We start from the raw sequence: 72089 nt of genomic DNA, 5'->3' as shown, positions 1-72089 counted from the left end.
CAAGTTGCAGATATTCTAACAAAACCTCTAAAGTTGGAGCAGTTTCAGATGCTTAGGAGTTTGCTAGGAGTGTGCAAAATTCTAGAAGTAAACTAAGCAATATTGCTGAGTTTAAGGGAGGGTTTGATAAGTTTAAAGTCCTTGTTTTTAGGAGTTCTAGTTTAATAAGACTACTTAGTCATAAAGTTGTCCTATTCTAAAGGATATAGCTGTTAGTTGCTTTTGTTTTATCAGTTAGCTATTTCGTAGTTGGCTGCTGCTTTTCCTCCTTTCTGTTTTGTAAAGGCTATATATAGCCAATTTGTTGATCAATAATAAGCAGACTATTTGAAGTCCATTATTCACTTGTTTATTTCTGATTTGCTTTAACATTCACCATAACCGAATAGGAGTGGAGGACCCAACGAAACATGTGTGGATTTACGGGGACCGGCTAGATATGTCTAGAGAAAATGATGGTATTTTTACGTTAAGCTGCGCGACCTTCTATTGGTATCAGGGATTAGAACACGAATCAGTTCATGGATGGGAGCTTCTAAATAGTGAATTCTACACCAAGTTTAGGATCTCTATCCCTCCTCTTACAATGTAAAGGACCACATATACTATCAAGCACAAGGCATGAGACAACATGCCTAAAGTAGAAAGCTTTGTAGAACAAGGTCAGATGTTAGAAGGGCATGTTTGTGACTATGAAATGTTAAAAAATCTGTTTTTAGTAAAATTTGGAGTTTCCAGATAGAGCTCAAAGGGGCCACTCAAGATCCATATCTTACATGTTACATAGTTTCTACATACACTTAGGATTCTTAAGTCAACAACTCATAGGTCCGGACCCCTACATCCGAACCGAATTAAAATGTCTAAGCATAAGTTCAAAATTCCTAAGAGTAAAACTGAGTCTTATCATGTATGCTTAACCTCGGTTCGAATCTTGTTTATAACTAAATTGTGGCATCTCGAATAACAGGGCCTTAAACATTATTAAGATCGGAATTTACTTAAAATAACATGATAATAGTCATACATATCAAATAAAAAAACCATAAAAGCCTTTAGAAGTTAGATTAGAAAAACTCTCAAACTAAAAATGTAAGATATCTTTAAGTATGTAGAATTACTTAGAACTGATGTTCTAGAGTGAACTTCATTAGGAGGGGTGTAAAACATCAAGATATTTAAGGATAAAAAAAAATATTTTATATATTCAAGCAATATAATAAAAAAGAATAAGATAAGAACTAATCAAGGCTCATAGATAGCGTAGCTAATTAGAAATTCTAAGATTCTACGAGTTCTTTCATAAATAGATACATAATCAGTTATACATAATCAGTTTCTTCCCATTTAGATTAGGAATTCCGGCCCTATATAAATGGGTTCAATTCCCCTTCAAAAAGTATTTTATGCTTCGCAATTGTCAAAACTTTTTATCTCACTTGAATTACAATTTCTCTTTTTAGACAAGAACTTACTTAAGCATTAGAATACTAATTCGCATTAGAGATCCAACCAATTCACACTACCCCAAAACCCTCTTCAGACAACGGTTAAAAACCGTCGTCCCGCGAGATATAAATCTGTCACAGGGCTCGCTGCCGTCTATTGCACATTCAGACGACGGTCAGGTTCTGTCATGTTTCGTCATCACACATGACATTAGCCTATTTTCTTACTGTCATCTTTATCTTGTTACGATGCAGCTTATTTATTACTGCCGTCACATTTAATGTCATCACATGATATTCTGACAATTAAAACCGTCAGGTTAGCGTGTGGGAAATTGGCATATTTAATTTGAGATGACAGTTTGTATAATAATTTCTGCCGTTATAGCCTATTTAGATGGCACAAGTCTTAATCAACCATGTCAAATGAGTTTTTTTCATATGACAGAAACATTTTTTTAATGTCTTTTTATTGCTGTTTAGATGACATTTTTAAAAATTAAAATGTCACTTATGCCTTCTTCTTCGTTTGAATTTCTGGTTTTTATACCTGAATACAGAAACATTATAAAATATGAAGATTAAATTCTGTATATCAATGGTTTTAATTTTATTGGAGACCAATACTCATAATATGTTTACATTTGTGCCTAACATCAATCCATATCTTGAATAACCAATACATTTATGAATTAAAACACAAAAATAATAACCAATATCTTCCATAAGTCAATCCATATCTTGGAGTAATAATTAGGCCTATAATCCCAAAGGTCTTGCTATCTGCAAAAGCCAAGCAGGTCATTAATATTACACACAACCCTAAACTCAGTAGTAATTACGTGACCCTTCCCCTAACAAGGCCTTTCACTTATCACAATCATATCACTATAAATATATGCATCATAATTCAGAATCATACCTTCAACAGCCAGAAAATTTACCAACAATGGATCCCCTTGTTGAAACTCCAGGAGAAATAATTGCTGACTTGAATAAGTTGTACATGGAGAACCCAGAGTGTCTTCTGGCCATCAATGGTACGTATGTCAATCCATAGTTATTCTGTAACCCTTCCTGGTTTCTTCTATGTATTTCTAATGATTCTTCTTGGATGATAACGTACAGGTCCTCTCGATGGTAACTTCTTCAAATGGTCGATCAGAATGAAAGGCCCCCAATACACCCCATATGAAAGGGGTGTATTTGAAATCAGAATCAGCTACCATCCGGATTTCTCAAACAGACCTGTAAGAGTAATATTAACTCAGATCAGTAAGATATAATCACCTATATGAAACATACACTAATACATCTCTCCTCTTATTCTCAGTTTTGGTTCCGGAATAGGATATATCATCCTAACGTGGCTCCTCAGGGGTCGATTCATCTTCCCCGTATCCTTAATAACCATCGCTTTTCCACTGCCACGGTATAATGCAACCATTTATCTATTTCATTTGATAAACATACAACATCATATTTTTGTTCTAATTATTCTATGCATTTTGTAGTGTCTGTGGCACATATATGATCTACTTCTACAGCCCCACAGTGAGGAGCCATTTCCTAGGCAAGAAGCAGTTGCTGAGCAATACTGCAGCAACAGGGAAGAGTATGAGGGGATCGCCCGGATATGGACTGAGGAGTATGCAAAGTGTATATGAGGGTGTCCAAATCTCCTAAACTATCTTGGCTAAGAGAAAGGAGAATCGGAAGGCAATGTGAGCTCCAAATGTGGTTCTCATTCCAATTCCAAATTTCCTTTCTTTAGTCAAAATAGTTAAGGAGCTTTGGACCTTTAATTCCCCCCCTTTTGTAATATATAACGTAGAGCTTTGTGCTCCTAAACTGACCCTTTTATAATGCTTCTTCCACTTGGTAATGACGGTTATGATGCTGTCACCACAAGGGACTCTGTTTGTGCTGAATATGAAGGGTGTTCAAATCTCCTAAGCTGTCTTGGCTAAGTGAAAGGAGAATTGAAAGGCAATGTGATATCCAAATGTGGTTCTCATTCCAATTCCAAATTTCCTTTCACTAGTCAAAACAGCTAAGGAACTTTGGACTGTCAATTACAACCGAAAGGCAACACTCATCCCCCCTTTTGTAATATAACGTAGAGCTTTGCTATTCAGTTTTTATGTATGTGCAAGTAGACTAAACCGACCCTTTTACAATGCTCCTTCCACTTGGGTTGTACTCGTGGTACTCTAAACTTGGTAATGAGGTTTATAATGCTGTCAAAACAAGGGACTTTGTTTGTGCTGAATGCATCATAAACCTATCACCATGTTTAATGTTGTTGTTATGATATCAAACCGAGTGGAAAGGAACATAGTAAGAGTATGGCCAATGCACATACATAACCCTTTATGTAGAGCTTGTTATTCAGTTCCTATGTATATGTATATTCTATCTAATCAAAATATATCTTATCATTTGCAAGCCATATCAGTACATGCAATTAGCATAAATTTACCCTTTAATACATGCTTCATACATGCTTCATAAACGAATTGCATTTAGAATCCTTACTTATCATCATAGGTCATGTTCAAATAAAAATGAGTCAGTTGAGTTCATAACATTTTTAGCTTTAAGAGTATGCCTAACATGCTATAACAAGTAGACAACTTATTCAAGTAGACATGTATATTCAAGTGAACATGCTATAACAAGTAGACAACTTATTCGTGCATGTCTATTCCTTACTTATTCAAGATAACTTATTCCTTACTTATCATCATAGGTCATGTTGAATTTCAAAAAGAGTATGGTGATATCTTATCATTTGCAAGCCATATCAGTACATGCAATTAGCTTAATTTTACCTTTTAATACATGCTTCATACATGCTCAATGACCCTTTTACAATGTTCCTCGTACATATACTCATACAGAACCTCAAACATAAACATCAACAGAACATCATACATAAACATGTTTCATACACATACACATACTCAATCACTTCTAGTAGTATAACTCATAGGTGTAAGAGTAGTGTCAATCTCAATGAACATTCAAAGCTTTAGAGTATGCCTAATCAGCCACATGCTTAATGACCCTTTTACAATGTTCCTCTAATACTTGATGCATGATTAATAAGCTACATGCCCAAATGAACAATCGTACACATACTCATACAGAATCTCAAACATAAACATCAACAGAACATCATACATAAACATGTTTCATACACATACATATACTCAATCACTTCTAGCAGTATAACTCATAGCTGTAAGAGTTGTGCCAATCTTAATGAACATTCAAAGCTTTAGAGTATGCCTAATTAGCCACATGCTTAATGACCCTTTTACAATATTCCTCTAATACTTGATGCATGATTAATAAGCTACATGCCCAAATGAACAATCGTACACATACTCATACAGAACCTCAAACATAAACATCAACAGAACATCAAACATAAACATGTTTCATACACATACACATACTCAATCACTTCTAGCAGTATAGCTCATAGGTGTAAGAGTAGTGACAATCTCAATAAACATTCAAAGCTTTAGAGTATGCCTAATCAGCCACATGCTTAATGATCATTCATACATAAACTCTATGAGTCCTAGCTTCCTAAACAGTTATATCTAACCAATCATTTCATCATCACCCAAAACATCATACATATATGTAATCGTTCAGTTCAAACCTACATAACAATATATATACTAAATCAGGCTAGTTTCCTAAATCAATGAGTTCTAGGTTCCAAAACAGTACATCAAACATACACAATCACTTCTAAAGGCATGATCAATCAGTTCAAACCAACATAACATTAATATATATTCAGTAAGTTAAAGAAATCTTCCCATATGCTAAAGGCATGAATCGATTGACAATCTCTTCAGTCAGCCTTCCCATGTACTGAAGCATTCTTACTATCCCTGCAAATAGTGTTCAAATAAAAAGGAATCAGATGAGTTCATACCATCTACTGTATCAGGCACTGTCTTGCCCTAGATTAAAAAAGATAAAGACCCAAACTTTACAGCAGTGAATCTAAATACAATAAAATCAGTGCAGCTAAGCGATAGATCTAAACCTTTCAATGATAGGTCTCAAAATCACAAGATCCTTATACCAGCTGCTGAAATCGACATACACAAAAGTAAATCGGATGAGGAAAAGATAGAGTAAGGAACAATGATACATCTAGGAACGAAGAAAATATGGCTTACCAGTACCGTGTTTCGAGCTCACCTAGTGATTGCATGTTCAAATCAACCATGGAGATAGAGATGGATGGGAGGGATGAGAGGGATGAAGCTTGCGTAACCTAAACTGGGGTTTGGGATTAGAGAGAGGGTTTATATATCAGCTGATATTTCATTCAAACAAGAGCGCCTAAAATTTGGGGATTGACCGCGTAAGTGAGATTTCATTTGCCGCTTTTTTGTTTTCGGCAAACAATGACATTCATTTATTAGAAGTGTCATCTATTGAGTAAGTGCAATTTAACGAAAACGGGCGCTTTCTTTGGATGACAGGATTATGTAATCGTAATGTCATCTCAGAATCAAGCGCATTTTTTATTTCGCTTTCAGATGACATACAGTTAAAATACTGTCACGAAAAATATTCACACGACACGAAAACAAATGTCTGTCATGTATCTTGTGTCATGTGAAAAGGAAAATGGCATAGTGTCATTTAATTTCTTGGTTTTGCAAGGCATTCATCTCAAAGGACAATGCCCTTGCTTCACCTTCGTCATATCATCAAAAGAACACATGAGGATCCCTAACAAGCCTCGACCGGATCCTAGTCGAGACAAATTTCATACCCTATCATCAAGTGATAATCGTTGCGGTCTTGGATCCTTCACATGCGCTTCCTATCATGTTAACAAATAGGACCTTGGGCAAACCTATGTTAAACACGCTTAAACTTGCTTGAGTTTGCATATCCTCCACCACATTGACAAATCCTGAAGGGAGATCTGTCGACGTCCTCGACAGTGAGGCCATTCGAGTCATTTCCGCCAAGAAAGTATTTGCATCTTCGGGACCTCATTTCCTATATATATATATAGGGGTGAGATCTAGTGTGACAAGGGGTTATGGTGTGACAATAAGCTTACTACGTAGTTTTGATGATAATTAAAAAGGGCAAGGTGGCAAATTTGTAAATAAAATGAAAGAGAGGATAGAGAAAATTGTTTTATTTCTTTTCTTTAAAATACATTTTCCCGACATCTCTAACATCGTTTTTCGAAAAATTTTATACTATTAGACTCGTCTAAATTAGATGGTCATTTTAAGATCCCTGAAGCTCAAGTAAAAAAATTTCCGGTGAACGGAATCCAGGTGGACGTTTTCCGGCGAGAAAAAAAGCGCCCAGAAAATTCTCAAAAAAATCCAGAAAATGTAAAATATTATTCTAAGAAACGTTAATTCTTGGGTCGAAGCGGGATTTCTTACGGTTTAGTCCCAATAAAACATTTTTCTTAATTTTATCCATTTTACATGCTTCAACAATTTGTTGGGTCAAAACTGTAAGGAATCTCTCTTTGAGCCAAGAATTAAAGTTTCTTAAAATGATGTTTTAAAATTTTTTGATAATTTTCTGGACACATTTTTTATCGTACTTACATTGTTCCAAATCAGTGTACCATTTGTTCCAACTAGACCTCGGCATGGGCCGGGCTAGGCCGGGCCTGTCGGGCTTGTGATCAAATCTAATAAGCCCAGGCCCAGCCCAAGCCCACACAAATATAGTCGGGCTCGGGCTTGGGCGGGCTCGGGCCTAGAAAAGGAATCCCAAGCCCGCCCGCCCAAGCCCACACAAATATAGTCGGGCTCGGGCTCAGGCGGGCTCGGGCCTATTAAATTTCCAAACACTGAATAAGAGCAAAACAGAGTTTACAAAATTCAATATTCCCAAATCCTACACAACACAGAGTTAGAAAACTCAATATACAAACCTAAGATATATGAAGAAATAAATGATTAAGAAAGTTCAAACACTGAATAAGAGCAAAACACTGAATAAGAGCAAAACAGAGTTTACAAAACTCAATACCATTCAACATTTTAAAATTAAGAAAGTTCAAACACTGAATAAGAGCAAAACAGAGTTTACAAAACTCAATATTCCCAAATCCTACACAACACAGAGTTAGAAAACTCAATATACAAACCTAAGATATATGAAGAAATAAATGATTAAGAAAGTTCAAACACTGAAACAACAATTAATATTCCCCTCCTCACCTATAATTCTCGCGCGCGGTTGAGGGGCGGTGATCAGTTGAGTCGCGGTTGAGGGCCGACGATCGGTTGAGGTGCGGTTGAGGGGCGGACGGCGGTCAGTTGTTGAGGAGGGATGACGGCGGTCGGTTATTGAGTGGAGGGGCGGCGGTGTTGATGAGGGGAGATGAGAGAAGAGATCCGTTTTTGTGAAGAATGGAGATGGAAGAGGCGTGTAGGGTTTTATTTTAGGAAGGATAAAATTCTTTTTTTGACCAGGAAAGGAAGGATAAAATTCTTAAGTTAGATAATAATTTATATTTTTTTTAATCAGATAATTTATATATTATTTAATTTATATAATTAAGTTTATAAATATATATAACGGGCCGGGCCGGGCTAGGCCCGCCGGGTATTTACGTAGCCCAGGCCCGCCCATTTACTAGCCGGGCTTAATCGGGCTTGGGCCGGGTCGGGCCTGACACTAATTTTATGTGTCCATGTCCGGCTAAATGGGCCTGGGCTCGGGCCGGCCGGGCGGGCTCATCGGCCCATGACAAGGTCTAGTTCCAACATAATACTTATATTGTTCCAAACAGAAAATTATTTTATTTTTTTTCTTTAAAATAAATTTTTCCGACATTTCTAACCTCGTTTTTCGAAAATTTTTATACTATTAGACTCGTCTAAATTAGACGGTCATTTTAAGATCCTTAAAGTTCAAGTAAAAAAAATTCCGGTGAACGGAATCCGGGTGTGCGTTTTCTAGCGAGAAAACAATTACCCAGAAAATTCTCAAAAAATTCCAGAAAATGTAAAATATTATTCTAAGAAATTTTAATTCTTGGGTCGTAGCGGGATTTCTTACGGTTTAATCCCAATAAAACTTGTTCCTTAATTTTATTCATTTTACATGCTTCAACAATTTATTGGGTCAAAACTATAAGGAATCTCACTTTGAGCCAAGAATTAAAGTTTCTTAAAATTATGTTTTACATGTTTTGAAATTTTTTGATAATTTTCTGGACACGTTTTTTGTTCTACTTACATTGTTCCAAATCAGTGTACAATTTGTTCCAAATAAGTGTACCATTTGTTGCAACATAGTACTTATATTGTTCCAACAGAAAAATATTTTATTTCTTTTCTTTAAAATACATTTTCCCGACATTTCTAACCTCGTTTTTCGAAAAATTTTATACTATTAGACTCGTCTAAATTAGACGGTCATTTTAAGATCCCTGAAGCTCAAGTAAAAAAAATTCCGGTGAACGGAATCCGAGTGGTCGTTTTCTGGCGAGAACAAAAGTACCCAGAAAATTCTCAAAAAATTCCAGAAAATGTAAAACATTATTCTAAGAAACTTTAATTCTTGGACCGAAGTAGGATTTCTTACGGTTTTGACCCAATAAATTGTTGAAGGATGTAAAATGGATAAAATTAAGGAAAAAGTTTTATTGGGACTAAACCGTAAGAAATACTACTTCGACAAGAATTAAAGTTTCTCCAAATAATGTTTTACATTTTTTGAAATTGTTTGAGAATTTTCTGGGCACTTTCGGGTTTTTTTTATTGGAAAACGCCCATCTAACCGCCGAATTCCGTTAATTTGGGACTAAACCGTAAGGAATCTCATTTTGAGTCAAGAATTAAAGTTTCTCAGAATAATGTTTTACATTTTCTGAATTTTTTTGAGAATTTTCTGGATATTGTTTTCTCACAGAAAAACAGATCGCCGGATTCCATTCATCGGAAATTTTTTTACCCGAGCTTCTGGGATCTTAAAATGACCGCCTAATTAAGACGAGTCCAACGGTATAAAATTTTTTGAAAAACAAGGTCGGAAAAGTTGGGAAAATGCATTTTAAAGAAAAAAATAAAACAATTTTCTCTTTCTTTTTATTTGCATATTTGCCACCTCCTTTTGGTTAATTATAAAATTGGTCCTTGTCACACAATAAGGCTTGTCACTTTGTTTTTCTCGCCAGAAAACGCCCATCCAGATTCCGTTAATCGGAATTTTTTTTACTTGACCTTCAGGGATCTTAAAATGACCGTCTAATTTAGACGAGTCTAATAGTATAAAAATTTTCGAAAAACGTGGTTTAAATATCGGGAAAATGTATTTTAAAGAAAAGAAATAAAACATTTTTCTGTTGGAACAATATAAGTATTATGTTGGAACAAATGGTACACTCATTTGGAACAATGTAAGTAGGACAAAAAACGTAACCAGAAAATTATCAAAAAATTCCAAAACATGTAAAATATGATTTTAAGAAACTTTAATTATTGACTCAAAGCGAGATTCCTTATAGTTTTGACCCAATAAATTGTTGAAGCATGTAAAATAGATAAAATTAAGGAACAAGTTTTATTGGGATTAAACAGTAAGAAATCCCGCTTCGACCCAAGAATTAAAATTTCTTAGAATAATGTTTTACATTTTCTGAAATTTTTTGAGAATTTTCTGGGCACTTTTTTCTCGCCAGAAAACGCCCACCCAGATTCCGTTTACCAGAATTTTTTTTTACTTGAACTTCAGGGATCTTAAAATGACCTTCTAATTTAGACGAGTCTAATAGTATAAAATTTTTCAAAAAACGAGGTTAAAAATATCGGAAAAATGTATTTTAAAGAAAAGAAATAAAACAAATTTATGTTGGAACAATATAAGTATTATGTTGGAACAAATGGTATACTGATTTGGAACAATGTAAGTAGGACAAAAAACGTGCCCAGAAAATTATCAAAAAATTCCAAAACATTTAAAACATCATTTTAAGAAACTTTAATTCTTGGCTCAAAGTGAGATTTCTTACAGTTTTGACCCAACAAATTGTTGAAGCATGTAAAATGGATAAAATTAAGGAAAATGTTTTATTGGGACTAAACCGTAAGAAATCCCGCTTCGACACAAGAATTAAAGTTTCTTAGAATAATGTTTTACATTTTTTGGATTTTTTTGAGAATTTTCTGGACACTTTTTTCTCACCGGAAAACGTCCACCCGGATTCTATTCACCGGAAAATTTTTTACTTGAGCTTCAGGGATCTTAAAATGACCTTCTAATTTAGACGAGTCTAATAGTATAAAAATTTTCGAAAAACGATGTTAGAGATGTCGGGAAAATGTATTTTAAAGAAAAGAAATAAAACAATTTTCTCTATCATCTCTTTCATTTTATTTACATATTTGCCACTTTGGCCTTTTTAATTATCATCAAAACTACGTAGTTTTGTTATGTCACACAATAAGCTCATTGTCACACCCTAACCCCTTGTCAAACTGGATCTCACCCATATATATATATATATATATATATATATATATATATATATATATAATAAAAATAAACTAGTTAATAAAACGAAAATAGACATATAAATTCTCTTATGCTGCCCAAATAAGTGTATTATTGATCAAAATATGATACATAGAGTAATTTTCGTTCTTTTTATGCAAGATTATACACCAATATACAACGAAACAGTAAAAAAATAAGCAGAATTTATTCAATTTTAATAATTGGTTTCATAATTTATTTATCATTAAACTAGCTAATTATGCAATAAGTATATTTTGAACATTTGTTTGGAAGCAAAATTTTCCGAATCTAAGAGGAAAAGAGCGGAGGAATGCTTTGTTCGTTCTTGAAGAAATTATCAGGATCAACTCGAGCTTTAATCTTCGCCAACCTCTGGAAATTTTTTTTGAAATACTTTTGCCCATAAATTTGAGCTTTCCTAAAATCCGTGAAATTGCTAGGATTTCTTCCAATGTCGTTATCTCTATAGTTGAGAAATGTCTCCCTTGGATTTCTCGACACATATGGCGTCATTGCTTCATACATTTTCCTTAACAAGTCCATTCTTTTTCTCGTGTCGCCTTCGTTATTCCATATACTAATATACTGGACCAAAAACAGGTTCCCAGCCCTATGAGGAAATGGGGTATCAAACTCCGAAATCTCGTTCATTCTTCCTCCATAAGGATTCCATTGCATCAAGGTGAGATCATATTTAATCATCCACTTCCATATAGATTCTAAACCGGATTTAGGAATCACATTTTTCACGTAATCCGACTTCATCTTCATAAAAACACTAGCTACCTCCGGCCTTTCGAGCAAAACTTCAATTGGTGTTCCTTGAGGAATTCCTTCCCAAAAAAGCGTTGATTCAATCCAACTCATTTCCTTGCAATCTTGTCTCTTTAAACCCAATTCGGGAAAGCTTTTCTTCGTAATCTCCAACAGTCTCTCAGTTTGCCCTAGAAACATGCCAATGAATGAAACCTCAACCTTCCTTTCGCCTACTTTGCTACCATTCACAACTTTCGGCATTACTCTTACAAAAAGATCATTGTCAAGTTTCGTAGCAACGTGTTGCCACCGATAAACAACATCCGTCGCGCATTGTTCGAGGCTTCTACTAATACTAAAAACAGTAACCTTTTCAGGAACATATACCAATTTAATCACCCAATCAACTCCAAAACTCGCTCCGCCTCCGCCTCTGATTGCCCAAAACAGATCCTCACCCATTGATTTTCTATCAAGTACATTTCCATTAACATCAACAATAGTAGCATCAACAATATTATCAATAGACAAACCATATTTTCTCATCAGGTTTCCATACCCTCCGCCCGAAAAGTGACCTCCGGTTCCAAGGGTATGACACACACCAGCTGGAAAGGCCGCGGCAGTCTTAGCAACCGCATAATAAAGCTCGCCCAATGTTGCTCCTGATTGAACCTGTGCATTCATACTATTCGAATCCACGTAGATTTCTCGTAGATTGAACATGTCAAGGATCACAAATGGAACATCAGATATAAAGGAAAGACCTTCATAATCATGGCCACCGCTTCGAATCCTGACCTGCAGACCATTAGATTTGGCGCAGATAACAGTAGCTTGAACATGAGTTATGTCTTTGGGAGCTATGATTGCAAGTGGTTTAGGGGTTTTAGAGGTGAGAAACCTTCTGTTTCTTATATAGGCAAGTAATTTGGATTCAAAGGAGGAATTTCTTGGTGTATAAACAGTTTCTAGAATTGGAGATTTTGTGGAGTTTGTATGAGTAGGAAGGCACTTGAGGAAGTTAAGGATATTTGGTTCAGAAGTTGCCAGAGAAATAGAAATTAAAATGATGATGATCTGAAATATTAAGGTTGAAGATTGAAACATTTTCATTTTTTCTGATACTGAGATGTTTTCTTAATTCCTTTGGTATTTATAGTCAGAAAATGAGATCAGAATTTATTAGACTACCTTGTTTTCTGATATGTGGTAAAGATGTTTTTTGATATGGTTTCCTTATCTAGTCCTTAATGTTAATTATTCCAATCACTTTCCATATATACATAAAACTGAACTGAAGTTCGCTAAGACTCAGTGAAACAGAAACCTTTACCGAACTCGAAATTGAAGGAGAAAGATTGAATCCGAGACATGAAGTTTCAATTGAATGTTATTAAGCTAACGGTTACAATTTTTTCAATTGGATACAATTAATTTGTCAATTGAATGTAATTAATTCCAACGTTTCAGAATTTGAATCCAACTAATATTTCAATTAAATGCAATTAATTCCAAGTGGTTCACATTGTTGTTTAATTTCTCATCCATCATTTGTCTGTTTTGAACGTATAATATACATGTGTTAGAAGTCTCGGGTCTTCCTAGAGGCGTCACGAGGTACCCTTCATTCTTCTCTCCAAAGCTCCTACCATGAGGAAGACTTAGTACACAATCTCTGGGATCCTATGCAATATCACGCAGTATTTTCTCCAACGGTGGAATCCTTCGAGGTTCCTCATTGAAGGACATGTACTTGCATCCTCGAACGTTGGTCCCACTTCATCACTTTCAAACTTTCTCTTTCCCTTCTCAACTTTATTATTGTCCATAGAGCGTATTCCATCATGAGAGAGGCTAGGTACGTGATCCCCGGAATCCAAGTCAATGGATGCAATATCTTTTCCCAAGGTGGAAGCTCTTGAGGTTTCTCTTATAAGTTAACTTCCTCCGCCTCTGCCAATTCCTCTATTGGAATAAATTCAACAAGTTAAAGTCACTCAAGGCGTCGAAAATATAGTCTTTTATGGATCGGTCAATTGCACTAATGGAAGCCTAATATCAGAAAAAAAGGAAAACGAAATAGAGTTACCTATCAGACCCTCTAAAGTCTTGAAAATGGGCATTTAATCTCTGTAAAACTTGAATTTTAGAAAGCAAATGGAAAAGGGAGTGTAATCCCATCTAAACCCCCAGCTCTTCTATATGTAAAATGTGACATTTAGTTTCCTTGATACCTAGTGGCCACATGTTCTATAATTATTGAGGGGAGAACCTTCTCGAAATGATGTCTCTCCCAGGAAACAAAAAACGTGCAACCTTTGCCATCATAGAATAAGACACCTGTAAGGACATGACGCATGCTTTATCATTAGGGATTGTTGTCTACATCCACATGCTTATTCTAGCCTAAAGACTAGATTCGACGTATAGGGGAGCTTCTACTAACATAAATGGAAAAAAGGACTCAACTTCTCATTCAGCCTCTTTCTTGAGATGAACTCCTTCCTTATAGTAGACCAGATCTAGATTTCAATATTCTAGAAGCTTATACTCCAATAAGGTCGGTTGATCTCTTCCTGCCTTTTTAGGAGAACTAATAAGGGCACATAGATATATCTAGAGATTCTCTGAGTCATTTCATAATGATATATAGTCAGTTGCTTTCTATTTAGAATATGAATTCCTCTGTGTGGATAAATGGATCCAACTAGCCTTGAAAGGTTATTGTATACTTCATAATTCTTAGAGCTCTTTATCTCTCTTGAATCACACTTTATCTCTCTAGACCGTAACTGACTTGAGCATCGACGTATCCTCATCGGGGATCCAACTAAGTTATTTCTTTATTTTGCAGGATATCCGCCTCAAAGGACAACGCCATTGCTTTACATTCGTTACATCATCAAAAGAAAACATGAGGATCCTTAACAAGCTTAGACTAGATCCCAGACGGGACATAATTTCATACCTAGACATCAAGCGATGACTGTCTTGGCTCCTCCACATGGGCTTCCTAACATGGTAGAAAATAGGACATTTGCAGTATTATAAGTGTCATCTTAAATTTTTTGGGGCTCTATGCTAAATGTTCATCAAACCCTTAATATTTAATTGAATTTTGTATTAAGAAAATAGAAAAAGAAATGAATGAATAATAAAGTTGTGAATTTTGAATGGTTGAATATATAAATCACATAAGCACTCAATATAGTGAAATTGTATAAGATCTTATTAATTATATCAAGTAAAATGCAACTGCGATGCTGCTACTTTTCTGGATGCTGATAAAATTAGTATGGGAGCGGTGTTGCGGAGTTCAGATGGCACTTTTATGGCTTGCTACAGTGCTTGGAATGATAGTTATATAGCTGCTGCTACAGCTGAGGCTATTGCATTGCGCCAAGCGATTATATGGACATTTTCACTCAATTGCAGCAATGTTATCTTTGAATGTGATGTCAAGCGAGTTGTGGACGCTGTCAATACTCATAAAGATGATCTATCAGATTTTGGAACCATTATAAGCGATTGTCAATTTCTTCTTTCTAACAGAACCGATTGTTCGGTGTCGTTCTCTCCTCGTTCAGCGAATGGGGTTGCACATATCATTGCACGACATACCCTTTCCAATGCGAACGAGTTTTCCTGCTTTACTATTCCTATTTGACTATCAGCCGCTGTTTGTAAGGATCATTTCATATCTTCTTTAATATAATCCTTGTTTCAAAAAAAATCTTATTAATTATATCATTATTATTTTCAATTTAAGGTATTATCTATATTTTTAACTAAGCAGGTCTTAAATATTAGGACCTTTATAATTTTCATTTACCCCTAACTACTATACCAATATAATATACATATAAATTCTCTTAGGCTGCCCAAATAAGAAAATATGACATAGAGATTAATTTTCGTTATTTTTATGCAAGATTATGCAAATGCAACTTTCTTGGGGTGGCACTAACATCAGCTATAGGAACCAATATAAAACGAAACAGTAAGAAAATAAGTAAATTGAATTTATTCAATTTTAATAATTGGTTTCATAATTTATTTATTTCATTAAACTAGCCAATTATGCGTGAACATTTTTGTGAGCCAAATTTTCCTAATCTAAGAGGAAAAAAGAGGAGGAATGCTTTGTTCGTTCCTGAAGAAATTATCAGGATCAACTCGAGCTTTAATGTTCGCCAACCTCTGGAAATTGTTTTTGAAATACTTTTGCCCATAAACTTGAGCTTTCCTGAAATCCGTGAAATTGCTAGGAGTTTTTCCAATGTCATTATCTCTATAGTTGAGAAATGCCTCCCTTGGATTTCTCGATACATATGGTGTCATTGCTTCATACATTTTTCTTAACAAGTCCGTTCTTCTTTCTGTGTCGCCTTCGTTATCCCATATACTAGCATACTGGATCAAAAACATGTTCCCAGCCCTATGAGGAAACGGGGTATCAAACTCCGAAATCTCGTGCATTCTTCCCCCATAAGGATTCCATTGCATATAGTTGAGATCATATTCAATCAACCACTTCCATATAGATTCTAAACCGGATTTAGGAATCACATTTTTCACATAATCCGACTTCAACTTCACGAAATCACCTGCTCTCTCCGGCCTTTCGAGCACAACTTCAATTGGTGTTCCTTGAGGAATTCCGTCCCAAAAAAGCGTTGATTCAATCCAGCTCATTTCCTGGCAATCTCGTCTTTTTAAACCCAATTCGGGAAAGCTTTTCTTCACAATCTTCAATAGTCTATCACTTTGCCCTAGAAACATGCCAACGAATGAAACCTCGATCTTCTTTTCGCCTACTTTGCTACCATTCACAACATTTAGCATTGCTCGTATAAAAAGATCGTTGTCAAGTTTCGTAGCAACGTGTTGCCACCGATAAACAACATCGGTCGCACCTTGCTCGAGACTTCTACTAATACTAAAAACAGTAACCTTTTCAGGAACATATACCAATTTAATCACCCAATCAACAATAACTCCAAAACTCGCCCCGCCTCCGCCTCTGATTGCCCAAAACAGATCCTCGCCCATTGATTTTCTATCAAGTACATTTCCATTAACATCAACAATAGTAGCATCAACAATATTATCAACAGACAAACCATATTTTCTCATCAGGTTTCCATACCCTCCTCCCGAAAAGTGACCGCCCGTCCCAACAGTATGACACACCCCACCTGGAAAGGCGGCGGCAGTGTTATTAGTAGCAACCGCATAATAAAGCTCCCCCAATGTTGCTCCTGCTTGAACCTGAGCACTCATACCATGCGAATCGACATAGATTTCTCGTAGATTGAACATGTCAAGGATCACAAATGGGACATCAGATATAAAGGAAAGTCCTTCGAAATCATGGCCACCGCTCCGAACCCTAATCTGCAGATCATTAGATTTGGCGCAGATAACAGTTGCTTGAACATGGTTTATGTCTTTGGGAGCAATGATTGCAAGTGGTTTAGGGGTTTTAGAGGTGAGAAACCTTCTGTTTTTAATATAGGCAAGTAATTTGGATTCAAATGAGGAATTTCTTGGTGTATAAACAGTTTCTAGAATTGGAGATTTTGTGGAGTTTGTATGAGCAGGAAGGCACTTGAGGAAGTTAAGGATGTTTTGTTCAGAAGTTGCCAGAGAAATAGAAACTAAAATGATGATGATCTGAAATATTAAGGTTGAAGATTGAACCATTTTCATTGTTTCTGATACTGAGATGTTTTCTTAATTCCTTTGGTATTTATACTCAGAAAACGAGATCAGAATTTATTAGACTACCTTGTTTTCTGATATATGGTATAGATTTGTTTTGATATGTATATGTATATATATATGTTTTTTTTTTTTTGATAAGCAATGTATATGTATATATATGGTTTCCTTATTTCTTCATCAATTATGGATTTGTTCCCTTTTCTAGTCCTTAATCTTAATTATTCCAATCACTTTCTCTATATACATAAAATTGAACTGAAGTTCGCTAAGAGTTAGTGAAAAAGAAACCTTTACCGAACCAGAAATTGAAGGAGAAAGATTGAATCCGAAACATGAAGTTTCAATTGAATGATATTAAGCTAACGGTTACAATTTTTTCAATTGGATACAATTAATTTGTCAATTGAATGTAATTAATTCCAACCCAACTAATATTTCAATTAAATGCAATTTCCAAGTGGTTCACATTTGGATACAATTAATTTGTCAATTGAATTGAATGTAATTAATTCCAACGTTTCGGAATTTGAATCCAACTAATATTTCAATTAAATGCAATTTCCAAGTGGTTCACATCTATCTATACTTCTATACTATATATAATTACAGAAGCAGAGAGAAATGAGAAGAAGTATTTTAGATGTCTTTTTGATGAGTTGCCAACGTAGTAAAAAATCAGATTAAAAATATTTAATTAATTAAAAATAAATATTTAATTAATTAGAAATAACAAATTTATATTTATAATATATTAAATAATTACTAGCCTATTAATTAAAATAATAAAAGAAAGCAAGAGTTACGGGAAGATGAAAAAACACAAAACAAAGGAAATCCAAAAGTCACAAATAAACTTCTGTATAAAGCATGATAAATAGCATGATAGATTGGTCACGATAGATAGTATTATATTTCTGATGGTAAATATTCGATTTTTTTTCATATGTTGTAGTTATTTTGTTCTCAATTATGTTGTTGTTTTATTTTTATTAAACAATAATTGTTATAGTTTCATCTTTCGGATTCATTTCTGTTGTTACCCAGGTTCTATATACCTCTCGCTATCTTATCCATGTTTTCTTTTTTATTTGTCTTTTTTTTCCAAACTGATAGCTTCAATTGAAGAAATCCGACAGAAATAGAAGAAATCCGACAGAAATAGAAGATGCATGAACAACTAAAACCGAAAAACACAATAGTGTCAAAAATTACAAGAAATTCTTATGTTTCTCAATGTAATTATTCGATTTTTTGTCATATGTTGTAGTTATTTTTGTTCTCAATTGTGTTGTTGTTTTCTTTTTATTAAACAATAGTTGTTATAGTTTCATTTTTCAAAGAGAAATTCCATTTATGTCGTTACCCAGGTTCCATACCTCTCGATACCTTATCCATGTTTTCTTTTTTGTCTTTTTTTTTTCAAAATGACTAAAATAAAGATTTTGTAAATTTGTATTCTTTTTTAGTATATGTTGCTAGGTGTTATCGTTTCGATTGCTAACTCTTAACTAAAATTTAGATTTTCGGCTTTATATGAACTCAATTTTTGGCTTTCTCAATTGTGTTGTTGTTTTATTTTTATTAAACAATTGTTGTTATAGTTTTATCTTTCAGATATGAAATTCCATTTCTGTCGTTATCCAGATTCCATACATCTCGCTACCTTATCCATGTTTTCTTTTTTATTTATTTATTTTTCAAAATGACTAAAATAAAGATTTTGTATATTTGCATTCTTTTTTAGTATATGTTCCTAGGTGTTATCGTTTTGATTGTTAACTCTAACTAAAATTTAGATTTTCGGCTTTTTATGAACTCAATTTTTAGTTTTAATGGAAGTTAGATTAATTTTTCTAATTCAGAACATGTTGAAATCCACTCATTTTTTTAGTTTGAGTTTAGCTAATTGATATGGATTGTATTTTTAATTTTTATGCATTTTGATATAAATAAATATAAAGTTTCACATGATAGTTGTTCATTGAAGTTTGAGACATATTAAATAAAATATTAAAGAGATATTGGAATGTTATACTTACAATGAAGTTTATTTCAATATAAATTATGTTATATTATTATTATTATTATTATTATTATCAAGAAGTTATTTTTTTTTCAATTTTCTAGACAAGGAGATTGTAAGCGTCTAATACGCTTGATAAGATGTTTATTCATGAAGAATGTGGATTATGCTAGATATGAATTCAAAATCAAGATAAATAAAAATAAATTTTGATGCTCAAAATCTTAAAAATGTACATTAATTATGGATATTGAGATAATTGCTTTTGCAACATTGGCTTATATAATTTTTAACTATTATATTATGGTTCGTACAAAATTGTTAGTATTTCAAGAGTTTTTAACAGATGAAAATGAAATATGATCATAGGACAAATTATTGAAAAATATTAATTAAGAAAATATTATTATTTGAATCTCTTCAAATTCTCAAATGTTGAGCATAATGATTCTAATTAATATATTTTTTTTTATTTTTTATTAAAGGCTGGTTATCGAGGAGGAGCCGAAGACGGACATCCCAGCTATGCTGGCACCCCCGACCTCAACCCGAAGACCCCGAACCAATATTATTAAAAGAAAAAATAAAAATAAAACATCCGAATACAAAAGAATGGAAGAATAAAAAATACAGAACATGATCAAGAGAAACGGTTAGAGCACCGCCCTCCCCTATTGTGAAGAAAAGCCGATTCACAGAAGCTCGGAATATCATCCCACCACGTAAAACTAGAAGTCGTCCGTCCAAAGTTTGCAAACGAGTCAGCAACCTGATTGCCTTCGCGGAAAATGTGAGAAATAACACAGTTCATAGCTTTAACCTGTGTCAAACAATTTAACCAATTCTGTCTAATTACCCAAGGAACCGATGTGGATTTGGATTCAGCATCTGCACTACATACATAGAGTCGCTTTCAATCCAAATCATCCGCCAACCTTTGTTGTAAGCCAAATCAATAGCATGAATAGCCGCAGACAGCTCAGCAAGGAAGGCAAACGAACTGGTGATTGGAAAAGCAAATGCTCCCAGACACAAACCAATACTTGAGCGAAAAATTCCTCCACACCCCGCCGGTCCAGGGGAACCCGATACAGAGGCATCAGTGTTAATCTTCGTCCAATCCCTCGGAGGAAGCTGCCAAACAACCGAGATGATTCGTGGCCCTTTAGCAAGCCTTTTAGGAATCCCGAGCTCTCCCAAAATTTGTGTTTCCACTAACGAATTCCATGTAGTACCCCGGCCCGTATGAGAAGATTCTCTCAAGGCTCTCCAAATACGTCTTAAAACCATTACTGTTTCCGATTTTTCATCCTCAAAAATGCATCTATTCCGAGTAATCCACAACGCCCAAATAGAATTTCCAATTATAGCTGCCCATAATTCAGAAATTTGAGAGCTAAAGCGCTGAACAATGGCATCACCTATGAGAGATTTAAGTGTCGAGCTTGTGTTGATCAGGCGTCCAAACAACGAGCTAATACCTTGCTAGATAATTTTAGCAAACGGGCATGAGACGAAAAGATGATCAATTGATTCCACATTAGACAAACATAAGCTGCAGTGTGAGATAATAAAACATCCACGTAATCTCAGTTTGTCGTGAGTAGGCAAATAGCCGAGATAGGCACGCCATACGACCAACGAATGTGCAGGAGGAACGCACAGATGACGAAGGAAATGACACCATTGTTGCTGATCAATTGGATCCCTAAGCCAAGCATACAACAATTTAACAGTAAGAACCCCACTGATAGCAGGCTTCCACACGCATTTATCATCCGCGTCCTTTCCACGCTTAACGCATCGAACCCTACCCTCAACGTCTGAAGGAAGCACATGCAGGTTATTCCAACTATCTCCATCCAGATAATTTTCAACCGAATCCAAACAAGAACGTTGTTGTCGAGCTGTTAACCCAACCTGAGCAGCCAGTGAGGGACACATCCATCCCCCGTTCCAAAAGTTTAAGATCGAGTTCTGACCAATCCACCAGAGACAATGTTGCAAAATTTCCAAATAAATGCCCTTAACCGAAGCCCAAACAGACGAGTTCAAAACCAAATGACGCGGCTGTCCCGCTTTATTTAAGAATCGGGTTCTCAGCAAGTTAAAACATAGCGAGCTATCATGAATTAAGCCCCAAGCCATCTTCCCAGTTAGAGCCTTGTTTAAAAGAAACAAATCCTTGATGCCAAGCCCTCCATCTTTGAGATTTTGACAACATACTTTCCAAGGAACCGTTACCAGCTTCCTACAGTGAATTGAACTGGACCATACAAAATTTCGCGTACTTTTAGTCATACGGCGGAGCAACGCAGCAGGCCACTTGTAAATAATAAAAGAATGAATAAAGCTCCCAGTGATAACATATAAACGTTTTTTTTGTATTGAGTGGTTACAATTGCGATTTAATTCTATTTAACTAAAATTAATTTATGGACTTAATACTTCATTAAGAAGATGGTTCTCTCTTATTTAAAAAAAAAAAAACTCGAGAGGAAGATGGTTCTGTCCTAATTATCTTTTTCGTCCCTTCATTTTTTTTTCAATTCTTTTGTTTGTTTTTCTTACTTATAAAATTCAAGAATATATAATTATTAGAAAATATTAATGAAGTCAAATAAGTGATATCTGTGAGTATGGCTGATATTCTATATAGTGAAAGAATGAAGAACAAATTGATCGAATGTCTTGATGAGATATTACGAGATGAAAATATGAGAAATCATCATCTTAAACTGATTCAATTAGATATATTGGGTTATTGTAGCAGAATGAATAATTGAATTCGAATACTTGGTGATCATGAAATTCCATCAACCAAAATAATTATCATCAAGATGAATTTGTGACTAATTCTTACGAATTTTATTTTTTTATATGTAACATATTGAATTGATAAAGTTTCTTCATATGCAACATTAGAAAAGTATTGATTGTAATAGTTTATAGAATAATATATTGATGTTGCTTCCATTTTAACATAGATTGTAATTCTTTTGTATCGTAGATATAATATTTAATTTTAATCGTAGTTTAATTCAATTTTTGTTTAACCTATATTGTAATTCTTTTGTATCGTAAATATAATATTTAATTTTAATTATAGTTTATTCAATTTTTGGTTAAAATTCTATAAAAATGTAGTCAATTATTTTTAAAATTAATTTAATTTGAATTATCATTAAAAAATATATATTAATTTCAAATATACATAATATAAATTTTTTTCATAGCATGATATAAAATTATTTAAAAGTAAATATGTCAATTTATTTATTTATCTAAATTATATAAAAGTTTCATACCCCGTGCATCGTACGGGTTTTCGACTAGTTGTTGTTTAATTTCTCATCCATCATTTGTCTGTTTTGAGCGTATAATAATACAGTTCAAAAGCTATCATAACTTAGGATATATTTGCGTATTAACATGATTCAAAATACCATTTTATTCTTTGTATATTGAAGCGTCAAAATTATGAAAATTAACATATAAAATGGTATATATACTCAAATTTGTGCACTCGTCAATAGTTTGATGTCACGTAACATCTTAACCAAATGATTGCTAAATTTTGTGTTTACTTTCATTATAGCCTTTGAACTTTAAAACCGAACATTATGGCTCTTGAATTTTAAATATTACTAACATAATGACCATTATTAACATTGACCATCTCAAAATAGAAATGATGATCTCAAAATGGAAAAAAAAATCTAAGAATTGAATACGCCGTTTTTTTCTTTCAAAATGACATTTTTTGGATATTTTTTCTCTCTAAACAACTATTTTCTTTTTCCTAACAAAACAACGCATAAATAAACTCAAAATCAAAAAATTCAAGAATTAAAGTTGATGAGAATATCATTTCTACTAATTCTATAACGGAGGATTACCTGTTTTTAGAGTTATCATATTGATCAACGTTAAGAGTGGTCATTATGTTACTAAAACATGAGGTTTTAGGTCATAATGTTCTAGTTTGAAGTTCAAGAGTCAAAATGAAAAGTAAGTGTAAAGTTAGGCCATAAATATATTTTAGTCTCTAATTAATTAATTATATATTTTTGGATTAAAGTGAAAAAATACTCCTAATGTTTTGGTTCAGGAGCAATTTTAACCATAACGTCTAAAATGATGTAATTTTACCCCTAACGTTGGAAGTCAAGAGCAATTTTATCCATAACATTGATAAAGTGAATAAATTTGAGAAATAATTCATCAAACTGTCTTTTCAGTTATAAATCTTGTCATTTATACTCACATGTATGTCATTTTATTAGTAACTGTAACCCAAAAATATATAATGTGGCATTAAATTAATGACTCAATGCAAGTGGGCCGGGTGTATATTAATATGATGTGAATTCAAAGTTTTTTTTTTTTGAATGCAAATGATGATACTTTATTAAGAGATATCAGAAAGGTTACACAGAAACAGAGGTGGATTGGAAAACCACACACCTATGTAACTGTTATCTAAAGCATGTTGAGCTAATAATGGGCCGGCACATTGGCTGATCGTTTGATAAAGGATATATAACACTCTTCTCAGTCATGTAGTAGTGCTCTACAGTCGTTGACTATGACATAGAAAGGCGAAAAGGCCTCCGATGTGCGGGTCAAGGCTTGAATGGTAATGAGGGCGTCTGATTCAACTACTACCCGACTCCAGCCGCAGTCTTTTATCCAGCTGAGCGCCTCCTGGATTGACATGGCCTCTGCCGTTGCGGGGACTGCTGCAAAAGGTAAGACCGCATTCCGAGCAGCAAGAAAAGTTCTCGTGCCATCCCTTAGGATGCAGCCAAATCCTGCACTTGTCGTTGCTGCTCGCCAAGTCGCATCAACATTCAACTTGACAAACCCCGTGCTAGGCTGTGACCAGTGCGATGCGGCAGTAGAACCAGGAGCCATACGGAGGGGCATTTCCCCGTGGACCTGCGCTGTTTTCCAATTAGAAAGGAAGTTCATGGCTCTCTGATACACGAATGGCGCGGCAGTTGTGCGATGATTCCAGACAAGGTTGTTCCTTGTGCCCTAGATTTGCTAAAGCAGGACAGCAACAATTTCCACTTGAGGGGTCGGTTTTGATGCCAAGCAAGTCCAGAATTCCAGCAGGTTTGCTGTTGCAGCACTGATATCCCCAATGGATGATATTCGCCATACATTGCGTGCCCCTAAGCACCTTACTAGAGCATGGAATGTGTCTTCCAGAGCCACTGCGCAGACGGGATAGATAGATGGATTTTGGACGCGTCTACTCTGTAGCTCGACGAGGGCATGTAAGCAACCACTGATTGATCTCCACGCCATATTTTTCACTTTAGGTGGCACCTGCAATTTCCATAATAATTTCCAGATTAGTACCTGTGTAGACGAGGTAGTATCGTCATCTTCGTTCATCAGGTGGCGATAGCCGCTTTTTACTGTATAGTTTCCACACCTTTCCCCAAACCAGTACCAGGTGTCCTGAATTCGGCGCTGACTAATCGGAATTTGGAGGATCCGCATCTGATCGTGGTCGTTGAATAAGCCGCAAATCAAATCGATATCCCACGTTTTCGACTACTCTAGTATTATATCCGCAACAAACTCGATCTCAATATTTTCCAGACGAGCACTAGCCACTCTCGGGTTTACTTTGTCAATTAGCCACGAGTCATCCCAAATCCGGACCGATTGACCATTCCCTATTAGTTTTCTGGCCCCTGATCTGACTAAGTCTTGGGCAGCCATAACGCTGCGCCAAAGAAAGCCCGGATTGTCCGGTATAACAGCCTCTAGAAAGGAACAGTGCGGGAAATACCTTATTTTTAGAACACGAGCTAGAATCGAGTGAGGATCTATGAGCAGCCGCCACCACTGTTTGGCTAACAAAGCCAAATTGAACTGGTGTAGACGATGGAAACCCATGCCACCAAGCTTCTTCGGTCTACATAGATTGGGCCAGGATCGCCAACGGATGCCGACAGAACTATCAGATCCAGAACTCCACCAGAAAGCGTTCATACGACGCTCCAACTCATCACACATTCCTGCAGGAAGAAGAAACAAACTCATCACATACGTTGGAAGGGCCTGCAAAACCGATTTTATAAGAATTTCCTTCCCTAAGCGGGATAGGAAGCGGGCTTTCCAACTTCTCAATCTGGATTCCAGCATTTCAGATATGTAGCCAAATATTTCTCTTTTATTTCTCCCAATGATAGACGGTAACCCTAGGTACCTTCCAGGTGTTTCTGTAGCCGAGACACCCAGAACTGAACATGTCACATCCTGCTGAGCAATAGGGCACCGCTTGCTGAAAGAAATGGATGACTTCTCAAAGTTGATTTTTTGACCCGAGGACCGCTCATAATCTAATAAACAATGTTTTACCGCCGAAGCTTCTGCACTGTTTGCCCTAAATAAGAAATAGATGTCATCTGCAAAAAATAAGTGAGAGATAGTCGGGGCATGATGGGTAATTTTACAACCATGTAAACTACCAACTTCCTCCAATTTAGCCAGAGATAATGAAAGCCCTTCTGCACAAATAATAAACAAGTATGGAGAGATCGGGTCCCCTTGCCTGAGACCCCTCTGGGGTTTAATCGGGTTGCTCATGTGGTTGCCGCTAACAATCGTGTAAGTAGCCTTGGTCACACATTTCATAATCAGACTAACCCATCTCTGTGCAAACCCTAACCTGAGCATCATTAATTCCAGGAATCTCCAGTCAACCCGGTCATATGCTTTTGACATGTCTACTTTCAGTGCAGCAATACCAGCCTTTCTGTTTGATCTTTTGTGTATATAATGATTAATTTCGTATGCCAGCATGACGTTGTCAGAGATAAGCCTGCCTGGGATAAATGCACTCTGTGAAGGTGAGATAATCAAGTGGAGAAACTGCTTGAGCCTGTTAGCGAGAACTTTAGCTAGGATTTTATAAACAACATTGCATAAGGCTATCGACCTTAAATCAGAAACAAACTCGGGGATAGGTTTCTTCGGGATAAGCACAATGTTGGTCTCATGAATATTGTCGGCTAGCTGACCAGAGTTTAACCAGAACAAGCAAAATTCTGTGACTTGTGGACCCACAACATCCCAATATTTCTGATAAAATCCAGGGTTGAACCCGTCGGGACCCGGGCTCTTATCAGGGTGCATCGAAAAAATAGCCGCTTTAATCTCCTTAGGTGTAAAAACACCAAGTAGCTCCTCATTTACTTCATCATATACTTTTGGTTCCACACATGGAAAAATACAGGCGTCTAGAAGAGGCTGCCTTGTGAAAGTAGCTCGAGTTGAAGTCTCCTGCTTTTAACCATAGTTTCTTCGCGCGTTGGCGCCAATGTAGTTCCTGTTTTAATAGCAGGTCATCAAGATGACCCCTGGCCTCCAAAACTCGCCTCTGCGCTTCCATTCCGGGCCGACGTTTAGCTTGATCAATTTCTGCTCGACAAACCGCCAGCTTAATATGGAATCGACATCGTAAATTCTCACCCCAAATCTGCAGACTCACGCCACAATGTTGCTGCCTGACTATCAAATCTGACGTGCTACTCTCTTCCCAGGCTTTCTTAACAGTTTCACGGCAATTCTCCTCTCCAAATCATGAGTTTTCAAAACGGAAGCGATTTTGGCGTGTATAGGCCGGCTGTTCAATCATTAAGTGGAGCGCAAAGTGATCCGAACAGTGAGCTTTTATATTAGATAGTTTAGCTTCAGATAGCAGTAGCAACCATGAACTCGAGGCAAAAGCACGGTCAATTCTCTCCTCCACACACATCGGGGAGCCCCGACTTTTCTCCCAAGTGTATTCCTAAGCTTGTAAAGGTAGTTCATATAGTTCACAATCACGGATAGCATCAGAGAAGCCATTCAATAGGCTTGTGGGATGACTCCTACCACCACGTTTATCCGCTGGGGATAGCATGTCGTTAAAATCCCCGATAATAATCCAGGGTAAAGAGCAATTACCACTAAGTTGTCTAAGGCGATTCCAAGACTCAGAGCGACGGACCCTCTCCGGAAAACCATAAAAACCGGTTAATCGATACTCCAGCAACCTTGTACTGTAACTTTAGTATCAATGAAATTATAAGAGGAGCTCAGTAAGCTAACCGTCCCCCTTTGCTTCCACAATAATGCTAGACCACCTCCCATATTTATAGGATCCACCACAAACAGGCCTGCATAACCAAGTCTACGCTTAACGGCTTCAACTTTCGCACGGTTGCACTTGACTTCCATCAGGAAGAAAAAATCCGGACGCAGCTTGCTGACCAGGGCTGATAGCATGCGAACTATTTGGGTATTGCCCATCCCCCGACAGTTCCAGCTGAGAGTGCTCATGACCTAAGGCGGGTCTGAGCATCAGAACCCGCTAACTTTTTCGGTACACCACCTTTAGTGCTAATATCGCAATCCATTGGCCCGTTCATCTGAAAACTTGTTCCTGAGTTTTCCCCCTCGGCTGACCGGTCATGCCGACGCCTCTTTACCTCAATAATGCAAATTCCCTCCTCATTATTCCGGCTAAACCCCGATCCCTGCTCTAAGACTTGCACCATAACTAAAACTGAAGAGTTTATTGGACCCAGTACCTTCCGTGCCCTTGGAATCGCAGAAGGTGAGTCTGTCGACAAGGGCGCTGCGGCCTGTGCAGGAGGGACATTTTCTTTCATAGTAGTATGGGGTTTTGGTGCAATTACAGTCGACAGCCCATCAAGAAGCCAACAAGATTGTGTCTGGGCTAGAGATCGTCGAGTTTGTGCACGGAGGATGTGAATTCAAGTTTAATCTTACTTAAATTAAATTAATGTCATCCATGAAACTTATTTCAATTTTGATTTCTTTGGAAAAGGAATATAGAAATTCATTTAGGTTGAGTAATTAGATAAAAAGAAGTTCACTTATTTTGAATTAATACATACATAAAAGAGAGAAATAACTCTTCCAAAAAAATTAAAATCTTTAAATATAGATATAAATTATGAAAAAATTATATAAAAAATCAGGGTTAGGCTAAGCATTACTTTGTTTTTTCCACCATTGGATGGTGATGAAGTTTGACAAAGTAAGCTCATCCAATGGTGGAACAAACAAAGTAAAGCTTACTCGTCAATGTTATTAATTATTTATTTAATATGAAATACAATTTCTTACATTTTTAATCGCTAGAAGCAGTTATTCAATGTTATTAATTTTGGCCATATGATCTAATTTTTTTTAAATATGTCATCAACCTTTTTGTTCATCGTTATAAGCAGTGGCGGAGCCAGGACTCAAACTTCGTGGGGCTCCATTGTATGTAAAAAAAAATTTGTACGAAGATTCAAGAATTTAATTCCTACTGTAAATGTATTTATATACAAAAGTTGCTTTGGATTTTTTTCGGTATGTTCACTGTTCACTAGTAATTGATTGGGCTAAAATCTAAAAATACCTAAACTAATAGGATTCTATTTAAATTTATCCCTAAATATCACCAGTCGAATCCAATTCAATTCAATTGGATTCACCAATTCAATTCAATTCAATTCAATCCAAATCCCTAAACCTTAAAACTAAAATACCTAAAATCCTTAAATATCACAAATTCAATTCACCAATTCAACTCAATTGAATTCACCAATTAGAATCCCTAAAACTAAAATGCCTAAAATCCCTAAATTAGAAATCTTAAATTAAACTCTAAATTTGAAATCTTTAAATTAGAAATTCTAAATTAATCCCTAAATTAGAAATCATAACTAAAGATTATCTAAGCAAACAAACAACATATTAATAGTCATAGTCCCTTAAATTAGAAATTTCACAAAAACAAAACCTCAATTTAACAATCTCTAATTTAAATCATGAAACTAAACCTACTACAAATAAAATAAAGATTAAAAAACAAAAAACTTACTTTGAAGTTAGAAGTTGAATGAGATTGAAATTGATTGATCAATTGAAATTTATAAATAAAGATGGACAAATTTGGAAGAATTACCACTCCTCTCACTATTTTATTTTTACTTTCTCTCTTTCTTTGTTTGACATCTTTCCAAAATAAAAAGAAAAGAGAAAGCACTAGACATAGGGATGACCGAAAATCCTTTAAAAAAAAATAAAGCAGAATTATAAAAATAAAGAGATGGGAATGACATTTTCGCCATTTCCATCTCTTTATTTATTTAACGCTCAACAATCAAAACGATGTCATTTTAGGCTGTTTTATGGTTAAAAAAATAGATGGGAAGGGAAAAAATACCCTTCCCATCAGTGAAGAAGAAGACACTTCTGCGTCTTCTTCTTCAGTTGTCATGACTGGAGGGGCTCCAACCATGACAACCCCTAGTTCCAGCTATGGTTTAAAACCCCTATTAAGGGGTTTCTGGCGGGACTGGAGGGTCGGGAGACCCTCCCCTACCGTCATGGCTCCACCCCTAGTTATAAGGGTAGTCGACTTTGTCCTATCAAAGCCAAAAGAGATTAAGAGCATGAAATCACACAATCAGCAACTAAATCTAATCTAAGCTTGACAAATTCAATCAACTAAATCCAATCACACAATAAGATACATGTGATTCTCAATAATAAAAAAATACAACGAACTCATACTAGAGATGAGCTAACAGAAAAGGGGTACAACTAGAAAATAGGGAGTATATTAGGGGCACAAAGGTAAAATTCCAATTTGTTAATATCACATCATATATAATTTATTAGTCCTCTAGTTTTTACCTAATACACTGTTTAGTCCTTCTATTTTGAAAAACACATTTTAAGGTCCCTATCTTTTACTAATATTAACCATTTGGTCCTTTTGTCTAGTTTTTTTAGACTTGTAACCGTTATGTTTTAGCATAAATAGACATATATAAAATAACAGAGTAACATGATCAACTTGTATTATACTATGGTTGTCCTAAAAGCTAAGATACGTTCGGTTAAAAATATAAAAAAATAGATAAAAGGACCACATGGTTAATATTGGTAAAAGATAGGAACCTTAAAATGTGTTTTTTAAAATAAGGGGACTAAAAAGTGTGTTAGGTAAAAACTAGGAGACTAATAAATTATTTACCCTATATTTTAGGATACATTTTATAATTTAAGATCTAGAGTTTATTTTAAATTTTTTAGGATTTATAAGGTGTAAAATTTTATATAAATATATAAATAAATATATATATATATATATATATATATATATATATATATATTAGAGGGTAAATTACACTTATGGTTCATGAACTTTGCATTTACTTTCGTTATTGCCCTTGAACTTTAAAATCGAATATCATAGTCCCCCGACTTTAAATTTTACTACACCATAGATTGTGTATTGCAACAACAATTGAGAAAGCGTTGTTTTGGCTAATTTTAAATGATTTTTACTGTTATGTAAGTGAAATGCAACGAATCTTTATAAAGGGGTTGCTTTAGATGTATATTTAGTTGTTTTTTTTAATAGAAAATGCAACTATTCCAGTAATTACAACTTACTGTTGCTTTATTAGACTTCACAATTAGCTAAAGTAACTATATCATCCGTTAGCTTTTAATAAAAATAGAAAGAGTTTACCTAATTTTATACTTAAAAATCACTCATTGAATATTTAGCACAATCATATATAACAATTACATAATGTCCAATTCTTTTACCATTTTTTGTGCATATCTTAAAAATATTGTATAAATAAATTATAATGGAATATTTAGTATAATAAAGAAATAAAAATTACCAATTAATTAATGTATTGGTTGTGGTTAAGACAGAAGTATTTTAAAGGCTCTAGGCAGGACTGGTCCTGATTTTTTTATGGGCTTAAATGAAAAATAAAGAAATAAAGAAGCCCTTAATAAAAAAAATTGTAATTAAAAGTTTAAAATAAAAATTTAAACATCTTTTAGATCTAAAATATCATATTATTTTGTCATTTAAGAAAATTACTATATATACAGTAAAAAACAATTTGAGATTATTTTGGCTTAGGTCCTAGGCGATCGCACTCATGACCTATGTTCAGGGGCGGTCCATAAACATTTGAGTTTTTTTATGATTTATTGTCCTACTAAATTATTGTTTTCATTTTGAATTTATAAAAATATTCAGCATAAAAAATTTGATCGCTACAGGTTATTATGTAATTAACTTAATATGTTATATTACAAAAAAAATATTTTTTATTAAATCACGTCATAAAACTCGAATACCGAGCTCATTCCATATAAGCTCAAAAAAATATATATTATTTTTAAGGATAAGAAATGATTTACGGTGGTCCACAACGTTTTGCGGTGGTCCATAAATATTCGGACCTTCTTATAAATTGTTGTCCTACTAAATTATAATTTTCATTTTGATTTTGCAAAAATACTCACCATAAAAAATTTGATTGATACAAGTTGTTATATAATTAACTCATATATGTAATTAACTAAATAGCATGAGTAAATTAGTGAAAAATAATTGTGTCCTAAAATATATTGTAACAAGTAAATCAATATATATTAGTCATTTTAGATTGAATATATATTAACATTTTGGCTTAGGGAAAAAATTAAAATTAAAAAAAAATTATTAAAATTATATAATAATAATAATAATAACAAAACATATGAAAAATAAAGAGAAAAGAACTTTATATACTAATAAGAAACATATTCTTCTTACAAGAGTGCTTACTTGGACCCTGAATGACCAAATCAATTTGATTATTCACCGTTAGATCCAATCTTATTAAGATCATGAATGACCAGGTGAGTACTACTGATTCTTCTTATTACTAAGAAAATCAGGAATAAAAGAAAATGAAAAATGAAAACAAAAATATATAGTTCTAGGAATTGAACTCACACCTCCACAAATAGCTCCACTATGCATTTACCATTTAGCCTAGTAATACATTTTGTTATATATCCAAGTCTACATATTTTTTCGTAAGTCGGAGGCCCTAGGCGGCCTCCCCCTAGAGCCGGCCCTGGGTTAAGACTCGTTGAAGTCGCTTAAACTTGAGATCTCGAGTTCGAATCCTAAAATACGAAAAAAAATTGTGATGTGGATAGGAACCATCTAACATAGTGGTCCCTTTTAACATTGACCACGTCAAAATGGCAATGATCATCTCAAAATAAAATAAAATAAAAGTCCACAAATTGAAGTTGTTTAGAATTATATTTCTAATGGAACCACTATTTTTAATTTTTCAAATCACAATTTTTGAATATTTCTTTTTTTAAACAACTACTTTCTCTTTCCTAATAAAACACCACCTAAATGAATTCAAAATTAAAAATGTTCAGAACATCATTTCTACTGTAGTTATATAATAGAGGTTTACCTACTATCGGAGTTATCATATTAATCGGCGTTAAAAGGGATCATTATGTTAGTAAAATGTAAAATTCAGGAGTCATAATGTTAGGATTTGAAATTCATTGGATAGTCATGGGTGTAATACCCATTAATTAGACAATGTTAATATTTTATTAAAATATTACGTGATATCAAACTATTGGCCCAATTTATCACGTCATCTATTGCGCCTGACATATACTAAAATCAGTATTACACTCAATTTGATTCCCAAACTAAAGCTTCAATATCAATTAGGACCTTAAACTATCAAAATCTTCAATCATGCCCCTAAACTAAGAGAACTGTTTAACTGAATGATTTTCGGTGAAGCCTCAATTGATGATTTTTGTTTAGAATAAGAACTCAATTGATGATCTTTTGTTAGTTCAGAAATTTGATTAATGATTTTGATAGTTTGGTTCTAATTGATTTTGGAGTCTCAGTTTAGGGAGCAAAATGAGTATGATTCCTACTAAAATCTGTAATGAATTAGTTAAAATATTCTGAAATTAATGTACATATGGAAAGTGGTTGGAATTATCTAGATAATAAAATTGGGACTAAGGACTAGAAAAGGGAAAAAATCCATATTTGATGAAGAAACATGTAATGTAATGGATCAAGAAACCATATATATACATATAGGCTTAATACATCATTTGCCCCATGAACTTGTCCAATATGGTTGATTGACCCTCTGAACTTTGTCTCGACAGCCCCCTGAACTTGCATAAAATGTTCAGTTAGCCCCCTGAACTTGCGTAAAATGTAATCAATTAATCATTCGGTTGTAAAAAAAGTAAGTCAAATGCGAAAGATATATTACACGTGCCTTATAATGTTATTACATACTTCACAGAATAGATTAAAACATGTTAAAAAAAAATTCTTACCTATTCAACTATAAAACATTTTCTTCTCTAATATTATAATCGCATACCCCGACCTTGGTCGTTTTACTTTTTTAAGATGCGTGCAATATATCTTCCACATTTGACTTACTTTTTTACAACGGAATGATTAATTGATTACAATTTACGCAAGTTCAGGGAGTTAACTGAACATTTTATGCAAGTTCAGGAGGCTGTCGAGACACTTTGAAAGTTCAGGGGGGCAATCAGCCATTTTGGACAAGTTCAGGGGCAAATGATGTATTAAGCCATATATATACATATCAAAACAAATCTATACCATATATCAGAAAACAAGGTAGTCTAATAAATTCTGATCTCATTTTCTGAGTATAAATACCAAAGGAATAAGAAAACATCTCAGTATCAGAAATAATGAAAATGATTCAACCTTCACCCTTAATATTTCAGATCATCACCATTTTAGTTTCTATTTCTCTGGTAACTTCTGAACCAAATATCCTTAACTTCCTCAAATGCCTTCCTGCTCATACAAATTCCACAAAATCCCCAATTCTAGAAACTGTTTATACACCAAGAAATTCCTCCTTTGAATCCAAATTACTTGCCTATATTAAAAACAGAAGGTTTCTGACCTCTAAAACCCCTAAACCACTTGCAATCATTGCTCCCAAATGCATAAACCATGTTCAAGCAACTGTTATCTGCGCCAAATCTAATGGTCTGCAGATCAGGATTCGAAGTGGTGGTCATGATTACGAAGGTCTTTCCTTTATATCTGATGTTCCATTTGTGATCCTTGACATGTTTAATCTACGAGAAATCTATGTGGATTCGCGTGGTATGAGTGCTCAGGTTCAAGCAGGAGCAACATTGGGGGAGCTTTATTATGCTGTTGCTACTAATAACACTGCCGCCGCCTTTCCAGGTGGGGTGTGTCATACTGTTGGGACGGGCGGTCACTTTTCGGGAGGAGGGTATGGAAACCTGATGAGAAAATATGGTTTGTCTGTTGATAATATTGTTGATGCTACTATTGTTGATGTTAATGGAAATATACTTGATAGAAAATCAATGGGTGAGGATCTGTTTTGGGCAATCAGAGGCGGAGGCGGAGCGAGTTTTGGAGTTGTTGTTGATTGGAGGATTAAATTGGTGTTTGTTCCAAAAAAAGTCACTGTTTTTAATATTAGTAGAGGCCTCGAACAAGGCGCCACCGATGTTGTTTATCGGTGGCAACAGGTTGTTACCACACTTGACAACGATCTTTTTATACGAGCAATGCTAAATGTTGTGAATGGTAGCAAAGTAGGCGAAAAGAAGATCGAGGTTTCATTCGTTGGCATGTTTCTAGGGCAAAGTGAGAGACTATTGGAGATTGTGAAGAAAAGCTTTCCCGAATTGGGTTTAAAGAGACGAGATTGCAAGGAAATGAGCTGGATTGAATCAACGCTTTTTTGGGATGAAATTCCTCAAGGAACACCTATTGAAGTTGTGCTCGAAAGGCCGGAGAGAGCAAGTGATTTTGTGAAGGTGAAGTCGGATTACGTGAAAAATGTGATTCCTAAATCCGGTTTAGAATCTATATGGAAGTGGTTGATTGAATATGATCTCAACTATATGCAATGGAATCCTTATGGGGGAAGAATGCACGAGATTTCGGAGTTTGATACCCCGTTTCCTCATAGGGCTGGGAACCTGTTCTTGATCCAGTATGCTAGTATATGGTATAACGAAGGCGACACAGAAAGAAGAACGGACTTGTTAAGGAAAATGTATGAAGCAATGACGCCATATGTGTCGAGAAATCCAAGGGAAACATTTCTCAACTATAGAGATAATGACATTGGAAGAAATCCTAGCAATTTCACGGATTTCAGGAAAGCTCGAGTTTATGGGCAAAAGTATTTCAAACACAATTACTGGAGGTTGGCAAAGATTAAAGCTAGAGTTGATCCCGATAACTTCTTCAAGAACGAACAAAGCATTCCTCCTCTTTTTTCATCTTAAATTAGGAAAAAATTTCTCCCAAAATAAATGTTCACTATATACTTATTGCATAATTGGCTAGTTTGATGAAATAAATGAATTATGAAACCGATTATTAAAATTGAATAAATTCAATATACTTATTTTCTTACTGTTTCGTTTTATATTGGTTCCTAGCTAGTGTTCTATCAATAATACACTTATTTGGGCAGCATAAGAGAATTTATATGTGTATCATATTGGTATAGTACTGCACATGTAACTTTAAATAGTTTATTCTGATTAATTATATGTATTTAGGAAATAATGAGGCTCGTAGATGCGAATACTTTTTCGGTGGCAATGGCTTGACTGGCCTCACAATCGGGCAGGTCGATAGATCTCCCTTCGGGATCTGTCAATGCTCTAGAGGATATGCAAACTCCAACAAGTTTGAGTATATTTAGCGTAGGCCCCCAAGGGTCAACAGTCATCGCTTGATGCTAGGGTATGGAAACCTGTCTCGTCTAGGATTCATTCTAACCTTTTTAGGGATCCTTATGTTTTCTCTTGATGATGCAACGAAGGTAAAGCAAGCGCGTTGTCCTTTGAGGCGGATGTCCTACAAAACTAAGAAAATAACTTAGTTGGATTCCCAACGAGGATACGTCGATTCTCAAGTCAGTTATGGTACAAAGAGATAAAGTGTGATTCAATAAAGATAAAGATCTCTAATAATTATGAAGTATAAAGTAACATTTCAAGGCTAGTTGGATCCATTTATCCGGGCAGGGAATTCATATTCTAAATAAAGCAACTTACTATATCTCATTATGAAATGACTCAGAGAATCTCTGAATTCCTAATTAGCGTGTGCTAGATATATCTATGTGCCCTGATTATAGTTCTCCTAAGAAGGTAAGAAGAGATCAACCGGCATTATTGTAGTATAAGCTTCCAAAATATTGAAATCCAGATCTAGTCTACTATAGGGAAGGAGTTCATCTCAAGGAAGAGGCTGAATGAGAAGTTGAGTCCTTTTTCCACTTATGTTATTAGAAGCTCCCCTATACGCTCGAATATAGTCTTTAGGCTAGAGTAAGCATGTGGATGTAGACAACCATCCCTAAGGATAAAGGATGTGTCATGTCCTTATAAGTGTCTTATTCTATCAAGGCAAAGGTTGCACATTTTTTGTTTCCCGAGAGAGACATCATTTTGAGAAGGTTCTCCCCTCAATAATTATAGAACATGTGGCCAATAGGTATCCAAGGAAACTAAATATCACATTTTACATATATAAGAGCAGGAGGTTTAGATGGGATTACACTCCCTTTTCCATTTGCTTTTCTAAGATTCAAGCCTTATTTTTCATTCACATCCTAAATAGGTTCTCTTACTTGGAGTTGTGTTGATGTACCTGGTGGTGAAGTACCTAGAGTTGTGCCTAAAAAATTCATCCTAACACCTGGGTGTAACTTTTAGGCTTCCACTAGGTCTGCTCGGGCCTGAGCATTCCGTTCTTCAATGGAATCTTTAGCCACATTATTTCTCTCTCCATCTGGACTAAGAGTGAAGATCATTATTCATTGGACAAGATGGATGGATTTCAAATTTTCTAGAATCTCTTTAGTTAAGAACTAAAAGATAAGTTCTTATTTGTGAAGGAGAAGGATGGTAAAAAATTCCCATCCTGGAATATGGGCGGACAGTCGGTGAAGGTCATTAAGGTGGATTTAACGGAGGAGGAAAAGAAGCACCTTCGTTCCGTTTCTGAGATATCAGATGAACATAGAGATACAAACTTGTCCTGAACTCTTACTTGGATAAGAGCACAATGTTATCTTATGACCAATAGAGAAAGGAGTATCAATATACTTTAAAGGTTCTGATAGGTAACTCTATTTCGTTTTACTTTTTTTATGATATTTGGCTTCTATTAGTGCAAGTGACCAATCCATAGAAGACTCTATTTTCGACATCTTGAGTGACTTTAACTTTGTTGACCTTATTCCAATATAGGAATTGGCAGAGGTGAAGGAAGCTACTTTACAAGAGAAACTTCAAGAGCTTCCACCTTGGGAAAAGATACCGCATCCCAATTACTTGTATCCTAGGGATCACTTACCTAGCCTCTCTCATGATGGAGTACGTTCTAAAGACAATAATAAAGTTGAGAAGGGAAAGAGCAAGATTGAAAGTGATGAAGTGGGACCAACGTCCGAGGATGCAAGTACATGTCCTTCAATGAGGAATCTCGAGGGATTCCACTTTTCGGGAAAATACCGCGTGACATTGCATAGGATCTCAGAGATTGTGTGTACCAAGTCTTCCTCATGGTAGATTGAGCTTTGGAAAGAAGAATGAAGGTACCTCGTGATGCCTCTAGGAAGACCCGAAACTCCTAACACATGCATATTGCGGATGAATCAAGTCTCCCACTTGGTAAAATCTGAACTTATTCTTTTGTGCTTTGTTGAAATATAAGTGTTAGAAGCTATGTTGTGTTTGTTGAGGAAGAATCCACCCTATGAGGGTTCTATGAAATGTAACCTTGTGGTGAAGAGTGTGAGCTTTATAGAGTACTTGGTGAATGGAAATGGCATCCCAGGTGAGAGACAATGAGGGATATTTAAGAGTTGAGGGATAGTGTCCAAGTTAGTAAAGAAGCGAATCTAAAAGTCCCGAGATCGTTAACTCAAAAGAATGGAGGAGTTTATACAAGTGTTCATGACATAACTATGAAGTGGGTTGAGAAGTGCCGTCGAGATATTCCATTTGATGTTGGTAATGGACGAGTACAGGTTGAGCATAACATATGGGGTAATAATGTGAGGGATAGAGAAGTCCTCGGATATTAAACTCAAATTTATGTTGAGGTTTTGCAGAGTGCTCAAGGGATTGCCTCGAATTGGGTTGATATGTGTCGCGGGGACATTCCATTAGAGGTCGGCTATGAGCGAAGAAAATTGGTGGCTAGTCTTTAAGTGCAGTGGAGACCGAGAAGGTCTGTTGCTGGTTCGTTCGACATGTCGTGAGAATTTGGAAGAGAATGCAAGATCTTGTAGCGAAGTGGTTCGACAAGCTTCGCAGAGATATCCCATGTTGGGGATGACAATCGAGGCAAGTCACAAGTAAAATATATGATGAAGTTCGTGTGACGAAGTGGAATCCGGAAGCTTGTAGAATGGGCTTCATGAATTCATTTCGGATATTCCTTAGTTCGATTTGAAAACTTTGAGCTCGTTCAAGATCGATGAGTTTCTCCATACTCAACAAGTAACTTGAGGTCATGTTCTTTTCAAGAGATGAGTGTATGATGCGGGCATACAGTCAACTAAATGTGTAGAGATGGGTAATGAGTGAAGCCAAGCCAAAGGGGCGACACACGAAAGGGAATTAAAGGAAATTCATGTGAAAAATAGATCCCATATGCCGTGTTGAAAAGCCGCATGCCGTTTGGATTTAAGGAAAATATATATAAGAGAGTTCAAAACCAAACCCACACGCAGTGTGGACTTTATAAAGGCCACCAATCCTTTCGAAATGAATCTCACACATCGTGTTGACTTTTTAAAGAGCGTTACTTTGAGAGCTTTTGTTAGGGTTCATCCTCAACAATAGGGACTTTACAATTTCTACAGGTTTAGCTCGTGAATATTAGGGGTTTCCGACTCCTTCAAATTTAGTTTGAAAAAACTCTGTTGATTTAAGGTCAAAATCAACACCTATCGTCATTAATTTGCACCATAAGCACATGAATAGACTTGAAAAATAAAAATTATAATTAAAAAATTATAATGGATTTTGTACAAGTTGCATAAAAAAATTAAAATATTTTATCGAATTTCAAAATATTAATCTTTACTTTTACTATTAAATCACAATAAAAAAATTGAATTTTTTTTAAAACTAATTGATATACAACCAGTGCAAAAAAATAAAATAAAACAACAAAGTGTTTTATAATGATATATGAAATTGATCTGACTTATCTATATAAGAATAAAATTGTAAGTTACTAATAAGAATTAAATTAGATGATTCTAGATGTTAAAGACTAAAATTAGTCGGTAAAATTGCTATTAACTATACACTGTTATTTTTGCTTCTTATGAAAAAAAAAATAATGTGTTCTGTCTTGTCCCAATTTCTATAAAAAAAATGGAAATAATAATAATAATAATAATATTTTTTTTTTGATAAAAATGCATACATCATTTTATAGATACGAAAACATCAAGTACAACAAGAAAAGTAAATAATAAAACTTTACATAAGTACAGGCTATGTCTATTACAAAATCCATAAAAGTAAAAAAAAAAAAACGATTACAACGAACAAAATAAACCATTAAAAGTACAAATAAAAAAACAATAGTCAAAATATATGGGTAATTAGCACCGACGGTCACACAAGTTTGGACAATGTCCCCAAACAGTCACAAAAGTTTGTTTTGTCTCAATAAAATCACTTATGTTTATTTTTGTCCCAATAAAGTCACTTTGATCATTTTCCGGCCACTATCTCACCAGAATTGATGATGTGTCATGTAATCTGATATTTAGCGCCACGTCAATGCCAAGTGGCTTAGTTAAAAATATTTAACCTAGGTAAAAATCACCATTCGTGACTCTTCGTCTTTCTCTTCCGCTACACTAACCCATCGTCTTCTTCCGTAACCTGATCTTCTTCCTTAACTTGATCTTTTTCCAAATTGAAATCAATATACAAGCCCTAAAATTGATTTGGTTCTTCCTTTTCTCTAAATCGACTGATTCCTTGCTTCTCTTCTTCCATTTCTTCTCCGTGAAATCTGCAAACCCTAAAATTGATTCCCATTTTTCAACAATTTCTCATGAAATCTTTCTCTAGGTCCATTGGTTCCTTTCTATCCGTGAATTTTTTTCTTTAAATCGTTTGGTTCTGTAGTCAATTGGTTCCTATTTTTGGTTTCATATGATGGGCAAGGCTATTTCTCATCTACATCATTGCCTGATGCAACATCTGGACAGCAAGCCAACCATTCCATGAAGACAATATGCCAAGCAACACATAACTTGAAGAGGGGTCACACAATTGCAAAAAAAAAAAAAAAAACAGCAGAAAATAATTTGAAGTAGAATAACACGATGCCCCTTAGCCTCTTTTTTCACATTATGAAATGTGAATACAAGAATGATTATAACCAGTACCACGGAAAGGGCTAACAAAGTCATTATTGTGATATGTTTGATCTTATCTTAGTGGAATCTAATTAATTGACCAAGTTAGGATCAGTGGTCAATGTTTGAATTTGAGCTCAGTGTTAGTAATTGATGGATCTGTGTTTTGTTAATGTGTTATGTTGTTCTGTTCAGTATTAATCTCTCTGCTTTGTATCTGTTTTAATTTCTGGTTGTCACAACTTATTTTAATGGGAGATTTATATGCTTATTTTATAGGTCATTGCTACCTTTTTCTTTTTCACCTGGAATGATACTGTGTTGGTTGCAAACAGAGGTATAATTGTCTGTTAAAAACTTGAGAAGAGATTGCAATGAGGATGTAAAATAACTTTATCTAATACTTAACAAATATTAATCCAATCCATATAAATAAAATTATAAAAAAGCAAGATATTGAACAAGTGCAAGTCCAAGTCCTTACCTTTTGACGATCACTCATGAATGTGATATCTTTGCCATAGTGCAAGTCCAAATCATTACTTAAATTCTCAAGAAACCACATCCACGTGTCAGTGCTTTCGGTCAATACAATTCCCCACGCAATTGGATATATGCAGTCGTTTGGATCAATACCAACAGCAGTAAGTAGCTGACCTCCATATGTGCCTTTGAGCCAACAACCATCAATACAAACAATTGGCCTACAACCAGTTTTCCAGCCTATTTTCAAAGGAGCCAAACAGACGTAGTATCCTTTAAAGACCCCCAATTCCCTCCATAATACAACTGTTGAACCAGGATTTGTTGCCTCAATATCTAGCTTATAACTCAACAGTTTATAATATTGTTCTTTTTCTTCACCATATATCCAACTCAATGCCTTCTCCCTAATCTTGTAAGCTTTTGATCTAACAATTGTATATGCAAAATCTCTTTGAATACACCTAATTATTCCATTCACTGACCATTCTCGATCTCCCCGAAATTGATCAAGATACTTCTTAGCTAACCACTCAGCTGTTGCATGCCTATTTACAAAGACTTTACTACAAGTGTGTTCCAAATGTGAAGATTTTATCTGAACTGTGGGATCATCGGGATCACCCTTGTTGACAGGAGCAGCATAGAGTCTGAATTTACACTTGTCATTATCCTTGTTGTTCTTGTTGGAATGACATTCACAAATGCATCTTTTAAGGTCATTGTATGGAAAATATATATCAAATCGGTGCTTAACTGACCAGTTCCTGCAAGCCAATTTGAATTCTGCAAAATCTCGAAATAACATTCCCGTTTCAAGTGATGGATCATAGTAATCCTTTTCCACATCAAATTCTGGCCATCTAATTATATCTTCATCATCAGAATCTGATTCTGAATGAAGTTCATCTGACGGGGCATACTCTGTGTCTGCATCAGAAACATCATTCAAAACAATTTGGCTATGCACAAGGTTACTATCTACCTTCTTGTATGGTCTGCCTCTAGAAGCACATGGGTCAATCCTTCCTTCTCTTTCATTTTTCTGTCTTTGTATTTCATTCACTACTTCGTTATAGTCATCGTCCCCATACGGGATGTCATAGTCATCATCCCTCAGTTCATCATCATCTCCCATCCCGATTGCATTTCCATCTATTTCTTCCACATTACGATGACTATCATCTTCTACATTTACTTCAGCTTCCTCCTGCAAATTAACATTAACAAATATAGCTTCTCAAACCGTGTATGGGATTATTTTGCATTTTTTGTTATCAAACAGTGTATGAGACTATCAAAGCTTCTTAATTAAAAACTCTAAACTAATACAAGAATGATTTCATAATCTTATAAACTAATCAAGAGTTTTAACAGACATTATTAAGCTATTAGTTTGTGGCTTTTACCTCTTCAAGTTCATGATCAGCTTCATGATCTTCTCTGGCTGCATTATGATCTTCATTCACTACATAATGCCCAAAAGAATTATATTTTTCAATATCTTCCAGTCCTTCGTCCATATTAGCCTGAAACGATTCTTCGACAGTCGGTGTATGTATCATCGTCACCAGCAAATTAGTGTTTCTCTGTTAATAAAAAAAGGGGTTTTCATGAAAGAAAGGAACTGAAAAAGATGGAAGCTATCAATTATGTAAGAATCCAAGCAACTCCAGAAGAGAAATTCAAGTAATCGATTGTCTAGGAAGGAATTGCCATGGCGATTTTTCTTTTGTAAGGTTTAGAGAAAGACGAAGAGTCACGAATGGGTTAGTGCAGCGGAAGAGAAAGACGAAGAGTCACGAATGGTGATTTTTACCTAGGTTAAATATTTTTAACTAAGCCACCTGGCATTGACGTGGCGCTAAATGTCAGATTACATAACACGTCATCAATTCCGGTGAGATAGTGGTCGGAAAATGATCAAAGTGATTTTATTAGGACAAAAATAAAAAAGACAAAATTTTTATGACCGTTTGGAGACATGGTCCAAACTTTTATGACCGTCCGTGCTAATTACCCCAGAATATATGCCTCTTTGCTGAAAAACATATGTAATCCCAATAATAATAATTTTTTACTTCCTATCTATGTGGGACCAAAAACACATTGTAGGAAAGGCTATCTACTTTCCAGTGCTATGCATCTTCTTCCTGCTACTCAGGTTCTTCTAGGCAGAGGTGGCCGCCTGGAAGAACCACCCATATCCCGGTGGTTCCAGTGGTCGGAGGTTCGTCGGCCCTCAAAAGCTAAAAGAACTGAAGGTAGAGGTATCTCCAGATAATCCTATCCACGAAGCAGTGCGAAATTAGCTGGCATATCAGCTAAGCAATAATTGGTCCGTTATTAATTATTATTACTTTAACATTATATAATTAATTATTGATTCCATATGTATTTAGTTGAGTTTAAACATAATTAGTTTCTTTAATTAGTTGTGCAATTTCAATTTCATCAGGAGCTTCAAAATGTGGTTTGTTGGATGGAAAGGGGCATCTGGATTTTCAGCTCGTTCCACAGCTGAGCAAGTCACTCAAGGGCTTGATGGATCTTCCCTCACTGCTATTGTCACAGGTCTGCTCTGTTTTATTTAATTTCAGCTTTAATTTGCAGCGAGCAGGCAAATATGAATGGTTGATTTGAGTTTTATTGCTTTTAATCTTGCTGAAAATGTCATAATCAGTTTGTATTACTGCAGTTGAATGGAGAGCAGGCAAATATGAATGGTTGATTTGAGTTTTATTGCTTTTAATCTTGCTGAAAATGTCATAATCATCTTGTATTACTGCAATTGAATAACTGAACTATAAATTGATGACTATTGATTGCTGATGGTGGTATTAATTCATGAGTTTTCAGTTGACGATGGAAATTGTAAACTAGTGTTCTGGTTTGAGTAGGAGTTTTAATCGCTAATTTGATCTTGAATTCCTTTTTCTTTTGGGGGTCGAATTAATTTTAGGAGCATCAAGTGGAATTGGACTGGAGACAACAAGAGTTCTTGCACTTAGAGGTGTTCATGTTATTATGGCAGTAAGGAATGTAGAAACTGGTACAAAAGTCAAAGATAATATACTTGAACAAATTCCCTCTGCTAAAGTTGAAGTTATGCAGTTAGATCTCAGCTCAATGGCATCTGTTAGGAAATTCGCATCTGAATATATTTCATCCTGTCTTCCTCTGAATCTTCTTATGTAAGAACTCTAATTACTTTATGACTTAACTCGAATTCAATTCTATTATAGCTAAACTTTGTGTTCTTGGTTTGAAGTAACAATGCAGGCATCGCCCTAGCTCCTTTCTCGCTTTCCCAGGACAACATAGAACTGCATTTCGCCACAAACCATTTGGGTAAATGGTGCATCTAAAACTATACAAGTTGTCTTAATTAAGGCTCAACTTAATCCGTCTCTTGATGAAATTGCATAATCATCTGCAGGGCATTTTCTGCTGACGGACCTTTTGTTAGAGACCATGAAAAACACATCCCGCGAAAGCAATACAGAGGGTAGAATTGTTAATGTAGCGTCAGTAGGTCACGACACTGTGTATCCCGAAGGAATTCGGTTTGACAGAATCAATGATCAGTCAGGGTACCATTCTCTTCTATCTATGTAATTTGTGTCAGACATAACATAAATACTATTTTGGGGGTCTTACATGTATCAGTTTGAACTTTTGGATTGATAATGATAACCAATGCTCTATGCTTCTTAACATTGCCTTCCTTCTTTGTGAGGATTTACAGATATACTCCTTTTCGTGGTTATGGACAGTCAAAGCTTGCTAACATTTTGCACGCTAATGAGCTTGCAAGACGCCTTAAGGTACTCCGTATTTTCTAATCTTAGTCAATATGATGCTCGATGTTTTAATTTTTCAACATAATTTGTTTATCTACCTCATCAAAATTTGAACCTTCCTATATGATCCTTGTGGAAATCTGAAATTCCCAAAAGTTGCACATAAGCATATTACAATAGGTTGCTTTGCTTTATCTCTAATTCGAAAACCGAAACTTGAAATGGTCTATACATGGCTAAGATTTTGCTGAACAGGAAGATGGAGTGGATATAACTGCTAATTCACTTCACCCTGGAATAATTGCCACAAGTATTACACGACATCACCGTATTGTTGGTGGTAATTCTCTGAGCTCTTAATTCTCTTCAGCTATGTTCTGTTGAGTGAGGATTATGCTGCTTGTTATACATATCTTTGGCTTTTTACAGGCTTGGTATCTCTATTTGGTAAATTTGTGCTACAGAACGTCGAGCAGGTACGTCCCGTGGCATCAATTTGAACAAGTTTAAGCCAATTTGCATCCTCAAAATCATTTCTTATACATGGTTTTGATTCAGGGAGCAGCAACTACATGCTATGTGGCATTGCATCCACAGGTTAAGGGGGTAACTGGGCAGTATTTTATGGATAGTAACCTAGCAAAACCAACTTCCCTAGCTACGGATGCAGAATTGGCGAAAAGGCTATGGGATTTCAGCTTCAAATTGACCCATCCCAACTAGGTAAGCATTCATATCCACAATTGGCACAGATGTTTGTACATTTACAAATTTGCTTGAATTTCTTGGTGAAATTGTGCTAAATTCAAAACAATTTCATCAAGAGACCCAAGTTTGATGAGCAGTGATTGATTGACAGAAAATCTGCTTTGATTGATTCCATTAATAATTGGGATGTTCATGATAGTATGGATCAAAATAAGGATTAGAGTTTCATTGCAACTCATTGATTACTTGAAACAAGTGTTCAAGAAAAAGCCTAAGCACTCAAAATGCAGAATCCGTTCCGATTTTCTCCGCATAGGACCCTTGTGCGTTTTTAGCCCCCTAGCTGTTTTTTGGCCGCCTAGACGCCACCTAATGACCGCCTAGTGACCATCTGCGCATGGATCAAAACAAAAACAATTTTTTTTATTATTATTTCATTTTTTGGCTTTATTATAATCAACCTTTGAACATTGTGGCATGGTTATTGGTGAATTGTGTTTATTATTTTTGAATATTTTTATTTAATTGTGTTCTCTTCTTGTTTATGTGAAATGGTTGTTAAGACTTTAATAGTGACCACGTGGGCATCGATCAAAACAAAAATGATTTTTTTTTAATTTTTTCGCTTTATTATAATCAACGTTTGAACATTGTCGCATTGTTGTTGGTGAATTGTGATTATTTTCCGTTATCTTTATTAATTGCGTTCTTTAACGATATTGTTTCATTGTTTTCGGTGAAATATATTACTTATAGACATTATTTTTTACTTATTTCAGCCGTTTTAAACGTTGCTTTGACACACTTTTAAAGATATATCATGCAAATATATACATATTTTTTATATATTAAATATTTTTTTATTATTGTTATTTTTAGATAGGATAATATATATTTTAATTGCATTTATATAAGTTCTTTATTCATAATTGAGAAAATTCAAAAATACAAATCCAACTAATCCTCAATGAATTCTAAGGGTTCTGTAATGAATTTTAAGGGTTCTGTCCGCTAGCCTAGCATTTTTTACAACTACCTTGGCTTAAACACATGATCCATGTTGATATAAAGACCTAAACTATACGCATCCTCTTGAACTTGTCACTTTTGGTCATTTTGCCATCTGAACTTACGGGACGATCTATTTACCCATTCAACTATTTAAAAGTGGTATTAGCAACTCCCTCGTTTCATTATAATGGAAACAATCATGATATGTTCTCATTGCAAGCACTAATGTCATAATAAAAAAGGTTATTTTAATTGCATTTATATAAGTTCTTTGTTATAGTGTTAAGTCATTTGGGTTTATTATAAGTGAGTCCATTATGATTTATGAAGCTCAGATGGACTTTCGCCGACATAAAGAGGAATGAAGGGTTATATTTATGACGTAAGTATGAACTGAAGGCAATCGTTCGGTCATCTTCATGTTGTCGAAGGCAACTCCTTAAAAGATATCTTGGAAGACATGTGGACCAATCAAAACACTGGATTCTAAATACACGCTTCCCATTCTCATAAACATAGTGGCACGCAAAGATAGGGTTCACTGACCTATCGTAAGCTTCCACGTGTCCGAGATATCATTCTAATTATCTATAAATAGCTGAGGCGATCCCAAGATCGAGGTAAATCATTTCTAATCATAAAAAGTACTTTCTTGTTAGTCTTTGATATTCCCAAGTTTATCATCTAACTTAATCATCAGATAGGGTTCGCCAGTCTACGGCCCTTTTTCTGACGGTTGTTGTGTTCTCAAGTGATCAACGTTCTAATCAAGAAGTCAACATACAGAAATACGATCACATTCTTTATTCACAATTGAGAAAATTCAAAAATACAAATCCGACTAATCCTCAATGAATTTTAAGGGTTATGTCTGCTAGCCTAGCATTTTTTACAACTACCTTTGTTGAAACGCAGGATCCATGTTTATATAAAGGCCTAAACTATACGCAACTTCTTGAACTTGTCACTTTTGGTCATTTTGTCTTCTGAATTTACGGGACGATCTATTTACCCATTTAACTATTTAAAAGTGGTATTAGCAACTCCCTCTTTTCATTATAACGGAAACAATTATGATATGTTCTCATGGCAAGCACCAAGGTCATAATAAAAAGGGTTGTGCACTACTAAAACAAGTTGCAAATGAGATTAGTATGGATGGTACACAAATTCTTTTGTAAAAATTACACATAGCTTTAACTCCTTCTAAATCGTCTACATATATGTAGACTGGTTCTAATACTTCCATGAACACTTGTACTAATGTTGCAACTTCATCTTATTTCCGTTATAATGAAAATAGGGGGTTGTTAATACCACTTTTAAATAGTTGAGGGGGCAAATAGATCGTCCCGTAAGTTTACGGGTAAAATGACCAAAATTGATAAGTTAAGGAGATTGTGTATGGTTTAGACCTTATATAAAATAACGGAAATTTTTTTGCAGAAAAAATAAATCAATTGACATCAATTTTAGAGCCAAAATTTATTAAATACACTTTTAATTGTTCCAAACAGAAACAATTAAATTGAACACACTTACAAACTTAAGTGTTACAGCAAAATGAAGATAAAAGAGATCAATCAAGTCAACATATGAACTTGAGAGATGTACATTTATTAAACAAAGATTGAAAGCAAGAGAAACAAGCAAACCCTTACAATATAAAGCGGTTGTTTCGTATTACATCGGAATCGGATTAATGAACATTGCTTCGATCGACTCTTTAGACGACGATTCATATGTAAAGTAATCGCGTTCTCTGTAGAAAACCATTGACATACGAGCAAAGTTGAAAATGTACTTACGCAATATCTTCGGTACAGTTGTCTGCTTAAACGAATCTTCGTTCATGACCTTCCATTTATCGTCAAGTAATCTTAGTATCGCTTCAATCGCCTCATGTCGAGACACTCCATATTGTTTCATATAACAATCCATCCCTTTTGGAAAGTCTTCTCTCTTTGTCTCATCCTTCAAATATAGATTGAATTCTTGTGTTTAGCATGATTTAATTCTTAATTATGTGCTAATTAGATGGATAAAAAAGACAAACCTTCCTTTCTGCAATGTCATTCATAAGACGACCAAAGTACAAGGTAGAATCAACCATTGGTGGACTATTTCGTATCCATAAGATCTCTTTGATGCCCATGTTTTCGATTCCTTGAAGAACTGCCGATGTAACAAAGCCAAAAGTGGAGGATACTTTTCCAATCGGCATATACTCATCGAATGAGGGTACTACACCGTCATTTTGCCATAGTTTCTCCACTAAATAGGATCTCGCCAACTCTTTCAACTGAAGCAGTGCATTTTAATAGCTTGTTTATAACCATGATAATAATCGTAGTAAGCATTTTTAGGCTGTTTTTTATGATTAAATTGCATTTGATTATCTTCAATATTGATATTTTGACAGATTGTTTATAACTGTATTAGTAACAAAATAAATATTTTGCACATAATTGATGTTTGGAAAGTCGAATGTGACGGTTAAAAAATAAGTCAAATAATAGTAAACTAGTCTGTTCAAAATTTTGTGTTAGATAAGGATACAATTAGTCATGTTTGGAAACGTTAGAGCAAAATTGTACAATTTCGTACATTAAAAGTAAATATGCACTTTTCCAAAAATGATTGGAACAAATTTGAACTTTACCCGTATGTATATTTATTGGAACCCTTGAACTTGGTAAAAAGAAAATTGATTGACACCTTGAATTTTAAGGGTATATTGTTAGCTCCATGAATTTGTTTGAAAGGATTAATTACCTCCTAAACTCATGTGGTAGAAAAAAGGAGAAGTTTATTGGAGTTAAAACGTGTACAACTTTTAAGTAAGATTTGAAAGTCAATAGAACGTTGTAAGCATTTCAGGGAGAAAATATATTAATTTAAGCAAGACTTATAGGTCATTGTAAATAAATTTAGGGACTCATAAAAACACCTTTAAAATATTGGGGGATAAATTATCCGACCAAATTCATTGATGTATTCAGCTATATATATATATATATATATATATATAGTTTATTAGTTTTTGAGTTTATGTATATCTAACGGTGAATGAGCAAATTAACTTACTCATTAAGGTGCATGTGAAAATTCCTGCTTATACTAGTTGATTTTTTTTTTTAGAAAAACACTAAAAAGTCTATGAGTGTAAATCTAATTATTTAATCCATCGATCAATGATTTTTATATAAAATTTAAAATTTATTCTTCTGTCATTGATTAATTTCATATATGTATAATTATTTTTTTTATTATATTAATACAAGCTTGGAAAGTAATATTAATAATAAAATTATGATATTATTTATTGCATTTTTAGTTAAAAATACGTAACAAAATCTATAATAACTTAGTATTTTAATTTGAAATAATAAATATATGGTTTATATAATATTTATTTTATACGGTATTTGTTATTGAATATTTAATTAATTAATTAATTATCACTTAAATGAGACATAAATTAGACATTAATCCTAATCGGAAAAAACAAAATTTATAAAATAATTAATAATTAATTTTAATACAGGTTATTTCTTCCTAAAAAAATACATGTTATTTTTTAATAATTTATTTGAGTGCTCGATACGAAGCTTTTCGGATAGTTTTTAGGTGGATCGTCTTCAAATTAAATTTTATATGTATATTATGACTGGAACTCGAGATATCTAGTTTAAGCGTCTTGAAACCTTTAACTACTCAAATCAACCTCAATTAGTTTAGTAAAATATAGTTAATCTTACTTTTTTTAATGTAGCATGTAATAATCAGTAACAATAATATATTAATTTATCAAATATTATAGAACACCAATTAATTATAGTAGATAGGTAAACTTATCATTTTGTATGTAATTATTTATTAAAATAATTTTTTAAATATATTATCGATATATATATATATATATATATATATATATATTATAAACACTATATAGAATAACAACAATATTATATGAAAGATATGTTCATTATTTTTCGCTAAAAAAAGATATGTTCATTATTATCAAATTAAAATATTATATTATTATAAATTTAATTGCTTATTTTAATAAAAAAACACAGTAAATAAAATATAATTTATTACTAATATTATTTTTCATACATTAATATAAATAAAAAAAGATATTTTTCGAAAAAAATAATTTAATTAAATAATATTTATATAAATTATTATTTTTTTTTTGAGAATATATTTATATAAATTAATGATATAAAAATTGAGAAATCAGTATTCATACTCCTTTTGTAGAAAAAGCAAAAAAAAAATAAATATAAGATAAAAATTATTATAAAATTAATGGACGGATGAAAAAATAATTAGTTTTATCAAAATTCAAAAACTCTATTTTTTTTAAACGAAGGAGTATTTAGTAGTGGAATATGTACAAACCGAAGAACTTATAAATTATTTATGTATATACATAATCCATAATTAATTACCATTTCCCTAGAATAAGAGGCTTTATAAGAGCATTTTTCAGTGACATCCTTCTCCGTGTCTTCAAAAAACTTTAAGATACACCTTAGTAAAAATTGCATATACTCCGGCAACTCATCGATACTATCCGCAGTGAACCTGGTGTACATTTTGAAAAAAAAGTAAAACATGTAAGATAAACATCAATCAATTTTTATATTTATCAATTAATCAATAATTTACGTATATTTTAAATTTCGGTTGCCGGTTTAGTTGTTTTATATTTTAGTTTGGTTTTGATTAGTATTGTATGATAATTTCAGTTTGAGTTTTAGTAAAAAAAAATCAACTAAACCTAACCGGATAAATATTATATATACACATATAAAAAAAATTACTTCGGTATTAATATACAAATTTTGGTTCAGTTTAGGTGATTTTTTTTACTAAAACTGAATTGATAACCGAAACAATACTAATCCAAAACGAATTGAAAATATAAAATAACTATACCAAATTTTATTTCAATTACGAGAGTGATATCGGTTGACGTTTTCAATTTATGTTAAGGATATAATTGACGGTTTTAGAACGATTTCTATCATCTATAATACAATTACCTTTCTAGTGCAGCCGCAAATTGTTTGACTTCATCCATGGTAGCATATGAATCATACGTGTCATCGACCACTGCTTCCAACTGTACATGCTTACATAAAAGCATTCGAGAAAGACCGTATTGAGGCTCAAACATGTTTCCAATTGCCCATATATATGCCTCTGTAATTCTATCTCTTGCATACGGAAGATTTTCCACGATACTTGTATTTTTCCACCACCTAATATATAATATAAATCATTTTCACATCTTCATTTTTGTTATGAAAGTAGAAGAGGATTGACTCACACTTATAAATAAAAAAATTACCGCTATATATAGCTAATTAATGTAAAATACTTAACAGTTTCACTTACGTTGAAACTGAAGCCAACTCTTTTCTGTAGATTAATTGTACTCGATTAAAATCTAACTTTGCAAATTTGAGAAGAGTTTCATTCGGAGATTCATCTGCTTCATAGAATGATATATAATTCAAAGTATCTTGCCTTGCCATGTTGTGATGACATGGCGAAATCAAAGCGTTTCTTATATGTTTCTGAAGATGCTGGCTTGAATTTTCAGCTATAGTTTCAAGATGTTTTCTTGCAAAACTAAGTGCTTCATCTAATATATCTTCACCATGTATTGCTAGAAAACAAGCTTCATACAAGCAAAGGAGTCCTTTCACGTCATTGATCATACTGCTCTTGAATTCTCCATCGACATCCTTGAATTTCTTAAACACATCTGATAATTCGTATAAGTGTAAAACAAAATTAATTGAAGGTTTTACGCTAATGGAATATTAATTGTAATTGAAAATTATGTATTTACGTACCAGAGCTCATTTTATATCCATGTTGTCGTAAGACTCGGAATAAAGTTGCCAAAGTAGATAGCTCATAGTTATTATCCTCCAGGACGTTTGGGAGAATCGTGAAAATATGATCTAGTTGTGTATCGATTTCATCCTCAAAATGATAAAATACGCCAAGACGACATAATAGGTCGATGAATTCAATGTTATAACTTAATTCTTTTGTAGACTGAATTAGCATTTCCTTCACTTTTTCCTTAATTTCATCTACTTTCTTGGTGTATGATTCCATTTCCTGCTCACATATACATTAATGTTAATTTGAAATCATTTCCAAATGGATGTCGATTCGAAATGACAGCAATATGCTAATTGTTTTTCGAAGTTCAATGAGCATTTGCGTATCTCGAGCAGTGTGAACATTTTTTTTAAATTAAAGCGAGTAACCCGAAAACGCACAACTTAGAATACTAAACCCAACTTGATTGGCACCAGACCCGACACAAACCCGAACCAAATACCCATAAATAAAAATAAAGGATAAGTGAAAATGTGGAAGTAACGTACCGAATCAAGCGGAGAAATTGAAGCAAAGCTATAACCCCAAATCCCGGCGGGGACATTTCTAGAAGCACCACGAAGAACATCCTGCTCTGGTTTTGCCATTTTTGCACAATTTAAATGGAGAAAGCTTTTATGCAATTTATAGAAACAAGGACAGCTCATGTTGTATATATAATAAATAGGCAAAATATACATTTGAGTCCTTGATCAATTTATTATTTATTGTTTAAACCCTTAATCTTGTAAATAGACATTATCAATTATTTTTTAACACATTATTAAGCCATTAGTTTTTAAATGAATATACTAAATCATTGATTGATCAATAAATTTTTTAACACATTACTATTTGACGTGTTAGGCATGTGAATAATTTAGACTTCGTTTAGTATACGTAAGACTATCAGGATATTGTTAAAAAAAATTATCATTATTACATAATCTATATGTGTATCAATACGTTAAAATAGTGACATACTGATAATTCTGTTTGTGGTAAATGGAATTTAAATCATACACATAATTAGACCACTCAAGAGAAGTTTAATGTATTAAAATATAAATGATCAATAGTTTAATGTCATCCTTTAAAAGATTAGAGACTTAATATGTTAAACAATGATTGATTAATCGATTTAAAAATCAAGAATTTAATCGAAAAAAATTAAATTGATGAGATTTTTTTTATATAGGCTTAAAATATATATATATTTTTTTTAGTATATAGTAGGAAAATAACTAATCATGAAGCTAGAGAAATAGTTCCAAATTGATATATATATATAAAGATATCCTATTAATATTATCAAAAAAAAAAAAAATCCTGTTAATTAAAGTATTGAAAAATATATGTCACGTGCCTGGATATATTATATATGGAAAGGTGGATATGTAATTTTTGAAGGGTTTTCTTTTTCTAATTTGTTTTTGGGTTCAGTTGCAAAAATAACCCTAACGTTTTGGGTCAGAAGTAATTTTATCTCTAACATCTAAAATAGTGCAATTTTACCTCTAACGTTGGAAGTCAAGAGTAATTTTATCCCTAATGTTGATAAATTGTGTCAATTTTAGACACTATTATAAAACACAGATATTTTTGTTCCTTATAAGCTTTGGTACTCAGGAAAGGATAAGGGTAGAAATGGAGTAGGTATTCTTATTGATAGGGAGTATATTGATGAGGTAGTAGCGGTGTCTAGGAAGAGCGATAGAATTATGAGTGTTAAGCTAGTGATAGGGGATGAGGTTGTGAATGTCATTAGTGCATATGCGCCACAAATAGGATTAGATGTGTCTATAAGACAAGCTTTTTGGGATGACTTAGAGGAAGTGGTGCAACAGGTTCCTAGGGATGAAAAAATGGTACTGGGGGGTGATCTCAATGGACACGTGGGTTCTAGGCGAGATGGGTTTGAGAGTGTTCATGGAGGGTATGGTTTTGGAGATAAGAATGAAGCAGGAAATGATATTTTGGAATTCGCATCAGCCTATGACTTGAGTATCATGAACACATGGTTTATGAAGAGAACATCCCACTTAGTGACTTATCGGAGTGGCGGTAATGCGAGCCAAATTGACTTCTTCTTAGTAAGGAGTGCTTGGAGAAAGAGTTATATTGATTGTAAGGTGATCCCTGGTGAGAGTACGACAACCCAACATAGAGTAGTGGTGCTAGATTTTCGAAGTAGGAAATGTATAAGAAAACAAACACCTCAAGTAGAGACTAAGATTAAGTGGTGGAAATTGCAAGGGGAGAATCAACAAAAATTTGTGGATGAGATGACCAAAAAAGATATTTGGACTTGCAATATGGATTCAGATATAGATTCAATATGGAATAAGATGGAGCATAGTATAAGGGAAGTAGCGAAGGAAGTTCTAGGGGAATCTAAAGGTAGCATGCCACCGGGTAAGGACACATCTTGGTGGACAGAAGAAGTACGACAAGCAGTAAAGAGTAAGAGAGAATCCTATAAACTATTGGGGAAATGTAGGAGTGACGAGAACTACGAAAAATACAAAGAGGCTAAAAGGGAAGTAAAGAAGGTCATACGAGATGCTAGAGCAAAGGTGAATCGGGATCTGTATACAAGATTGGATACGAAAGAAGGGGAAAGAGACATATATAGAATTGCTCGGATGAGAGATAGGAAGACGCGAGATCTCGGAAAAGTTAAATGTGTGAAGGATGTGGACCAGAAAGTCCTAGTTGGAGATAAGGATATCAAGGAACGATGGAGGTCCTATTTTGATGACTTATTTAATGGAGATCGCCAACAAGATGTTGGAGATATAAGTATCCATCACGATATGATAAATCATGAATGCCTGCGGAGAATTCAAAAGGGTGAAGTCAAAATGGCATTAAGTAAGATGAAGTTGAAGAAAGCAGTAGGACCTGATGGCATCCCTATTGAGATTTGGAGATGTTTGGGAGAAAGAGGAATCGAATGGTTGACGACGTTCTTCAACAAAATTTGGAGAAACAATAAGATGCCATCAGAATGGAGGAAAAGTACCTTAATCCCTTTGTATAAGAACAAAGGCGATGTCCAAGAGTGTGCCAACTATCGGGGAATCAAATTAATGAGTCACACTATGAAACTTTGGGAGCGAGTGATCGAACAAAGGCTAAGGAGGACGGTGAAGATCTCGGAAAACCAGTTTGGCTTTATGCCGGGAAGATCAACTATGGAAGCCATCCATCTAATGAGACAATTAATGGAGCACTATCGAAATAAGAAGAAAGACTTGCATATGGTTTTCATTGACTTGGAGAAAGCATATGATAAGGTACCAAGGGAAGTACTTTGGTGGGCCTTGATAAGGAAAGGCATTTCGCGGAAATATATTGACATCATAAAGGACATGTATGAGGGAGTATGCACGAGTGTACGTACTAGTGTTGGGAAAACTGAAGAGTTTCCTATTACGATTGGAGTGCATCAAGGTTCCGCACTAAGCCCATTTCTTTTTGCCATCGTTATGGATGAACTAACAAGTTCACTTCAAGATGGTATACCATGGTGCATGCTGTTTGCAGATGATATTGTGTTGGTTGATGAGACGAAAGAAGGAGTGGAGATGAAGTTGGAACTATGGAGGCAAACTCTAGAATCTAGAGGCTTTAAGTTGAGTCGAAGTAAGACAGAATATTTGGAGTGTAAGTTTAGCGGCCGTAGGAGTAGGGAGGCAGGGACAATCACCCTAGATGGGAGAGTTGTTCAGGCCTCGGATTGCTTCCGGTATTTAGGATCTATTATCCAAACGGATGGAGAAGTAGATGGAGATGTTGCCCATAGGATTAAAGCTGGTTGGTCGAAGTGGAAGAGTGCTACGGGTTTCCTTTGTGATCCCGGCATGCCTAATAGATTGAAGGGAAAATTCTACCGGACGGCAATTAGACCAGCATTGTTATATGGTACGGAGTGTTGGGCAGTGAAACACTGCCACATCCATAAGATGTCGGTGGCGGAGATGCGTATGTTGAGATGGATGTGTGGTCACACGAGAAAGGACCGGGTGCGTAATGAAAAAATTAGGACAAAAGTAGGGGTTACATCTATTGAGAATAAAATGAGAGAAAACCGACTAAGGTGGTTTGGCCATGTGAGACGTAGAGCGCTTGATGCGCCGGTTAGGAGAACCGAAGAGTGGCAAAGGGATGTAGTGGTGAGGGGTAGAGGAAGACCTAAGCAAACTTGGAGGAGGGTGATCGAGAGTGATATGAGTTTATTGGGAATTGAGGAAAATATGGTAGTGGATAGGACGGAGTGGAGGGAGCGAATCTGTGTCGCTGACACGACTTGATTTTCACGGTTTTATATGATGGTTCATGTTAGCCGACCTCGAATCATTTCGGGACTAAGGCTTTGTTGTTGTTGTTGTTGTATTCTGCACCAATTGCATAACAATTCGTTCTAAAAAAAGGATTTCATGTTTTTTATAATTTAATAATAGAATTGAAGATTAATATTTATAAATTCAGTGAATTTTTTGAATTTTTTTTGGCTAATTCATACAAAAAAGACAATATATTTTTTCACATCCCAACATACGTTTGTCATTTGTTACTGATAAAATGATGCACGTATGAAGTGTAGATTATAAGATTCATGACTGAGAAGACATATTGATGAATTATTTCTCAAATTGACCCAATTTATCAACGTTAGGGGTAAAATTGCTTCTGGCTTCCAACGTTATGGGTAAAATTGCACCATTTTAGACGTCAGGAGTAAAACTGCTCCTGATCCAAAACGTTAGGGGTATTTTTACACTTTATCCTTTTTTTAGAGGTAGGGTTTGATATTTTATGTGATAAAATATCTATAGGCTAGCATTTCTTTTTTAAACCCTAATCATCTCCTTCCACCTTCTCTTTTTGAAGAGTTTTTCTAGTTCGATTCGTGTGGATCACCATTAGAGAATATTCTTCAATTGGAAACAAAGTTGATTGCTTTCAAGAAAATCATTCAACAATGATGAGGTTACATTGACGAGACTGTGAAACGTTTCAACAAATTTGTGCTACAAGAAGTAAACACAAAAAAACTACTTGATTAGTTTAGTTTAATTTATCAATCAACGGATTTAACGTGCACTACGCCAAAATCCTCTTCAGACGACGGTTAAAAACCGTCGTCCCGCGAGATATAAATCTGTCACGGGACTCGCTGCCGTCTGTTGCACCTTCAGACGACGGTTAGGTTCTGTCATTTGAAGATACTATACATGACATCAGCCTAGTTGCGTACTGTCATATGAATCTTGTTACGATGCATCTTTTTTATTATTAACGTCACCTTTAATGTCATCACATGACATACTAATAATTAAAAATGTCAAGTAGCTATATGGGAAATTGGCATATTGGTATTCGCGGTGACAGTTTTTATAATAATTTCTATCGTAGTAACTTGTATCAGATGACATAGGTCTTAATCAATCATGTCAATAGATTTATTTTAGATGATAGATTCTTTTATTTTAATGGCTTTTTATTGTTGTTTAGATGATATTTTTTTAAAACGTAAATGTCACTCTTTGCCTTCTTCTTCGAATGAATTTGGTAATGAACAATAATCAAATGAACAAGAATTTCTGTATATCAATGATTTTAAATTTATTGGAGAGTAATGCTCATAATCTGTTTACATTTGAACTAGAAAAATTTCTGAATGTAATAAGATAAAAACAATAAGCAATGTACATCTCCAAATCTGTCAATATTTCAATCTTTCAAGAGGCGCGGTGGTGTTGATTGGAAGCCAAATCCAACTTGATCTACATGCATATCTAAGTCATTATTGCCTAGAATCCCCAAGTCTTGATATCTGCAATACCAAATGATGCTCATTAATTACGTACTGTATACAGATAGACCTAATTAATCTCGTTTTACCCTTTCTCCCTTCTGAGACCCTTTACTTATCCACCCACATTATAAATATGAAGCGTTTAACAATTCTCAAGAGTCCACAACCCAACACTATACTTACTCTAGTTATATCGAGCATGGATAGACGTATAAGGAACCTCTATCGTTGTGTTGAGTTGCAGATTTCCCTACTCCGGTCTGAGGCACCCAGGTGGCTTGTCAATATATATGCAGGTCCTGACCGTCGGCAATGGACTGTTGTGATGAAGGGCCCTCCAAACACCCCTTATGAAGCAGGTGTATTCATAGTCCACATGGACTTCTCTGTCGATTTCCCCTCCACACCTCCAGTTGTAAGAACATGCATGAACTTATTAACACATAGAAATCAGTTCATATATATGCAAATACACTCATGACATTACTATTGTTCGCAGGTCATATTCAGGACCAAAATTTATCATCCTAATATTGGTCCCTTAGGGCATGTATCTATGCCCCATCTACTTGATCGCCCTTCCCATAGTATTGCCACAGTAAGATGATGCTATAAATCTATGCATTTGCCTATGTTTGGGGTCTAATTTATCTATTCATGTTTGGGGTCTAATTTAATTTATCTATGCATTTTATAGCTGCTGTGGAATATTTATGGACTGCTGGTAGAGCCCTTCATTGAGGAGCCATTTCCTGGCCGAGAGCGAATTACTGAACGATACATCAGCAACAGGGCAAGTTATGTAGCGACTGCCAGGAGATGGACTGAAGAGCATGCAGAGGAATGATGATGTGAAAATAGCAAGCAAGGGGGGCATTATGATGTGACGTGCGAATAGCGTACAAGGGGGGCGTGATGTGTGAATAGCAAGGAGATTTGGATGCTGAACAAATATTGAGTTGGATGGTGTGGACTACTGGATGGGCATAGAGCCAATCTTGAAGAATAGAATGATTACTGATTACAAATCTACTTGGTAATCAATCTGATCTTCAATGTTGGCTCCATGCCCCTCTAGTATTCGACACCATCTAACTCTAATGGTTTTCCAGCATCCAGATATCATTGGTTACCATTTGCACATCATAAGCATGCAATGGGGGGCGTGATATGCGAATAGAAATGAGATTTGGATGCCAAAGAAACACTGAGCTGGATGGTGTGGACTACTGGATGGGCATATAGCCATTTTTGAAGAACAGAATGATTACTGATTACAAATCTACTTGGTAATCAATCTGATCTTCAATGTTGGCTCCATGCCCCTCCAGTATTCCACTCTATCCATCCAACTCCAGTGTTTCTTTAGCATCCAAATCTCCTTTTGTTGCTATTCGCGCATCACGCCCCCCTTATACGCTATTCGCACGTCACATCATAATGCCCCCCATTGCACGCTATCCTTTTTTGATAGGCAATACAAAGTAGAGAACTTATTCAAGTAGACATATGTATATTCAAGTGACACATAACATGCTATAACAAGTAGTCAACTTATCCATTTATGTCTATTCCTAAATTGATATAAAACATATGTATATTCAAGTGACACATAACATGCTACATGCACAATGAACATTCATACAGAAACTGAATCAGATCTACTTCCTAAACAGAACATAAAACAAGCCAACATGCTTCATACATAGACACATACACATACAATATAGCTCGTAGGTATAAGAGTATTCCCATATCACAATGGAAATTCATATCTACATGCCAAAATGAACATTCATAGCAATGCACATAAATAACCCTTTACAATATACTTGCCGTTTGGATTGTACTCGCTGAAAAGTGAGCACGGTGATGAAGTCTGTGATGCTCTAGCCACAAGTTCATAACTTATACTGATAGCATCGAAAACCCATCACCATTCTGAATGGTTTCAATTAGATAATAAGCCAAGTGGAAGGTATATTGTAAACCTATCTCATCAGCATAACTCATGTTAAAATAAAAAGGAATCAGGCAAGTTCATAACATTTTCAGCTTTAAGAGTATGCCTAATCAGCTATGCCCAATGAACATTCATACACATACTCAATCAGTCTAGCTTCCTAAACAGAATATCAAGTAGACAACTTATTCGTGCATGTCTATTCCTTACTTATTCATAACATTTTCAACTTTAAGAGTATGCCTAACATGCTATAACAAATAGACAACTTATTCGTGCATGTCTAAAACTTGTGCTCATAGCATCATAAAGCCACCACTATGTACCTGCCACTTGGATTGTACAGTTCATGATGAAGTTAGCATGGTGATGAAGTGTATGATACTGTCACCACAAGCTTAGTCATAAACTTGTGTTGTTAGAATCATACAACTTCATCACCATGTTAAATACTTTTCCATAAGCATAACAAGCCAAGTGACATGATACATAGTAATGGAGATTTAGGTTGACCATATGACTATGCTTCACAAACCATATGTTGTAGCCATGAACATTATTTCACTCAATGAACATTCATAGCATAAGAGTATGGCCAATCACAACAACATCATACATGTAACTAATCAGCTACATGCCCAAATGAACATTCGTACACATACTCAATCAGTCTAGCTTCCTAAATAGAACATCAAACATAAACATGTTTCATAGACATACACATATCAATCACTTCTAGCAGTATAACTCATAGGTGTAAGAGTATTGCCAATCACAATGAACATTCAAAGCTTTAGAGTATGCCTAATCAGCCACATGTTTAATGATCATTCATACATAAACTTTATGAGTCCTAGCTTCCTAAACAGTTATATCTAACCAATCAATTCATACCAATCATTTCATCATCACCCACAACATCATACATATATGTAATCATTCAGTTCAAACCCACATAACAATATATATACTAAATTAGGCTAGTTTCCTAAATCAATGAGTTCTAGGTTCCTAAACAGTACATCAAACATACTCAATCACTTCTAGCTTCCTAAGCAGAACATCAAGCATGAACAAGCCAACATGCTTCATATACATACACATACTCATTCAGATAACAAGCCAAGTGGAAGATATATTATAAACCTATCTCAACAGCACCACCCACAACAACATCATGCATGCAACCAATCAGTTCAAACGAACATAACATTAATATATATTCATTAAGTTAAAGAAATCTTCCCATATGCTAAAGGCATGAACCGATTGACAATCTCTTCAGTCAGCCTTCCCATGTACTGAAGCATTCTTACTATCCCTGCAAATATTATGTTTAAATAAAAAGAATCAGATAAGTTCATATCATCTTCAGCATCAGGCACTGTATTGCCCTAGGTTAAAAAAGATAAAGATCCAAGCTTTTCAACAGTGAATCTGAATACAATAAAATCAGTGTAGCTAAGCGAGAGATCTAAACCTTTCAACGATTGAAAATCACTAGATCCTTATTCCAGCTGCTGAAATCGACATACACAAAAGTAAATCGGATGACGAAAAGATAGAGTAAGGAACAATGAAACTCTAATACATCTAGGAACGAAGAAAATATGGCTTACCAGTACCGTGTTTCGAGCTCACTCCTAGTGATTGCATGTTGAAATCAACCATGGAGATAGAGACAGATGAGAGGGATGAAGCTTGCGTAACCTAAACTAGGGTTTGGGATTAGAGAGAGGGTTTATATATCAGCTGAAATTTCAGTCAAACGATAGACCGCCTAAAATTTGGTATATGGCCGCGTAAGTGAAATTTCATTTGCCGCTTTTTTGTTTTTGGCATACAATGACATTCATTTATTAGAGGTGTCATCTATTGAGCGCATCAAATTTAACGAAAACGCGCGTTTTCTTTGGATGACAATAGTGTGTAATCGTAACGTCATATGAGAATCGAGCGCGTTTTTTATTACGCATTCAGATGACATAATGTTAAAATACTGTCACGAAAAATATTCAGACGACACGAAAACAAATGTCTGTCATGTACATTGTGTCATGTGAAAGGGAAAATGGCATAGTGGTGGTCTTTAGATTCAGGAATAGAATTAATTTTTTTTTTTCAGTTATGCTATATATTCGATACATGTTCTCTTCCCAACACAAATGTAGATACTAGAGTCGAGATCCCAATGATGAAACCCATACGTTGGTTGCTAGGAAGAACCATAATAATGTTTGTGGGAAAAAGTCATAGAAGTCTAAGAGTAAGTCATTTGTAGTCGAAATCAAATTTCCACCCTTTAATCGAACCAGTTAGGTCCTGAAAAGCTATGAGATGAGTAGAACTCGGGATTAGTGTTCCAACACTTCTTACTAGGCTAGATTCAGATCGATAAGTTACGATCCAAGAAAGTTTGGGAAGGAATCGAGACTTCCCTATATCGTCTAGAGGTAAAAGTGACTAACTAGAGACCTTTTCTATAAGGCTAAAGGCGACCCTTACTTCCTAGAGGCATCCCATGACTGTGTAGAGGTGTCCAATGAATGCCCATAGGAGATTCCTATTGCTTAGACTTACCTTGTGACCGTCAAGAGGTGCATCCCTATAACCGAGAATTCCTCTGCTACTTCCTTGGAACTCACTACAGTTCAGAGGCTCGCTACAACACAAAGGTAGTAGGTATACGCACTCCCGAATCTATTTTTTTGTAAATTCATATTTCAATTGTTTTGTATTCTAATGATTTTTTTGTGTGATTTGTAAGATGTAAGTATTCATTAAATGGCAATTCGAGAGTAAAAAGCATGGAGAAATGACTCGGGAATGCCCAAATATATATTGTATTATTATTTTGCTTTTCTTTCGGCCCCGTGTATCTGAGATTTTAATTTCCATTTTCCATATCCTTTTAACTAAAAATGTGGCATGCTAAAGGCTCATATTAAAAGTGGGTGATTTAGACCTAAAAATGCAAATTGACATATAATATCCACGCACTTTCACATATACTTAATAGAATCATATGATACACTAGACAATACGTTAGGGTGAAAAGTAGGAAGCTGACGGGTTCGTCGGGTGTTTTGGGGGTACATGACATTTTCTTCCCAATGGATATTGACCTTCTCCAAACATACATGAGTTTCCAAACACGCGCATGTTTTCTCTAAGAAATCTTTATAACTTCACAGACTTAGTTTGGGTGGCGAATCCATTCCCAAGAATCGGCCCTATCGAGCTTATTGAATGTTCCAATTGAACCCGAGCTTAAACATTTCGGTAGGTGTGACGGCGAGGATCATCCCACGAGCGAAAGCCCGGTCTGATGGGCCCCACCAATAGTTGCGGCTCTGTTGGGGACTAGAGAAATGGATTCTGATTACACTTTTCTGTACTTTTGGTTCTTTATTAAAAGATTTTGAGTTTTGTCACATAACATAAAGCATTAGTTCTAGGTTTGAAAAAATTAAAATCTTATAAGGCGTGTTACAAATACTAAGTAACTGCAACAGGCGATGTCTAATGATATTAGTTACAAATACTAAGTAATTGTAGTAGTCGTTGTCCATTACTAAAGATATTAGTAACACGTTTTTTTAGAAAGAATTATAATTGTTTCATTCATCAGAAAAATAGTACATCTCGACATAAGTAATTAAAAAGTTAGAATCGAGATAGAGCAATAGTAGATAGTACTTGAATCTACATATTCAATTTAATAGATCGGGATAGAGCAATAGTAGATAGTGTTTGAAACAGTTTTTGACACAACGACGAGAAACACACTCTACCCAGAATCGACTTCATAGTCTTTTTCTGTAAAAATAATTTTATGACCTTTCCATGAATTATATCTACATAATGATATACAAGACTCTTATTATTATTGAAATAATTTGCATTCTAAACAAATTTCATGTGTCAATAATGAGGGTAGTGGAATAGAAGCCCTACAAAGGAGATGACTCCAATTGATTTGAGAGTAGTGGGAATAGTTTGTTATTTGGCTTCATTTACCCACCATCTCTATTGACTCGAGGGTAGTGGAATAGTTTGATTGCTTTTTGATATTAATGACTCTCCATTCCCCACTTCCACTTAGCACGTTTATCTCAAGGTTTAGGCCGTGGTAAGGGTTCTTTTTTTTTTATAAATAAAGGTGATGTTTGGCAACAGTAGTGTTCACATGCACCTTAATGACCCCTGTGGATTTGGTCATTCACCGTTAGATGTAGGCTGATTAAAATCTTAATGTGGAAATTCAAAGCATCCTAAGGTTTAGATTTAATCAGTCAACATCTAACGGTGAATGACCAAATTCACATGGTCATCAAGGTCCATGTGAAAAATAGTGTGTTTGGCAAATAGCTACTAACTGATAGCTTATTATATTAGTTGTTAACTTATTACTTTTTTTGTTAGCTAATTTGATTAGCTGATTGTGTAAACTTATTTGGTAAAATTTAGCTGATTGTTAATAGTTGATTGTGTAAAATGACAAATAAGGACATGTTATAGTCATTATTTGGAATTAGAAGGTAGTAAATAGGGGTAAAAATGTCATTATAAAGAGATTGAGCGATAAACTAATTGAAAAAGCTTTTAAAACGAGTTTTCTGAAAATTAGATTTTTGGACTCAATAAATTCTTTCAAACCTTTCTGAACCAAACACCACTATTAGAGGTTTGACTAGGCAAAACCTCTAATACTGGTGTTTAGTGAATAGAAGTTTGAAAGATGTTATTGGATCCAAAAAGCTAATTTTGAAAAAACTGGTTTTAGGAGCTTTTTCAATTAGTTTATTGCTCCATCTTTTTTAATAACATTTTTACCCCTAATTTATTACCCTTTAACCTCAAATAAAGGCTTTATCATGTCTTTATTTGTCATTTTATACAAACAGCTATTAACAATCAGCTAAGTTTTACCAAACAAAGTTATACAATCAGTTAATTAAATCAGTTAGCTAAAAAGATAATCAGCTAACGACTAACCACTATTTGCCAAACATGGTGTTAGTCAATTTGTCCAAAGTTCCAAACCATGCTACGTGTTATTTTTATTTTTATTTTTGAAAGGTGCTACAAAGTGTTTTTAGTTACAAAGTGTCTTTAGACTTAATACATTGTTCCACTCTGAAATTATTCACCAAAAAAAAAAATGATTGGTCTCTAAACATTCAAAATATTTCGATAGTTTTTCAATTTATATAAAATATTTAGATAGTCCTTTCAATTTGTATAAAATATCCAAATAACTCATCCAATTTGCGTAAAATGTAATCAATTAATTACTCGATTGCAAAAAAAAAAAAAAAAAAGTAAGCTATATGCGGAAGGTGTGTTGTACGCATTTTGAATAAGTAAAACAATTATAAGGTCGAAGAATGTGGTTCTAATATAAGATAATATAAATTTTAGAATTGAACAAGTAAGAACTTCAATTTTAATATATTTTAATCTAATCTGAGGGAGCTATTGATACATTTTAAGTAAATTGAAAGGCTATCAAAATATTTTGAATAAGTTAATAAGCTATTAAGACACTTTAAAAGTTTAGAATGGTAATCAAACTTTTTTTACAAATCCACAACGAAACTAATGTATTAAGTTTTTTTATTAATTTAATCTGCTTATAATTAATAGTTATCATCGAGGTCTGTGGTTTGTCCTGACCTTGGGATTGGGTAGACCTACCCTTACCTAAACTTTTTTCTACCCAAAAAAAATAATAACTTCCTTATTATTAGGCAAAAAGCATAATTAAATCTCCGAATTTTGCCCGTTTTAAGAATCAAGCCCCTGGTCAATTATTTTTCTACATTGAACCCTTGATCATTGATTATGTTATGGATTCAACCCTTATTTAACTTTTCCATCGAGTTTGAACGACAAGAGTTGTTAAGAAATTCAGTCTGCTGATGTAGGCATTTTTACTTCCATGTGGACAAATAAATAAAAAAGTTTCTTCACTCTGTGAGAGAGAGTAAAAAGTAAAAAGAAATTACAGAAATCGATTTCTAGTAGGTTTTCTAAGCTGGAAACCGAGCTTGGAAGAACCTGTTAGAAATAGATTTTGGCGTTACCGGAGAAGATCGCTTTGGTGGTTCTGATGTTGAAAATCGTAAAATTGGAGAAGAGAAGTTCGACCTTGGAAGAATCGACTGAAAATTAATTTCTATAAATTCTTTTTACTTTTTAATTTTTATCGTTCTTAGTCAAAAAAAAATTTTTTTTTTATTTGTCCATGTCAACAAGCTGGATTGCCCTGATGATGTATGCAACCCAAACTCAACAGAAAAGTTAAATAAGGATCTGATCCATAACAGAATCAATGGTCAATATCTCAATATTGATCGGAGACTTGATTGTTTTAAGATAAAATTCAAATACTTAATTATGTTTTTTTTTTGTTTTTTTGTCTAATTATTAATTCCCACTTTCACTGCTCTCCACATGCCTCTTAGGGCCATATTCATTGATAACATGTAAGAATATTAATCCAACTGTCTCCACAAATATATGATCATTCGAAAATTGATACTTTGCGAAATTACTTTCTTTATTCTTTACACCATAATAGACGGGTAAATTGCATATGTGCCCCCTGAACTTTGTATATTTATACAGTATAATCACTCAACTTCACAACGTAACATAAAAATCACTCAATTTTACACTTTCTAAAATTATGACCACTAAACCTTAACTAAAGTCTCGAAATTACGATTAACGACATTAAAATGAAAATGTGCCAAAAAAAAATTAGTTATTTAGAAAAACAATTACCATTTTTGGAGCTAAATGACCTCAAACAAAAATTTTGCTGAAATTAAAGTTGCTTAAAATATAATCAATTGTTGGAATTTTTTATTTTGAGATTGTCAACAGTTATTTTGAAATTAAATAGTTTTTTTATGTTACTTTTGAAGTTTGATCATATTATAAAAATGAGTAAAGTTCAGCGACTATGAGTGTAATTTACCCATAACTGACCCAACAAAAGAAAGGTTTTAATGGGGAGGAAAATTGACATTAAAAGTCCAAATCTTATCAACTAAAGAGTTGTGAATCGGAAGAATTAATATTCATTGCTCCATTCAGCGAAGTGTATCCGGATAAAAGTATTAATGAGGGAAATGTGTTCCGTCACTATTAACTTTCACTGCTTGAAGACTCGTCATTAATAACCGTAAAATTTGTTAAATAATATATAATATTATTTAACTAATTTCACGGTTATTAATTTAAAATATTTTGTTTATATTGTAAATTTTTTTATTATTTTTTCTGAGTTATTATTATATTATTTTAATTAGATGCAAGTATTTTTAATGTAAGTGGATTTTTTTATATATATTTGTATATATGCTATGTTGTTATTTTATAATAAAAAAATAGTTATAATATTGTTTTTAATTTTTTAGTTTAAAATTATTTATAAATATATCAAATTTAATCTTATAAGACTGATGAGAATAAACATTATAAACTCCTTAACTGTAGATTAAAAAAATATAAATATAAACTGCAAAATTATTTTAAATAAATTATAAAACTAATTTATTATAATACAAGTAATACATGTTTTTCCCGATATAATCATTCAATTCTTGCCCAAATATCATCATTATTTTCCTTGTATCATTTTTAAGGGACAGATAATTAATTTGGTTGAAGTGAGACTTGATTTGCGATATTGATATACTGCATGAAAACCAATTCATGAAAAACACACCAAAATATAACAAATAAAGTTGATTTCTACATTATTTAAGAGTTGAATTTTATAAGAATTGTATAATAACTTAATCACAACTTAAACCAATAAAGTTATTTTTTTCAAATATACAATCAAGAGAAATAATGACTACATTACACAATTTTTAAAAGTTTTACAATGTGAAACTAATATGAAAAATTTATCATAGAGTACATGCTCTCCTTTTTATTTTTGTGTACTTTCAAGTAACCTCAAAATAACAAGGGAAATTTACATAGAAATTAGATTTAAAAAAGTATTTACAACTATGTCAAGTACTAATTTAAATAATGATGAACTAAACAAATAATCGTTTTTCATATATTTTAAGGACTAGGTTTTATGAATTAGAGGTTTAAGATATTTATTTTAAGGTTTATAATTTATGAATTGAGATCTAAACTTTATAAATTAGGATATAAAATCATACAAATATAGAAAATAGTGACATTGAAAAATAAGTTTTGTAATCTGATTTAATTGTAATTTTAAAATCAGATATGATTTTCATGTAAAAAGCACAAATAACAATGTACAATATAAGCCCAAACACTCAAAAAAAAAATTTCATATAACTCTAAAAAAAATCTAACATAGTCGTACCTCAAGTTTTTAGTTTGAAGGGATATAAATTTATGGAGAAAAAATATCACAAAATCCTTATATTATATATACAATAAATTGTAATAAATATTGTAAATAATAATACCTATTAAATATAAATGAAATAACTTATTTTAAAACGTTCTATAGTTCAAAACGTTTTATAGTTGAAAAGTCACTAAAACTAGTAACGGTTATTTATTTTGTGAATAATTACATACATTCGAATTGTTTAGTTCAAATACTATATGTCGATTTTTTGTTGTTGTATTATTATACATTATTATAAATATGTCATGAAGACTTACTTGGAAGCCTTGGATCTATGCAGGGGCGGATCCAGGATTTATACATAACTAGTCGAAAACCCGTGCGATGCACGGGATATGAAACTTTTGTATAATTTAGATAAATAAATAAATTGGCATATTTACTTTTAAGTAATTTTATATCATACTATGAATTTTTTTTATATTATGTATATTTGAAATTAATATATATTTTTAATTGATAATTCAAATTAAATTAAATTAATTTTGAAAATAATTGATTACTTTTTTTATAGAATTTTAGTTAAATGTGAATGATTTATTTATTTTTATAAAATTCAATAATTTGTACTTTTTAGTAATTTTAATACATTTTCATATTTTGAAATTCTTTGATACAATAATAATAAAATATGAGATTAATTAAGAAATATATTAATATAATGAAAAACCAAAAATTGATTTTTTTTTAATCAACAAAACCAAAAATTGAATTAAACTACAATTAAAATTAAATATTATATTTATGATACAAAAGAATTACAATATATGTGAAACAAAAATTGAATTAAACTACAATTAAAATTAAATATTACATCTACTATACAAAAGAATTACAATTTATGTTAAAATGGAAGCAACATCAATATATTATACTATAAACTATTACAATCAATACTTTTCTAATGTTGCACATGAAGAAACTTTATCAATTCAATATGTTACATATAAAAAAATAAAATTCATAAGAATTAGTCACAAATTTATCTTGATGATAATCATTTTGCTCGATGGAATTTCATGATCACCAAATATTCGAATTCAATTATTTATTCTGCGACAATAACCCAATATATTCAATTGAATCAGTTTAAGATGATGATTATTCCTATTTTCATCTCGTAATATCTCATCAAGATATTCAATCAATTTGTTCTTCATTCTTTCACTGTATAGAATATCACGCTCGTGTCATTTATCTGACTTCATTAATATTTTCTAGTAATTATATATTCTTGGATTTCGTAAGAAAAAAAAACAAACAAAAGAATAGAAAACAAAAATGAAGGGATAAAAAAGATAGTTAGCAGAGAACTATCTCCCTCTCATTTTTTTTTTCAAAAATAAGAGAGAATGTCAAGATATAAGCATATAAAGAGGAGAGTGAAAATATTTATTGCCAATTAATTAAAAAAATTATTTTTTCTTAATGACGTATTAAGTCCACTCAGTACAAAAATCGTTTTATAATTAATATGTGAAATTAATTCAATTAATTAGAATCATTATGCTCAACATTTGAGAATTTGAAGAGATTCAAATAATAATATTTTTTAATTAATATTTTCCAACAATTTGTTCTATGATCATGTTTTATTTTCATCTGTTAAAAACTCTTGAAATACTAACAATTTTGTATAAACCATAATATAATAGTTAAAAACTATATAAGCCAATGTTGCAAAAGCAATTATCTCAATATCTCATAATTAATGTACATTTTTAGAATTATGAGCATCAAAACGTAAGAATTTCTTGTAATTTTTGACACTTTTGTGTTTCCCGATTTTAGTTGTCTATGCATTTTCTATTTCTATCGGATTTTTTCAATTGTAGATATCGGTTTGAAAAAAAATACAAATAAAAAAGAAAACATGGATAAGGTAGCGAGAGGTATAAAACCTGGGTAACTGCGGAAATGGATCTGAAAGATGAAACTATAACAACTATTGTTTAATAAAAATAAAACAACACAATTGAGAACAAAAATAACTACAACATATGAAAAAATCGAATAATTACCTTGAGAAACGTAAGAATTTCTTCTAATTTTTGGTACTTTTGTGTTTCCCGATTTTAGTTGTCCATGCATCTTCTACTTCTACCGGATTTCTTCAATTGGAGATATCGGTTTGAAAAAAAAGACAAATAAAAAAGAAAACATGGATAAGTTAGCGAAAGGTATAGAACCTGGGCAACAGCGGAAATGGATCTGAAAGGTGAAACTATAACAACTATTGTTTAATAAAAATAAAACAACACAATTGAAAACAAAATAACTATAACATATGAAGAAAAAAAATCGAATAATTACCTTCAGAACGTAAGAATTTCTTCTAATTTTTGACACTTTTGTGTTTCCCGATTTTAGTTGTCCATGCATCTTCTACTTCTACCAGATTTTTTCAATTGGAGATATCAGTTTGAAAAAAAAAGACAAATAAAAAATAAAACACGGATAAGGTAGCGAGAGGTATAGAACCTGGGTAACGGCAGAAATAGATCTGAAAGATGAAACTATAACAACTATTGTTTAATAAAAATAAAACAACAATACAATTGAGAACAAAATAACTACAACATATGAAAAAACTGAATAATTACCGTCAAAAATATAATACTATCTATCATAACCAATGAATAATGGTGGAATACTATCTATCATGCTTTATATAGAAGTTTATTTGTAACTTTTGGATTTCTTTTGTTTTTTGTTTTTTCATCTTCCTGTAACTCTTACTTTATTTTATTATTTTAATTAATAGGCTAGTAATTGTTTAATATATTATAAATATAAATATGTTATTTTTAATTAATTAAATCTTTTTAATCTTGATTTTTTACTACGTTGACAACTCATCAAAAAAACCTCTAAAACACTTCTCCTCATTTCTCTCTGCTTCCGCTATTATATATAGTATAGATGGGGGCAAACTATATACCGATTTAAAAAAAATTGTACAAAAAACCAATAACACCATAAATAAATAAATAATTTTAAAGGTAAAGTTAAAAAAAAACTCATTGTGTTTTCATGTATTGTCAAATTGGTACCTTGAAACAAAAAATTATCCAAAAGGTGACTGGACTTTTTCGTTTATCTAAAAACGATGCTC

General features: G+C 33.7%; 6 protein-coding genes and 1 long non-coding RNA gene across 16 annotated transcripts; 2 read left to right on the top strand and 5 right to left on the bottom strand.

Annotated features, from left to right (window-relative positions):
* Positions 1–2040: 2040 nt before the first annotated feature.
* Positions 2041–7934, bottom strand: LOC136209620 (uncharacterized). 6 transcript variants are annotated; one of them, XR_010677602.1, is made up of 5 exons: positions 7691–7934; positions 5657–6494; positions 5521–5565; positions 2371–5362; positions 2041–2231 (listed from the first exon to the last, which is right to left on the bottom strand). It is a non-coding gene; the product is annotated as an uncharacterized lncRNA (long non-coding RNA). The 6 variants fall into 6 exon arrangements; XR_010677603.1 differs by having other exon boundaries at positions 5521–5562; XR_010677604.1 differs by having other exon boundaries at positions 5679–6494.
* A 3348-nt stretch (positions 7935–11282) lies between these two features.
* LOC136208002 (berberine bridge enzyme-like 17) lies at positions 11283–12866 on the bottom strand. Its single transcript, XM_065998858.1, has one exon. The coding sequence runs from the start codon at positions 12864–12866 to the stop codon at positions 11283–11285; it is 1584 nt and encodes a 527-aa protein (XP_065854930.1).
* A 3003-nt stretch (positions 12867–15869) lies between these two features.
* On the bottom strand, positions 15870–26661 carry LOC136208000 (berberine bridge enzyme-like 17). The gene is made up of 3 exons (XM_065998857.1): positions 26173–26661; positions 25980–26033; positions 15870–17429 (listed from the first exon to the last, which is right to left on the bottom strand). The coding sequence occupies exons 1-3, from the start codon at positions 26659–26661 to the stop codon at positions 15870–15872; spliced, it is 2103 nt and encodes a 700-aa protein (XP_065854929.1).
* A 7427-nt stretch (positions 26662–34088) lies between these two features.
* On the top strand, positions 34089–35870 carry LOC136209287 (berberine bridge enzyme-like 17). Its single transcript, XM_066000716.1, has one exon. The coding sequence runs from the start codon at positions 34132–34134 to the stop codon at positions 35725–35727; it is 1596 nt and encodes a 531-aa protein (XP_065856788.1). The 5' UTR covers positions 34089–34131; the 3' UTR covers positions 35728–35870.
* A 4104-nt stretch (positions 35871–39974) lies between these two features.
* Positions 39975–43149, bottom strand: LOC136208462 (uncharacterized). 2 transcript variants are annotated; one of them, XM_065999364.1, is made up of 3 exons: positions 42743–43149; positions 41335–42543; positions 39975–40510 (listed from the first exon to the last, which is right to left on the bottom strand). In XM_065999364.1, exons 1-3 carry the CDS (start codon positions 42896–42898, stop codon positions 40451–40453), a joined length of 1425 nt encoding a protein of 474 aa, XP_065855436.1. In that variant the 5' UTR covers positions 42899–43149; the 3' UTR covers positions 39975–40450. The 2 variants fall into 2 exon arrangements, with proteins under 2 accessions (XP_065855436.1, XP_065855437.1); XM_065999365.1 differs by having other exon boundaries at positions 39975–40501.
* Positions 43150–43421: 272 nt separating this feature from the next.
* Positions 43422–49031, top strand: LOC136208714 (short-chain dehydrogenase TIC 32, chloroplastic-like). Of its 4 annotated transcripts, XR_010677246.1 has the most exons (11): positions 43423–43671; positions 43792–43907; positions 44296–44527; positions 44605–44684; positions 44773–44926; positions 45082–45160; positions 45392–45476; positions 45566–45612; positions 45695–45859; positions 47191–47475; positions 48893–49031. XR_010677246.1 is itself a non-coding variant. In XM_065999835.1 (10 exons), exons 2-9 carry the CDS (start codon positions 43802–43804, stop codon positions 45857–45859), a joined length of 948 nt encoding a protein of 315 aa, XP_065855907.1. In that variant the 5' UTR covers positions 43422–43671; positions 43792–43801; the 3' UTR covers positions 47186–47668. The 4 variants fall into 4 exon arrangements, 3 of the variants coding, with proteins under 3 accessions (XP_065855907.1, XP_065855908.1, XP_065855906.1); XM_065999835.1 differs by lacking the exon at positions 48893–49031 and having other exon boundaries at positions 43422–43671; positions 47186–47668; XM_065999836.1 differs by lacking the exons at positions 47191–47475; positions 48893–49031 and adding an exon at positions 45996–46383 and having other exon boundaries at positions 43422–43671.
* On the bottom strand, positions 48539–53400 carry LOC136207999 (terpene synthase 5-like). The gene is made up of 7 exons (XM_065998856.1): positions 53278–53400; positions 52732–53005; positions 52268–52640; positions 51913–52131; positions 51316–51451; positions 48912–49157; positions 48539–48829 (listed from the first exon to the last, which is right to left on the bottom strand). The coding sequence occupies exons 1-7, from the start codon at positions 53374–53376 to the stop codon at positions 48539–48541; spliced, it is 1638 nt and encodes a 545-aa protein (XP_065854928.1). The 5' UTR covers positions 53377–53400.
* Between the last annotated feature and the right edge of the window lie 18689 nt (positions 53401–72089).

Source organism: Euphorbia lathyris, chromosome 10 (genome assembly GCF_963576675.1).
Source record: "Euphorbia lathyris chromosome 10, ddEupLath1.1, whole genome shotgun sequence".
NCBI lineage: Eukaryota > Viridiplantae > Streptophyta > Magnoliopsida > Malpighiales > Euphorbiaceae > Euphorbia > Euphorbia lathyris.
The sequence above is the reverse complement of the archived record's forward strand: the minus strand, read 5'-3'. Positions and strand labels throughout refer to the sequence as shown.

Excerpts from the sequence above, each read along its gene's own strand:
- LOC136209287 (XM_066000716.1), top strand. The coding sequence starts at position 34,132 with ATGAAAATGATTCAACCTTCACCCTTAATATTTCAGATCATCACCATT.
- LOC136208714 (XM_065999835.1), top strand. The coding sequence starts at position 43,802 with ATGTGGTTTGTTGGATGGAAAGGGGCATCTGGATTTTCAGCTCGTTCC. Across the intron at positions 44,528-44,604 it reads CTTCCTCTGAATCTTCTTAT|TAACAATGCAGGCATCGCCC; the intron begins GTAAGAACTCTA and ends CTTGGTTTGAAG. Across the intron at positions 45,613-45,694 it reads TGCTACAGAACGTCGAGCAG|GGAGCAGCAACTACATGCTA; the intron begins GTACGTCCCGTG and ends GTTTTGATTCAG.
- LOC136207999 (XM_065998856.1), bottom strand. The coding sequence starts at position 53,376 with ATGGCAAAACCAGAGCAGGATGTTCTTCGTGGTGCTTCTAGAAATGTC. Across the intron at positions 52,132-52,267 it reads GAGTTGGCTTCAGTTTCAAC|GTGGTGGAAAAATACAAGTA; the intron begins GTAAGTGAAACT and ends ATTATATATTAG. Across the intron at positions 51,452-51,912 it reads TTTGCGGCTGCACTAGAAAG|GTTCACTGCGGATAGTATCG; the intron begins GTAATTGTATTA and ends AATGTACACCAG.
- LOC136208000 (XM_065998857.1), bottom strand. The coding sequence starts at position 26,661 with ATGCACCCTGATAAGAGCCCGGGTCCCGACGGGTTCAACCCTGGATTT. Across the intron at positions 26,034-26,172 it reads TAGGGTTTGCACAGAGATGG|AAGGGCTTTCATTATCTCTG; the intron begins GTTAGTCTGATT and ends TTATTTGTGCAG. Across the intron at positions 17,430-25,979 it reads AGTTGGTAGTTTACATGGTT|ATCATCATCATTTTAGTTTC; the intron begins GTAAAATTACCC and ends TTAATATTTCAG.
- LOC136208002 (XM_065998858.1), bottom strand. The coding sequence starts at position 12,866 with ATGAAAATGTTTCAATCTTCAACCTTAATATTTCAGATCATCATCATT.
- LOC136208462 (XM_065999364.1), bottom strand. The coding sequence starts at position 42,898 with ATGATACATACACCGACTGTCGAAGAATCGTTTCAGGCTAATATGGAC. Across the intron at positions 42,544-42,742 it reads CTGATCATGAACTTGAAGAG|GAGGAAGCTGAAGTAAATGT; the intron begins GTAAAAGCCACA and ends GTTAATTTGCAG. Across the intron at positions 40,511-41,334 it reads TCATGAGTGATCGTCAAAAG|GGTTTGCAGATTTCACGGAG; the intron begins GTAAGGACTTGG and ends AATCAATTTTAG.